The sequence below is a fragment of the Pungitius pungitius genome, chromosome 9, assembly GCF_949316345.1.
Source record: "Pungitius pungitius chromosome 9, fPunPun2.1, whole genome shotgun sequence".
NCBI lineage: Eukaryota > Metazoa > Chordata > Actinopteri > Perciformes > Gasterosteidae > Pungitius > Pungitius pungitius.
In genome coordinates this window covers 5,870,272-5,931,219 of record NC_084908.1, presented here as the reverse complement: position 1 = coordinate 5,931,219, position 60,948 = coordinate 5,870,272, and the positions used below count along the sequence as shown (strand labels likewise).

At 44.1% G+C, this 60,948-nt stretch overlaps 3 protein-coding genes and 1 long non-coding RNA gene across 7 annotated transcripts in view; 2 read left to right on the top strand and 2 right to left on the bottom strand.

The window, feature by feature from the left end:
* Nucleotides 1-656: 656 nt before the first annotated feature.
* LOC119217847 (uncharacterized) lies at nucleotides 657-3,962 on the bottom strand. Of its 2 annotated transcripts, XR_005120304.2 has the most exons (4): nucleotides 1,608-3,962; nucleotides 1,413-1,512; nucleotides 993-1,120; nucleotides 657-789 (listed from the first exon to the last, which is right to left on the bottom strand). It is a non-coding gene; the product is annotated as an uncharacterized LOC119217847 (long non-coding RNA). The 2 variants fall into 2 exon arrangements; XR_005120305.2 differs by having other exon boundaries at nucleotides 1,413-3,962.
* A 2,046-nt stretch (nucleotides 3,963-6,008) lies between these two features.
* Nucleotides 6,009-31,920, top strand: LOC119217831 (neuronal membrane glycoprotein M6-a-like). 2 transcript variants are annotated; one of them, XM_037471798.2, is made up of 7 exons: nucleotides 6,009-6,135; nucleotides 22,701-22,893; nucleotides 23,314-23,470; nucleotides 24,783-24,936; nucleotides 25,994-26,070; nucleotides 26,179-26,244; nucleotides 27,559-31,920. In XM_037471798.2, exons 1-7 carry the CDS (start codon nucleotides 6,024-6,026, stop codon nucleotides 27,709-27,711), a joined length of 912 nt encoding a protein of 303 aa, XP_037327695.1. In that variant the 5' UTR covers nucleotides 6,009-6,023; the 3' UTR covers nucleotides 27,712-31,920. The 2 variants fall into 2 exon arrangements, with proteins under 2 accessions (XP_037327695.1, XP_037327696.1); XM_037471799.2 differs by lacking the exon at nucleotides 6,009-6,135 and adding an exon at nucleotides 15,983-16,145.
* A 6,620-nt stretch (nucleotides 31,921-38,540) lies between these two features.
* dok1a (docking protein 1a) lies at nucleotides 38,541-44,905 on the bottom strand. Its single transcript, XM_037471775.2, has 7 exons — nucleotides 44,559-44,905; nucleotides 42,056-42,134; nucleotides 41,239-41,363; nucleotides 41,022-41,153; nucleotides 40,768-40,837; nucleotides 40,381-40,553; nucleotides 38,541-40,213 (listed from the first exon to the last, which is right to left on the bottom strand). Exons 1-7 carry the CDS (start codon nucleotides 44,691-44,693, stop codon nucleotides 39,281-39,283), a joined length of 1,647 nt encoding a protein of 548 aa, XP_037327672.2. The 5' UTR covers nucleotides 44,694-44,905; the 3' UTR covers nucleotides 38,541-39,280.
* Nucleotides 44,906-49,512: 4,607 nt separating this feature from the next.
* Nucleotides 49,513-60,948, top strand: part of LOC119217820 (glycine receptor subunit alphaZ1-like) — a 16,046-nt gene continuing 4,610 nt past the window's right edge. For both annotated transcript variants that reach the window (XM_062564227.1, XM_037471780.2), the window contains exons 1-4: nucleotides 49,513-49,774; nucleotides 54,125-54,255; nucleotides 56,897-56,964; nucleotides 60,930-60,948. The exon at nucleotides 60,930-60,948 is cut by the window's right edge and continues 205 nt beyond it. In XM_062564227.1, the coding sequence (XP_062420211.1) occupies nucleotides 49,668-49,774; nucleotides 54,125-54,255; nucleotides 56,897-56,964; nucleotides 60,930-60,948 (325 nt within the window). In that variant the 5' untranslated portion in view covers nucleotides 49,513-49,667. The remainder of the gene's footprint in view (nucleotides 49,775-54,124; nucleotides 54,256-56,896; nucleotides 56,965-60,929) is intronic.

The window sequence follows — 60,948 nt, the reverse complement described above, 5'->3', positions numbered from 1 at the left end:
TTCGTCCTCCAAACAGACGACTTCTTTCTCATCCTCCTCCTCCTCTTCCATCACAGGCCACAAGATCTTTTGTATGATTAACTGCAAAACACAAAATAATATTTAAGTGCACTTATATCTAACTAAAAGACATTGCACCTGTAGTTGATATGATGTACTTGTGTTAAAAGGAAAATGGCGCCTTATTGGGACTTTTTCTTATTCCCTGTAACCCCCTGAGTTAGATATGTCCATACAAACGCTGTGTAAATAGGAACATGTTGGCGTTATTTTGTCACTTATTGGGAGCAGTAGGCTAGATGGAGCAGGTTGGGGCCGTCGGACAGAGTTACAACACACGGAGATGAGAAGGGTATGTATGGACTCGTCTAACTGGGGGTTACGGTGAATAAGATTAAGTCCCAATAAGGCGCCGTGTTCCTTGAAGCGGAATTACAACACCGGAGCTGCAGAGACTACAGAGGAGACGATAGGAGAGAGCACAACTATTTCTTACTGTACATATCTATTTAATCACTTTACATATGCACATACTCTGCACTTTTTGCTATTTTTCACTTCTGGTTGGATGTTAAACTGCATTTCGTTGCCTCAGTACTTGTACCCTGTGCAATGACATTAAAGTTGAATCTAATCTATCTTCACTTCACATGAGAACTGAGAGCAGCCTCTGAATTCCTTGGGAAAAATGTGGGAATGATGTCCGCTATCTTTGAGAAGGGGCCAAACCATGGTCTCCTTTAGTCCTTTTCTTAGCTGCTTTACTTGACGGCTTGATCGTGAAATCACCTTCAATGGCAAAACAGCATAAAAAGCAAACATACAACAAACAAAATAAACCTCTACATATAACTCAAGTTTATACAGAGAAAAATGTTTTTCATTTGAGCAATAAATTTAAAGATTCCAACCTTTGCACCCACAGAACAGACATTATTTAGCATAGTATTAAATCTGCAGTTTAAAAAAGGTAAGCGTGCACCATCACTCACAGCATGGAATAGAAGCCGCCCATGCAGCCACTTCCGGTTTGTTTTGGTAACACCCGGTAGGTCCCAGGACAGGGCAAGGTCAAAGACCCCGTTCTCTTCCTCTTTGTCAACTCAGCACTGCCCTCCAGCTAGATGCCAACATATAAGTAATATGAGTGACATGTATGACATTCAACAAAAAAATGTAAATTAAATTACTTTTATATTAGGTTATAATCAAATTGATGCATGCCATTTTGTGACACCACGAGACCGTAATATTGTGCGCAATGTTAAGTGCAATGTCTTCATATTCAAACAGAAGTCTTTTGGCCACAATATAAAGCACTTATGTCACAAAATGTCATGCATCAGTTCAATCATCACCTGATATTACAACAAACTAATCTTAATTTGACAGATAACAACCAAAGTTCTTACCGACTGGATAGTAGTGCGGATTTCAATATCGGGGCAATCCGCAATTTGGATTGTTGTAGTTTCTGGTGATCCCCCACACAACACATGGACTATTGCAGGACTAAGGCCAGATAAACAGGGTCATGACATTAATGGTTTGAGAAAACATCTGAAAGTTTTTTTCAGTTCAGACCTCACAGTAGGCACATATCTTACCTGCCACCAGGAACATGTGACTATCCAGAATGAATGGAGCTGTTGATGGAGTTGCGTGATCTGGTTCTCCATCAAACATCCGTGTGAGGCTCGTGTTCCCGGTACAAAATGCAGTAGGATTTCTACATTTGTAGAAGTGCTGAGCAATAACTTTATGAAAGTCACCATTCCTCAACACAAACCAACATACCTAAATTTATGTGCAATCCAAACTGGAGAAGGGTCATCACCTTTGAGAGGAAGAACCTGTTAAATCTCTCTCCGACAGCTGCATCCCCCTTGGAAAGATGTTACAGGTTTTGAGTAAATTATATGGAAAACAATTTTTTATATTTTCCAACATTGACACAGCAGTACCTTCCAATTTACAATTGAGAGGGCTAGCCCACTCTGTCTTCGGAGCCTTGTAGGTCGAAATTAAAGATCTTTCCTGGTCTTCTGCGGAGTCCCGCAGGTCCATTCTTTCATTCATTTCAGAAAGTAATTTTGACTTAGTATAGTATAGCTTTGCAGCTTTCTCTGCGTCTGGTTCAGACTTCCAATCAACAGTAAAGATACAATTATAACACAAATTGGATTAAAATGCTGAACGGCAGAGAAGTTAATAACTTTCGCATTCTCCCTAGCAGTGAATTTCCTTCACCTAAATCTAACGGCACTTTCACGGCTTCACTGAAGCTACAGGACCAGGACTGCTTCTCTGTGCTAGTTTCACTGATGCTACAAGATGGCTCCTCTGTCCTGCTTGAAGTATTTACTGCTTGCTCACTCTGAGTGTCAACAGAAGAAGCTTCAGCAACACTGGGCAAACAGAAGAGTTTACAGATATTAACACAAATCATCTTAAAGCAACATGGATGTTTATAAGGACATTTGAATATGACTTTGGCATCAATTTAAGTCCCTATTCACCCAATAGCATCTGATAATGGACGCCTTGTTAGACATTTCTGTGTATGTCAATTAAACCTGTGGATAGTATGAGATGAAATAAATCCAGGCAGATGGCAGGGTCTCTGCCGATAGAATTGTGCAAGGTCTTTGGCGATTGGACTCCATCATGACGTACTATCTCCGAAGGCAGGGATAGTGAGGTCCAATTAGCCCAATCCCCCTGGAGTCCAGACACTGATGGAGGTGGTGTAAGGAAGAGCAGCAACCTAATGACGAACCAAGAACAACGCTGATGCCAACTGGAGGTGACTGGGGTGGAGGTGGGTCGCTTCAGCTACACGCTGAAATTACAGCTGACAGCCAGATTGGTTACTAAAATGTGCACACCCCCAATCAGCTGCTAGAGTCATTACAAAGGAGGTGAACAGAGTCAGACTGGTTGTCTTCCTGACTGAACGTGCGCTTAAGCTACATTTAATAGGACAATTGTCCATCCTTGTATTTACCTTCACAAAAGTGCTTGTTTTGCCGCTGACAGATTGATATTGTAAATGTCTGACAAAAAAAGGATCCTACTCTTTAACAGAAATGTCAACCTCCTTAAGAATCCTTTTCATAATGTTGTCAGAGACTTAAAATACTAATCTGAGCATGTCAATGGGAATACAAGCACTTTCGTGAAGGTAAATACAACTGGACCAATGTCAAAGATTGTTGTTCCCATTAGTCACTTAGACACAAACACATAGGAACATAGGGTATAGGTTGGAAAAAAATAGTTACCCTTTAACTCCCCGATAAACCCCACATCAGTTAATCATAGTACTACCTTGAAATGCGATCAGTTTCACTCCAAGTCCAGCAGCTGTTAATTCCAATTTGGCTTGTTCATATAATATATGCTGATCTTATAGAATATGATATTTGCTGTACACAAAACTATCCAACAGTATGTACAGAAGTTAACATAAGCACAACCTTAAACATCTAATTTTATAGATGCAAAATACACATGAATGCAGCAGGAATATTCATCTCGAAATATTAGAATAAGATAACACTAACTGGGAACATTTAAATGTACAAGCAATACATTTAGCTGCCTATTCAACATTAGCTGATGATACTTGCAAACTTTTATTCAAGTAATGTTTTTAATACTTTTTGGAGAATTATCACAGTATAGAATCAGCACCTTTACTTCAGTAATATTGCAGGATCGGAATACTTCTTTCACCACTGCTAGAAAGTTACGTTCATTTCGTGTAACGTTAACATTAGTTTATCTTTGGTTGTGAGATCAGCGTTTGCAACCCACACTGTAACAATGTTATATCAAAACCTAGACTTTCAAACATCAATATGTCATTTATTAATATGTATTTGTGTCTAGATGACATATAAACATATTTTCCTATTCTATTTTGCCTAGAAACGCTTCCAAGGCCCTCGCGTCTCGCGTGAAAAATAGGCGTCGGATTTATTTCTAGCAAAAGTGGATCTGTACCGTTATCGGCCTGAGGGGTTCTAACCCGTTCTGAATAGTCTATATCGTCATACAGACGCAGAGAAAAAACACCCAAAGTTCCTTGATTTAAAAAGGCCGAGTAACGTGACGTTAACCGTGTCTGGGATATCGTTAATATTACTGGGAAACTCCTTAGCGCAAGCTAATAGCATAACGTTATATGAAATTACTTTACTGTTTTTCTGACAGGACCACTTTCACCTGCCGTTAAACTGCTGGGGAAACACAAGCGATCTCTGCGTCACTCGTGAAAATGGCGCTTAACGTTAAGCTACAGTTAATGTTGGCTAGCTAGCTAGTTGAAGTAACGTTAGCTCGCTACGTTAATGATACCACAATGTTTTGGACGTGTTTCTATTCTCTTATTCTAACATACCAGTAGATTTATAATTGAAATGTGTCAACCACACCCACATTTGGACTTAGTACAATACTTCTATACTCAGGGCTGGACTGGGACAAAAAAAAAGGCCCTGGCATTTTTGCTCAGACCGGCCCACCACAATCGGTCGGACACAACCACCAACCAGTACACTATCCTTGCAGTCCCTGTAGATCTGCATATCTACTGTTCCGTTCCCAAAAACCCATACAAAGCTGAGAACTACTGTAAGTGCCATGGACCAGTTATCAATTGCAAGTATAGGTTACTTTGTTTTAAAGGGATAGTTCACCCAAAAATGAAAATTGTGTCATCATTTACTCACCATCAAGTTGTTTAAAACCTGTATGATTTTTTTATTCTGCTAAGCACAAAGAAAGATATTTGAAAGAATGTTGGTAATCAGACAGTTGATGGACCCCACTGACTTCCATAGTAGGAAAAAAAAAATACTATGGAAGTCAATGGGGTCCATCAACTGTCTGATTATGACACCAAACAACATTTACCTCTATTTGTTGAGATAAAAAAAACATATACAAACAAATTACTCACACAAAACGTCCTGATAGTATATACAATTTAGAGTATTCACTTGCCGTAATATTGCATATTAATGATATTGGAAATTCAGAAGAAACAATAGAAAATATCTAGTTAGTTGAATATACAGCTTTCAAAATGCAAAGTGGGTTTTTAACCCCCAAATAACATACGTTAGCTACCCCTCCTAAAGTGTAACTCGTTGTGGGCGAGTAATAATTAAAATAATCAAATGGCATCATTTAAGTTTCTTTCTAGAGAAGAAGGGGCCGTTATGAGTTTTAAATGTTTACATTAGAATATCCCAAGTTGCAATTGAATAAGTGAACTCTCAACTCTGCTAGCTACAAAAACAGTGCAAAATAGCTTATTCTGTGTTATTTGACTTTAGCTAACTGAGTGGCCATTGCAGTAACTTTTAAGTGACAATTTGACAAATGACAACCGGACACTCAGACTTTATAATAGCAACAACCGACAACGATTATGTTTGTTGCCTTATTATAATATTCATTACATGAGTTAACAGTTAAATCGTCATCACCTTCGTTGTGGCCCAGCCAGGCCCACACACACTGTCCTCATGCACCGCCCTGATTAACACTCCCTCCCTGTTCATGTAGCTACCTGCTTGCTTACCGTTTCAATGACACTCTCCTGCTCACTCTGCCCCTCCTGGACTTCACTGTCACACTGACACCTGCTGCACCTTCTCCTCTGCTGCCTGCGAGCCGCAAGCAGCGCTATCGCTATGGCTAGTCACCTCTCCTCCTCCATGTGCTATGTTCACCTAATGTTTCTGTAGGGTTGCCAACAATGGCGATTCTGGGGGGCCGTGGCCACCCCCGAAAGCTCATTGGCCACCCCTGTGGCCACCCCAGATCTGATAGGTAGTTGGTCAAGTTCGTCAACACAAGAAACAAGAGAAATGCTGTCAATCAATGATGACAGCTGAACAACTGATTTAGGGCCAGTTTTACATTTTTAACTAACACAGTAATGGTCGTACTGAAGCTGTGAGAGCTGATTTCTGTTCATCGGACGTTTGGCCATGCAGGTCAGGTGACCCATGAGATTAGCGCATTGCACCTGCCGCTGGTCCGTGAAACAGGAGGACGGTCATAGTTTACAACAGCGACGATACAACAACGATAAAAACGCCGGAATCTGTCGATTGAGAGGTATGGTAATTTAATGTTCAGTTGTATCGTTGTTCCCTCTGAATGTGTAGGAAAACTTTATCTAGCACTAAGTAGCAGCTAAAAGTCGAACTACACTGCACTAGCTGGCTAGCTTAGCAGCCTGCAAACCAAGTTGAGCGTTGAACGTTAGCATTTTATTTTTTTTAATTATTAGGATACCGCCATGAAATATGAAACGCTGTTTTCTGGACTGAAGACTGAGGGTGTTTGTTTGCAGATGTGTGTTCAATAGAGCTAACAGTGTCTGGAATATAGTGTGACAGTCTAGATTTAAGTAGCTATAACACAAGAACAAGCTGTAACTTATTTATTTGCTCTGTGATGTAAGGGCTGTTTAAAGACTATTTGCTCTTGGAGATAAAGGGCTTTTTGTTTGTATCAATTAGCTCATCTTCACAGTTCACATTTTTTTAGATGTTTAAATAGGCAGAGGCAGAGCAAATTGCATTCAAATTCCTGACTTGGTGGGTCTGTCATAACCTCTACATTGGGTCAGCGCAAATGTAACGATGGTGACAAGGATTCCTTTAGGAGGACGATCTTCTACCTCATTGTGGACACCATACTTAGAGAGTTAGACAGGCGCTTCTCCAAAGACAATTGTGAAATAATGAGAGGAATACAAGCTTTGGACCCCAAAAGCAGATGTTTCCTTCAAGAGGAAGCAGTCTTTCGCCTGGGAGACATTTATGAAAGTGACTCTGAAGATCTCAGTCATGAACTCCACCAGACAAGGAGGCTTTTGCAAAGGAAACAGCAAAGTGGAATGCCAAACTTGTCCGGTATTGTTGAACTTGCAGTGTCATACTCATAAGGATGTTTTTCACAAGCTTTTTCGTCTGTGCAAGATAGCCATTGCCCTCCCGGTAAGCAGTGCCGCATGTGAGCGCAGCTTCTCAGCTCTTAAACTCATCAAGACCCATTTGCACAACAATGACAGATGACTGACTGAGCAACCTGGGTGTTCTCAGCATTGAGGCTAGAAGAGCAAAGTCCCTGGACATGGACAAATTTATTAAACTTTTTGCTACCAATCACCAAAACAGGCAAATTCATCTGATAAGATGGATGACCCCAGAATTTGTCTAATGGTCTTGTTTTTGTGTTGTTAAGGTTTGCTTGGTTTATGTTACAACTGTTTATGTACAATTTTCACAAGTTACATTATGAAGAAGCACCTTAACCCTCTAGTTATATTTGGTCTGGTGGCATTGCATTGGACTTTAAGTCTTGTCTTGTGGTCTTGGCCCTATGTGAAAGCATTTTGTAGCAGCAGAATGAGCAAAAGCAAGAACTAGCTACCTCTATTGGACTTTGTTACTATTATTAGAATCCTCTATTGTTCATGAGAGTTTATAGGTTTACATTACATTACTTCATAGTATATACTTTGTTTGGAGTTAAGAATTGTTTGGTTTTTGTTACAATAGTTTATGTATATGTCACGGATTGTATATAGGTTCTGTTAAATTGCTGCTTAAATGGGGTCCGCGCCATCTACCATGGCCACCCCACACTAGCTTTGTGTCCCATCTTGGCCACCCCAGTAAAAATGTTCTGGATACGCCACTGGTTGCCAACACATTTTTGGAAATTTCACTGTCTTTGTATTTTGGTACGCTGACATCCAATTTTAACATAGTGTGCAAGGTAAAAAAAAATACTCTGGATTTTTATCATGGTCAAAAGAAGATTTTTTTCTCTCTTTAAAGTAATTTTAGTATATATATATATATATATATATAACCCACTATGTGTAATATATACATATATATATGTGAGTATATAGTGGGTATTGTTGTGTGCTACTGCAATCAGGGAATGCATCACCACGTTCAGGAGGGGGAGGGGGGGGGAATTCCGTGGCAACGGAATGCGATGACATCATCAAGTCATGTGTCACTCACATAGAACTTCAGAGTGATCATTGATCATTGCCATTCTTCACAAAGGCTCTGGTTGCTGGACTTACAAGTAAGACGAGGCCCTTTTGGGTGACGGATTCAGGGCCGGCGTATGGAGTTGGAAAAAATGACGCGTTAGATGCAGAAGTAAGAATCTCATCAGCTCATCCATCTACCGCCCGGTCCCCGTCCAGCCGCGCTTCAGCCCCAATAACACCTGGGGTTGACAGCGCCCCCCTGCCAGGTCCAGGCAGGGAGCCACCTCCTCATTCATTGCTAAATGTCATGCAAACGGAAAACTTTTATTCCCTGTAAGTGTTTTTCTTTTTCTAATATCATAGACGATAATATAGGACTAATATCAAATAGCATAATAACAAGTTTTCCCTTTGCATGATATTTATCAATGAATGAAGACATCCAACAAACTGAAAAACAAACAACAGTTCTTGGAGTCTGAAGTAACAGGGTTACTCTGCACCAACGCTTCTCTCCAAGAGGAGCGCGCCAAAAACAACCAGTTGGCTGCAAAGCACAAACTGCTAAAGATCGAAACAAAGGCTCTGGCTGCTCGACTTAAAAAATAAGACGAGGCCCTTTTGGGTGACGGATTCAGGGCCGGCGTATGGAGTTGGAAAAAATGACGCGTTAGATGCAGAAGTAAGAATCTCATCAGCTCATCCATCTACCGCCCGGTCCCCGTCCAGCCGCGCTTCAGCTCCCTGCCTGGACCTGGCAGGGAGCCGCCCTGCCAGGTCCAGGCAGGGAGCCACCTCCTCATTCATTGCTAAATGTCATGCAAACGGAAAACTTTTATTCCCTGTAAGTGTTTTTCTTTTTCTATATAACAAGTTTTCCCTTTGCATGATATTTATCAATGAATGAGAAGGCGGGTCCTCAAAAGTAAAAAGTTAAATGCCTGGACTTGGCTTCAATTCGGCCGTGGGTTTTTCCCCTCCTTTCTGGGTTTCCCATAAAAAAAAAAAAAGTCTCCCCCGTGAATCGCCACCTTAACGTGGTGGAGGAGTTTGCGTGGCTCAGTGATCCTGTGATCTGGTGTCTCTGTGGCCCGAGGACAACAACAGGTCTTAAGAGAGTCCTGACTAAGAGCGATTCAAAAAAACATTCAAAATATCTGTATTTCCCAAAAAAACCACAATCCAACACCCAGAAAAGAAAGGTTCTTAAATGGCAGTGGGTTCTACAAAGAACTTCTTAAGAACCATTTCATCTATTGGATGGTTCTACGCAGGGTTCGAAATGACTTAGGACTCTTGGGGGGTCCCCTAAAATGTAACTATAATAATACTGAAGAATACCTTGCTACACTATATACTGAAGGCAAAATGATATTGACATATTTTGAAGGTGGGATAATGGTCTTTTTTTCTGTTTTTCATGGTTTGGGCTAGTCCCAGTATCGTAGTGGTGTCTGGAGGAGCGGATTGGCTATAATCAAACAGGTAACCCTGTAATTCTGGAGCAACAAAGTTACAGCACCTTATATAAATCCCTGACATGACAAAGTGGATAACAGGTCATTCTTTCCTTGAGCAAGGAAGTTAACTAAGTTACCTAAATCCACCAGGTGTACTCATTATGGCAGCACCATGCACCTTCAAAGGGTTTGATCAAATACAAATGGCATTTCTCATCCCTTATGTTAATAGGATTTGTAAAACAATTAGCCGCTGGATTGAATAATAATGATGTCTATAAAGACTGTACCTACATTAGATGGTTTACTTTGTTTTAAAGTAGTCAATCTATAACCTGAACTAAAATCTTTAGGGACACGTTTAAAAAAAAAAAGTAAGATATTCTAGGGCTTGGCGATATAGACCAAAAGTCATATCCCGGTATATTTTTGCTGGATATCGATATACGGTATAAATCCCGATATTTTCTCCACATTAAAGGGAAGCAAACCTGAACACAAATGTCAAAGCAAAGTTAAAGCCAAATATGACATGTCATCAGTCGTTTATTTGAAACCAGCTATTTCAGTAAGGAGTTGAAAAATCAAATAAATAAAAATGAATAAATAATAAATTAAATGAAACAATAAACAAATGTTCAGCCGTTCAAATAATAATATTTAAACATAAATAGTGTATAACAGGAGTATTTTTTGAAAACAAAGCTCCATAAGGTGCACGCTCATGTAGGACGCTGGTCAATGCAAAATGGGTCACATTAGCGAGCCGGTCAGCCAGGCTCTGCCTGACTTCAGGATACATTTTTGGCAGTGCTTCTCTTGCAAAGTAGTTGCCACTGGGAAGCTCATATCTCGGGTCTATCGTTTTCAGGAGCATTTTGAATCCGACTTGTTCAATAGTTGGGACCGGGACCATATCTTTAGCAATGTGATAGGACACAGCTTTCGTTATAGTACACCACGTGTCACTTTTCTTTTCATAAGGCACACTGCGGGAAAATGAGGTTTGCAGGGAGCTTTGTTTCGGGGCTGGAGCTTGTTCGGGTTGTTTCTGGCGCGCGGCTTCTGCAGCGCGCAGTTTCACACACTCTTCGTATAGCAGTTTGTGCCGTTGTTTTAGGGGGGGGGCAGCGCAGAATGAGCAGCGCCAGCCTCACTGCTCATTTGAACAGATACGTCACAACTTCACAACAACCGGGAGTTTTTCGCGCGTCTTTGACTTAGCAGGCTGTGATTGGTAATCGGGACTGGAGCTGGTCAGGCCGGGACAAATCAAAGTTGCCCATAATTCGGGATGTCCCGGGTAATGCCGGACGATTGGCAACCCTACTGTAACCTGTTTATGGCACTCCCTACATAGAACGTTGTTTTGTTGCTCATCGGATACTTTAAATCCGAACCATCTTCAAATTACTGAGCCACTGCTTTTTTTTAACAAACCAATTCCTCCTTCGCACGCTGCGCAGACGTTGTTGCTTCCTCCATGTTTGTTGAAGTGTGTGTGTCCCTGCCCCTCCCCCCTCTGCGCGTGATGCCCCTCCCCCTTCTGCGCGTCAAAGAGGATGGGCGGGGCGAGGGCGAGAAGCAGTGCAGAGCGCTCCGGGTCGGCAGCTTGCTTTCAGAGCGCCAATTGAAATATATCGATGTATGCGAAATTGTCTAATTCCATATCCCATTAAAAAATATATTGATATATTTGTTTATACCGATATATCGCCCAGCCCTAAGATATTCTAACATGACCGAAAGCCATTTATGACAATAATCCAATAGTAACCACATTATTCGAAATCAACATGTTAAGTGACCAGGCACATATTTTATTTATTTGTTAACAACTTCATCAGGTTAGTGACCAATTGACCAATGCATCTACAATTTCACCCAACAACAGCCATGGTATAACAAAGTAGGGCTGGGCGATATAGACCAAAAGTCATATCCCGGTATATTTTTGCTGGATATCGATATACGGTATATATCCCGATATTTTCTCCACATTAAACGGAAGAAAACCTGAACACAAATGTCAAAGTTAAAGCCAAATATGACATGTCATCAGTCGTTTAATTGAAACCAGCTATTTCAGTAAGGAGTTGCAAAATCAAATAAATAAAAATGAATAAATAATAAATTAAATTAAACATTAGCGAGCCGGTCAGCAAGGCTCTGCCTGACTTCAGTATACATTTTTGGCAGTGCTTCTCTTGCAAAGTAGTTGCGACTGGGAAGCTCATATCTCGGGTCAATCGTTTTCAGGAGCATTTTTCGCGCGTCATTGACTTAGCAGGCTGTGATTGGTAATCAGGACTGGAGCTGCCCCGGCCGGGACGAATCAAAATTGCCGATAATTCGGGATGTGCCGGGTAATACGGGACAGTTCGCAGCCCTACTGTAACCTGTTTATGGCACTACATATAACGTTGTTTTGTTGTTCATCGGATACTTTAAATCCGAACCATCTCCAAATTACTGAGCCACTGTTTTTTTTTTTTTAACGAACCAATTCCTCCTCCGCACGCTGCGCAGACGTTGTTGCTTCCTCCATGTTTGTTGAAGTGTGTGTCCCTGCCCTCCCCCCCCCTCTCTCTGCGTGTGATGCCCCTCCCCCTTCTGCGCGTCAAAGAGGATGGGCGGGGCGAGGGCGAGAAGCAGTGCAGAGCGCTCCGCTTGCTTTCAGAGCGCAAATTGAAATATATCGATGTATGCGAAATTGTCTAATTCCATATCCCATTAAAAAATATATCGATATAGTCGTTTATAGCGATATATCACCCAGCCCTATAACAAAGGCACAATTTACCCTTGACACCCCCCCATCACAACCAACATTTTCCGGGTGTTAACACAAAAATGTTTTTATATATAGTATATATATTATAGTTAGTAAAAAAAAGAAACGATAGTCAGCTCTAAAACAATGGGAAAAGGGTACTTTTACAACAACTTCGAATGCAGCATAAGGCTGGCGAGGCGAATTTCACGTGAACGCAACATCTGTGTTTTTCAGACAACGGCAGCTACAGACTGTTCAGTGAAACACAGACACACTTTTACACCGTTTAGCTGTCAGTATTTTAATATGAGGGGCCGTTTAGGACTTAACTACTGAGACACTCTCATACACACTATTGAGACACTCTCACACACACTACTGAGACACTCTCACACACTACTGAGACACTCTTATACACACTACTGAGACACTCTCATACACACTATTGAGACACTCTCACACACACTACTGAGACACTCTCACACACACTACTGAGACACTCTCATACACACTACTGAGACACTCTCATACACACTATTGAGACACTCATGCCATCTCACTATACAACGTGAGAGCATCTCAGTATACAGTGTGAGAGAATCTCAGTTACACCGGAAGGCGGAAGCAAAAAGCGCTGATTTTGAACAGCGCAATGCATATATGCCCTTCCTTCATATGCCTTGAAGTCCGGGCTCGCCTGTCCAAGTTTATAAATACTACCATATTCAAGGGACGGAATATCATTTTAGGACATTTTCAGGCGGGAAATTTGGTGTTTAAGCAACATTTCTGTGGTCGGTTTGTTAACATTCAGCCATCGTAAAAAATTACATGGAGGATGTCGGAGACGTGAGGTGTAGTTAACGGGACCATCTGATGCCCTCAGCACGGGGCGGTCAGCCTCATCTCACGCCGCAGACAGCAGCCTGTTCTCGGCCACACTGTGAAATGCTTCGCTTCGATCCACTTTTCCGTAGCGGTTATATACACGATAGTATAACTAGGATGAGTGTTCATAACTTTTAATCTGAGACTGGTGTTTGTTTACCGGCTATTTTGCGAGCAGAGTTTAAATTCATAACCTTAATAAACTATACGTAAACTATACTGTATCCATAGTGTGCACGCTTGTTGTACTGTCTATCATTGTGCAATAAAACTAACCGTGTCTTAAGTTGTGCCGGGTGAGAGCTGTCCTATCTGTTGAAATGAGCAGTGAGGCTGGCGCTGCAAAGAAAAAATAGATTGTGCCAGCCCGGCCGCCGACTGCTAGCACCCCCCGCCAGCCCGCGAAAGTGTCCCTGATTTGGGGTTGGGAGAGTTGGCAACCCTATGTTTCTGCAAAATGTCGTCAGGTACTGTAGTAGTTTTGGAAACTGAAGCTACAGCACTAAACATGTCGGTTATTTTTTAAACATGTTGAGGCATCAACCTCTAGATTTTTTTTTTTGGCCCGCAATTTCTCCGCACCCCCCTTGCTCTTAAGTTTTTGTTTCTCCATCCTAATCCACACATTTCTTTCTGGCTCTGAGCCACTGAATGCGTCTAACTGACACACGGAGAGGGAGGGGTGGAGCCTGCTAAGAGATGATTGGGCCAGCCCAGTGTCAGTATGGAAAATGAACCAATAGGCCGCTGTCCCTGCTTTATGGGCAAAAAAAATTGTATACGCCTATTGACCGGCCCCCAAGTGCGTCGGCCCACCAGGCATTTGCCCGGTATGCCCGATTACCAGTCCAGCCCTGTCTATACTGAATATACACGGACATTAAACTAGATAGGCTAACGCTAACGTTAATTGTGTTAGTAGTTAACTTCGACTTTGGATTAACATTACCTTGGACAGGGGTTCTTGTGCTTGCGGTTCCCACTTCGGCAGATCTATGTGGTGTTTGGTTGTAGGTGGTAGTGGTTTCCATCCCATCGAGGCGGTTGGCAGCCGCAATGTCTGAGATACTTTTCTCAGACATTGCACCTTATCTGCTACTACAATCATAGACAGTAGCTTTATAAGAAGGCTACAACTAACCTAGCCTATTTCTAGCCCTTTCAGTGCCAGCCTTTTTTTGCACACGGCTCTGTTGTTCTGAATGTGAGAGATAACCACGCCCCCTGATTTGCATATAAGAACGTGAAATAAAGTGGGATTATGAAATAAAAGTGCCATTATGAAATAAAAGTACCATGAAATAAATAATTGTGTACTTATGAAATAAAAGTACCATGAAATGATTAAATTGATTTAATATTTATGTATTTATTCAAAATGTCATTGGGATGGAGGATGGATGTGTTGGGGAGGGAGTAGGGCATCATAGGGATGGTGGGTGGATGTAATGGGGAGGGAGTAGGGCATCATGCCGATGGAGGGTGGATGTAATTGGGAGGGAGTATGGCGTCATGGGGATGGAGGGTGGATGTAATTGGGAGGGAGTAGGGCGTCATGGCGATGGAGGGTGGATGTAATTGGGAGGGAGTAGGGTGTCATGGCGATGGAGGGTGGATGTAATTGGGAGGGAGTATGGCGTCATGGGGATGGAGGGTGGATGTAATTGGGAGGGAGTAGGGCGTCATGGTGATGGAGGGTGGATGTAATTGGGAGGGAGTAGGGCGTCATGGTGATGGAGGGTGGATGTAATTGGGAGGGAGTAGGGCGTCATGGGGATGGAGGGTGGATGTATTTGGGAGGGAGTATGGCGTCATGGGGATGGAGGGTGGATGTGTTGGGGACGGAGTAGGGCGTCATGGGGTAGTGGTCATTGTATGGAAGGTGGGGTTCCCGGTGACTAATGAGACTATTAATCCCCCTAAAAAGCAACCCCCCCCCCCCCCCCGAAGGTCTGGTAGCTATTTATTTATGTGAGGGATCAAGCCCATCATGGGCCAGCCCCTCCTTAAAGTTGTGTTCATAAAATACAAAACAAACATTTACTTAGATCAACGTTTAACAAATAGTTAGTTCTTTTGTAAGGTACATAATCAGCTTTTTTAATTGTATTCATATTTATCTTTTATTGACGTAAGAGATTGGTTGATGGTATGTTTTACAGCGGCTCATGATGTGTTCCTTTGTGATGGTAAACCTGTTCTGTCTTCACTGTCCTACACATCACAGATTTATTTGTGTTTCAGGGCTCATCATGCTGTTCGCTTTCAGTCTATTTCCCTCAGATGAGTGCAGCAATTTAAATGGTTCTTTCAGCTTGTTCTTTTTTGTCTATAAAAGCTTTCTTGTATCTCTGATACCTTATTCAGTGAATGAACAGATACACTTTATTCTTTATAAAATAATCCAAACCTTGACTAAAAAGACTAACAAATTGCTCTTATCTATAGCAAGTTGTAAATTTAACGAAATTGCACTTTTTGCACAGTTTCTTTCCTTATGGTTAAAACGCACTTATTGAAGTCGCTTTGGATAAAAGCATCAGATAAATGACATGTAATGTAAAGTAAAATGTACGGAATGTGTGTGCTCCCCCTGTTAAACACAGTGAAATCCAGTATATCAAGGAAAGGATATTGGATTTCACTTGTTTTTTATCTTTTTGATACAAAATAAATTACATTTTTAATTAGAATCAATATCTGTATTGAAAGCTAAATCCATAGATAATTACAGAGGCAGGAAAATAGAAAAGCCCAAAGAGGCAGTGCAAAGAGAGAGAGAGCAGAGAATTGAAACAGGGACTTCCCTGAGCCTCCATCATCTACAGGGAGATAAAAAAAAACCCTCTCACACACTGCCTCCCCCACACACACACACACACACACGCACACCAAGCGGAGAGCTAGCCTCACACTGCACAGACAAAGGGACTGTACCTAGACACGATGGAGGAAAACATGGATGATTCTCAGAGCCAGAAAGGTAAGATACACGAGTAGTTGTTCATCTCGTTTGTGTTAATCAGTCGTGCCTTTTGTTCTGTCCGTGCATTCCTCTCGCCGTCGTGGGGGTCCTTTGTGCGGTGGGCAGAGACAGAAGACAGCACACATACATGTCCCCCAGAAGGAAAAAAAACAACCTCACATCTTTGTCTTTATGTTTCATCGTCCGCTTTTCCTCATTGTTTCATTTCCCAGGAGGAACGAATCACACCATCTATGTGTCTGCTCACCATAATAACAGCCATTATATAAGCCTTTTATGTTTGTTTTTTTACGAAGGGGCGCATAAATAAGCAGGTTGTTTGGGTCGACGGGGGGAGAGGACACACACAGCAGGGTTGGTGTTGTTTTGGAGAATGCACTGACAGATGGACGGACAGATGGATGGATGGACGGATGTATGGATGGATGTCCGGACGGACGGATGGATGGATGGAGGAGTAGGTGGGAGTGGCAAGGGGTTGGGGTGGGTGGGGGGGTACGAGAGTGAGGAGAGTTGAGCGGCTCAGTGATTGATGGCTGCATTGGGATTCTCTTTGTTAGCCTTCATTGTCGATGCTCCGCTTGTCTGAGCGCCTTTCCCTCTTTTTCTCTCGCTCTCCCTTTTTTTCAGCTGTCGGTGTCACCCCTCCCCCTGCCCCTCCATTTTCTCCTTATCTCTCCATCACTAGCCATCTCACTTGATACATGGGTTTTTATCCTCATTCATCTTTATTTCACCTAGAGACTTTTCAGCTCTCTCTCTTCTTTTCTCCATCTGTCTTTTTCTGCCTTTAAGCCTCTGTATTAACCCCCCCCCCCCTCTCCCCCCGCCTTTTCTCCCCCCCTTTTTTAAAAACCTAATTCTAATCACACACGCTGAAACAGAAGCAGTCTCCGGCTGCATGTGTTATTTTCAGAGAGCAGATTCATCTTTTTATTGCATTTGCTTGCTGTCAGCGTTAAAAATGGGCGTGTCCATTCGTTTACCTTCATTGAGAAATGGATCACAGTGTTTGCTGCTTCAACTGATTCTGAAATGTGAGGATGCCTCTGTTTGATGCAAAAAGAGAAATTAAAGTCATTTATCACACTATTCAGGTTTATTAACGCTGTATCCATGGTAACACGGCTGTTGGAATTGTGTCCCGTTGTGTGATAGGAGGATTGATGTGTTTTTTTCTGGACGGAACCTGTTTCAACCAATCAGAAAGCCCGATGCGGAGGCATGATGTTTTACGCAAACAAGATATTTTTATGACAGGACCACCTTTTGTTGGTCCTTTCTGCTTCCCCTCCCACATCTGCGTCATTCGGGTCCACTGCCTTTGCTTTCCAACTGTCCCCCCCTTCCCCCCACCTTGGTTATCTTTTCATTTGATGAATGGGATGAGAACATCTGACAAAATACAGGTGTGTTACCCCGTGTGATGGAATCTGCCGGGTCAGAGACGGGGACTCTGTGATTCTATCAAAGAAGGCAGCGACATGAAGGGAGACGTACGGAAGTATTTGGTTTCTCATTTGGAATGGGATGGGATGTCTTATTTATCCACACACAAACTACTGTTTTCTCATTTTACTGAACTTGGCTAAACGGAGAAATGCTGCTGGCTAATATCATTATTGATGATAAATCTTTATGCCAAATGTAGAATTCGAAAGCCTGCTGATTATTTTAAAGCACAGTCATACGTCTTAAGTCCAAGATTGCAATAACAGTACATGGTGTGAGTTCCACAGACTGGGACTGATACTTACTCATTGTAAGTGTATTACCTCCAAGAGATGGTTGTTGCAGTCGCGCCACTGAAAGCAGACTTTGTGTATTCGCCTCGTATCCGTTTCATTATCATGACCACTAATAGAAAGGAACTTAATGGAATGAGCACTGAGTCAATACAAATTGACTTTCGGGCCCCCAGATGGTGTGAGAGGTGAGGAGCGCAGGAGACGGGAAGAAGCAGAGGAGGTTTGCTCTCCTGCATCTTCTCTGGAGCTGACTCTATTGCCTTCCATTTGATGTAAGAAATGAAAAAGCGAGCTTATCGAAAGGTACAACCCGCCCGACTCTGTGGCTGGACGGCGTTTAGACACTAGGAGCAGCTGGCTGACTGCGCTGTATTAAAACCATGGTTACTGCATCATTCCTCTGTCGGTCCAACCAACTCTTTGATCAAGGCACCAACAGTTTGTCATGAAATGTGTTTAACACACATAACACAAATCAAAATATATTGGGCAGATTGCTGTGAAATGTACTGAGCACATCTTGGACACACCATTGGTATTCAGATCGCCATCTCCGTGAATGAGAATCTCAAAATGTGATGAACAGACGGACATGACATTTTTCAGGGCTGTTCTTTATCCCGATGTGTTTTGTCAGATTTTCGAATATATCTGGGTGTAGAGTTGTTGCTGGGTATGGAGTTTGTTGTTTCTTTTCATGCACAGAGAGAGAGAGAGAGAGAGAAACCTCCGCTATGAACCACCATAACGGTTCTGTGGATGGAAACATCACCACGGCCCATCTCTTTACCATTTGGGTTTGGGAGGGATTGGGGGGCCAAGTCTCCAAAAACTATTTTAGTGGGGATTTTCTTACACATGAATTAAACAAAGAATTTGTGTTGTGCTTCCCACATTGGGGCATTCCTTTAATACATTCAATGCATCTGATTTTAGTTTGAACTTATATATATATACAGTATACTATATCCTTTAATATTAATAATAATTTACAACCTATTAGTCAATGTTCATGTTTTCATAACTAATGGTAACCATTCCCCCTGAGTCTCCTCTCTAAACATCAGCTGATTGATGCTCCTGTTGAAACAGGATTAGTGTGGCGAGTCCCGGGGGCTTCCCCCTCCTCGTGTCTCTGGTACAGCTGCTCTGTAGCCTCTCACGCTCCGAGTAGTCCTGTAAAAAGGCTCCTGCAAACATCACAGCCCTTGTTGTCAATGACAGAAAAGACCTAGTGGCATCGAGTGACTCGGCGATGAAGGAGGATGCTCACTTTTCAGTCTATTGACTTGTTCTTCTCATGCAGTGATTTCAGAGGCAGACGAGTACTTTCTTGAAAAGGAAACATTTCTTCTTCCAGTCTGATCTCCAGCTACTGTGAAAGCAGGTGAAAAGCATCAAGCACAACACCTGAAATGTAAACTAACATCTAACGTCACGTTCGGTGCATTTAAAAATCCTTTTATTTTGAGATTTCATATGGTTGTTGTTTTAATCTGACTCTATGTGAAATGCATTTTATCTCACCAAATGATCAGCTGTTTCCTTGGCTGCTTTAACAACTGCAACAGCTGTGTATGTATTTATTATTGAGCATCTATAAATAATACAGGTAAAGCTAGCATCTGTCTTTGGGGCGTCACATATGCACAATAGTGGCTCTGTGAGTGAGTGATGGATGAGGAGGCAATGGACGAATAGTCCATGCCAGCACAATCTACTAGCATTAACTGTGTATGTGTGTGTGTGTGTGTGTGGTGTGTGGTGTATATCACACAAAAGGATCCTCTCCAAATCAGTTTCGGACTGAGCAGCATTATTTGATTTATAAAGATAATCATATATTCCTGGTTCCGCCGCGTTGACGCTCAGTGGAAAGGCTGCAGTGAGGCCGGACTTGTCATGATGTGTTGGAACAGGCCTTTAAATATCCAGTTTGTCTTAATGCCACTGAATGTGGGCTATGTGAGTGTGTGTGTGAGTGTGCGTGGCAGAAAGAAAGACACACAGAGATACCTCAGTAATAACATGAATGAATTAATAAAAGTAATACATTAATCATAACATGAAGCTGCAGTAAACAACAACCTGTACAAAGATAAAGTAAGGGATATGATGGATACACTACAAAACAATACATAATTGGAGTTGGTTTCCCCTTAAAATGTAACATACATTCATATATTTTTTAATAATAGGTCAGCGGATGGATTATTGTTGCAATGGCACATCTGAAACTATTCCCTCTAGACAAAGAAAACCTCCACAGCCCCCCCCCCCCCCCCCCCCGCCCCTCTCTCTTTCCCCCTTCCTTCAGCGGGTCACAGTGTCTGTCCGGAGTGTGGAGCCCAGATAGGGAAATATGTCGAGGATTAACAGACACACAAACAAACAAACAAAGGCACAGTGTCAGTGTCTGTGGGAACAGTCAAATAGATGCAGTTATGGAAATATGTACACACACGTTCTCATTAAAGCACCTTAAAATGCTCTGAAGCTGAGTCCTTTATTGCATTAAGACACACAAAGGTGTGTGTAAAATAAACCAACAGTAGAGTAAACAGTGGTCTGTGAATCCTAAAATGGTGCCAAATGGTGTGAAATGTTGATCTTAGATCCTCCGTAGCCGTCTTATATTTTGGACGTTGACATTTTCCCTAAACTGAGACAACCGGGAGGCTGAAGGCTGACTCGGTCTTTATGGAAATGACTTTCTGTGCGTTCATTGCTCCGTCTGTGTGTGTCTGTGTGTGAGAATGTGCCTCAGACTGACTGTAACGCTCGCAGAACCGCACTGTTGCCATGACAATGCTACAGGCAAAGTGGGTCAGCAAGCTCCCGCCACACCCCTGTTGGCATGGCAACAAGGCTGCTCCATTAAACCTGAGCAGCAGGATGACTCACACACAACAGGCAGAGGGGGGGGGGGGGGGGGGGTAGGAGAGCGTTGTTTGTGTGGCTGTGTGTAGGACCGCTGCTCTGTCCACACACGTCGTAGCCGCAGTGGGTCTGTCTGTGGACGTCTTCAAACGGACGTGTCCACAGCGGAGACGTGTAGAGAAAGCAGGAGACGTGAAGGCTGGTTGAGATGGCCACAAACAACTTAGTCACCACTAACACGTACAGTGCGTTACACAAAAAAAAACCATGCACAACCACCACTACGGCTGTGACAGTACCTCGATGCTTTTCTCCTCACATGAACACGAAAGACGTGTGCTCGGAGCTCGTGTTGTGTTAGAGACAGTGGGTCAGAGGGGGAGGGGGTCGCATTAAGACCCTCCACGATCGCTGTACAGGGACATAGAGGCAACTATAACAACGACAACCTGAGGCTTTGGGACGCGTTTTTTGTTGCCTGTATTTTACTGCACTTAGACCCAGGCATGATGTTTTTACCCCTCTAACCCATCTGGTTTATTGACTCATCGTTGATTAATTCTTGATTAATTCTTCAAACCTTGATTTATATACTTACTTTAAGCCAGCACTGTTTTTTTTCCCTAATGGGAACTGTTTTGTTGTATAAACGTGACGTTCGTAATGCTGCCTACAGCGAATGTTGTTTCCACACCGACCTCAAGTATTGGGCCGTCAAGACGTGGTGGTCATTTAATGTTTCTGAGAGATCATTAGAAGAAACTGCACTAAATCCATTGACAGCACTGTTTCTAGCTGTGAAAGACGTGGAATAGATTTCAGGAGACTTGAGATGCTTTTTGGAAAGCGTACCCAGCAGCTCTTAGCGGATGTGTGGCTGAAGAGACGCCCACAGTTCTTACACCAGGTTGGCTGTCACTTTAAAGCTTAACTCTAAACTGTCCTCACCCCTCTCCGTTCTGTTCTCTCTTTTAAATGCACATGGATAGGCAGAGCAGGTAGTGGGATACCAAGATCCCCATGGAAACCAAATGATATGTTACAGATCACACCGTGGAAAGATGGTATTGTTTGGTGCCCTCGTAACATTACAGCAGCCATGTCTTCAAAGGAAACATACTGCAACAAAGAAGACCATCATCCATTTATCTCCTCGATCCTCATCAATCAGTCACACAAGTAAAACAATGTTTGGTGCATTACTCAAAACCACAGCCGAATCCTACAATGTCACGAATGCACATGTTAACCCAGTTAGATTCTTACCCTTATTCCTTGCAGCTGAAGACATTTCGGGGGCTGTTATATCGTTGTGTGAACTAAGGAAATGCCTCACCGACTAACCTCAACAGTTACATCCCATTACACAAATGCTGCTCTGGCTTTTTTAATGGTCCATTCATTTGATGGGAGATTTGTGCTGTAACAGGTCGTCAAACAGGTGTAGGCTTGTTATTCTTTCCACTTACGGATGTCGTTTTAAATGGATTTGGCGATTAAAGTCCTATTGATTGGCTCAGCTGAGTCTGGCACATTAAACGTGTCTTCACATTGTGTCATTAGGGCATTTCTGTCAATGATCATTGTGTGTTTACTATGTTGGTATTCTTCATAAAGGAGATAAACGCCGATAAAAAAAATTAACTTAATAAACTTAAATGCTAAATCTTTGTTGTGTAGAAAGATCATTTTGCTGTATGTAGACTGTTTCACTTGTTCATGTTTGGTTAAACGCTATGTAACTTTGTAACTTGTTAATCCATTGGTACTTACCTCACATCACCATTTCCATTGTGTGTACAATCATCCCTCGGCTCTCTGTACCCTTACGAGTATTTAATTACATTTGACTGACTGCTATTCAATATAATGAATGGTAGGAATGCTGTCAGCCTTACATTGGTGTCTCTTTGTGACTCTTAAGGCTGTAAGGAATGCTGTGAGCGATGCGTGGGCAGTCTGCCCTGGGCCTCTCTCATTGCCACCGTTCTCCTCTACATGGGCGTGGCCTTGTTCTGTGGGTGTGGCCACGAGGCTTTGAGCGGGACCGTCACCATCCTACAAAACTACTTTGAAGTCATCAGAGCACCTGGAGACACACTGGACGTGTTCACCATGTAAGTGACTCAGTTTGCACCTTTATTTTTGACATGACGATGATTTGCATAATTACACATCATTCCTCTCATACCAAACATGTCTCATCATGGGACGGAGCCATCACAGCCAGAGTCAAAATCGCTCACCTTTTATGTACATTAGTGCTGTCCATTCGGCAGTTAGTGTGAATCAATAAACGTGTAGAATAAAGACCGAAAAGAGGAAGATTCATGCTACAGAACGGACACCATAATTGTTATAAACAGAAATAAATAGTTACAAAGACAAAACCACAAAACCAAACCAACCCCCAACCAGACGTGGACTCATCCCCCATCTTCACTTATTATCCTTGACTCATATTATGCATCCGATTAACATTCCAAGATACTGACCAGCATGAAATAAACGCGTCCCCGGGTATGCTTGCTCAACAGTATTGACATCCTGAAGTACATCATCTACGGCCTGGCGGCTGGATTCTTTGTGTTTGGCGTGCTGTTGCTGGTTGAGGGGTTCTTCACCACCGGAGCCATCAGGGACCTCTACGGGGAGTTCAAGATCTCTGCCTGCGGACGCTGCCTCACCGCATTCGTAAGGAACATTGGAGCCAGCAGATTTCCTTTCACACACATTCAATTACTTTGTCACACTTCCAGATAAAGACTTTGGAGCTAGATGTTTTCGGGGTGGTTGAGAGTAATGTTCATTAAAGGATTAGAATAGTTAAATTACATTTTTCCTTTTGTTGACAATTCCCATGAAAAGACCAAATGTAACTTTCCAGGCTGATTGTGCCTTCTTCTTCCTCTGTGCCATGGAGCTCCATAGTCGTTGCTCTGGATGACATGTTAAATCATAAGCATGAACACAACCACTGTTTAAACTCCATTTTAACCATCCTGCTGCCACAAATACACACCGAAGCACCAAATGTAGAGCTATGCAACAAATGCATTGTTCCCTTCTGTTTGGTTAGAAATACATACCCAACATTTTGCGGTCCATGTGAGAAGTTAAACCCTTATTATGGATTTTCTTTCATAAAATATATTATATATACCCACATGTAGTGGATACCTGGATACATGCTCTAATACTATCATTGGGTAGGAACCTCTACGGGGATTTAACCTTTAGTCGATCATTTCACCCTGAGGGGCAGGTGTGGAGGAATTCCTTCAAGGTCTTGATATCAGATATCCAAATAATACATTTATCCCTGTATAAATCATTTGTGTTTGCGAGAATGGACTGGATAGACAACCTGAAAACCTCCAGAAAGCGTAATGACGACCATAATTACAACAAAACAACATTGACCGAACATACAATTTAAGTGTGCCCACTTCCAGCCACAGTGGCTCGGGCAATGGCAAAACGCAAGGGGTAGTGATGCATTTGATGAATTTACTGTTTATCGGACAGTATGAGACTAAAATGACACCCTGGCTCATGCGCCTCTCATTTTTTGGGTGGACGGTGGGAGCCAACTGACTGCTGCAGTAACTCAAACTGATCAAGCAGAAGCGCCAGCACCCTATGCATCCACAGCGGCCATCTGCTCTCTCCCCGGCTTTATTCTCCTACTGGCCTTTAGATCCTGTGTCACATGTCTCATTTGCTGTAAACCAGTCTCACATTGGCATGAAGAAAGCCAACATTAGCCAGCAAACCTGGCGTCCTCTGAGTGCACTGTGCTGTGACTGCAGTGCCAAACAGTGGTAGAGGAAGTGATAATGAGCGGCGAGGAGGGGGCTGTGAGGGGCAAGAATGTGACTTTTAAACAACAATGTTTGGTGGCAGTTCGGGTCTCGTGTCCCCCGTTTACCTCCGAGTCATCTGCTCTTAAACCCATCAACCCATCTTATCTGTGACTCACCATATCTTTCTTCGGTGTTGGCAGTTGATGTTCCTGGCCTACCTGTTCTTCCTCGTGTGGCTTGGAGTGACAGCATTTACCAGCCTGCCGGTCTTCATGTACTTCAACGTTTGGTCCATGTGTCAGAACACCAGCTTGGTGGAGGGGGCCAACCTGTGCCTGGATCTGCGTCAGTTTGGTGTGTGCCATCTCTGAAATAATAGCATTGTGTGTGTGATTGTGTGCCAAAAGGCACAAGGACTGCCTTCCATGGCGGAGTCTAATCTCAGCACCTTCGTATTCCACTCGCTGTGCTGCTCTCGCCTCAGAAGTAGTGGTGTCCATACAAATCTCTGTTGGATGATACCATTCAGATCACACCTAAATGTCATACATCGCTTTTTAAGGTGCCAATGGTTTTCTTATCCACAGAAGTAGTTTTGAGTGACAGTGTAGCAATGCTGGGTGACTAAGAGCCACAATGGAGACACATACTAAACAGCACTTTTGCGGTTCATTGGATAATATACATAAAACGCAATGAGATCTCAACAAGCTTCAACCAGTAACGATCCACAGTCTATTTAAGTAGGCCCTGTTAATAAATGTAGGTCCTCCAATCCAACTTCTTCAGTAGGTCCTGCGCTTTGACTCGATTGGTGCTCAGGCCCTAATAATTCTTTCAGGCATAATAGGTGCTTTGCTGACTGCTGGTTGGTGCTTGGGCACCAATATTAATAAATAAATATGCAAAGATTTGCACTTTCTTTGCATTCAACTAAACACACTGTTTATGGTGCAGACAACACAGTATGAAATGAATGTTTCCTTCTTGAATACACCTTTAACAATGTCACCATTACATCTATATTTTAACTTAACTTTAACTTAATTATTTTGTAATGATTCTACATAATTGAACATGACCCAGTTACAGCTTTGTCCACCATCTTGTTCTCCGGTGCCAACATAATACCAGAAGACACAGAATTAGTGTCCTCTGCTGTCCAAAGGTTTTAACTGCAAATTGGCTTCCTGTCAGCAAAATAATTGATGTATTTGATCAACATTTGTCATGGAAAAAAATTAAGACTTTTTCTTGGTTCAAAAAATTGGTTGACGAAGGACTGGATTCCATTGAAGCATACGTAATTAAATACATTTACTGAATCAGAGCTCCAGGAAAAAGAGTTCTTCGGTTCATTCATCCGCCTTCCTGCAAAAACAACAATGTGTAACAGACCTATGTTCATCAGGAGCCGTGGCCCTCTCTGAGGAGAGGAAGGTGTGTACTGGTTCCGAGAAGTTTGTCAAGATGTGTGAATCCAATGAGGTGAGCTGACATTTGAAGTGATACATTGATACATACAAATACCAGATCGGGATTGTAAAAAAAAAAGAGACATCTAAACTCCAACCAAAAATGACTTGTGTGTTGCAGCTGGACTTGACCTTCCATCTATTCGTGTGCACACTGGCAGGAGCAGGAGCTGCTGTCATCGCCATGGTGAGGGCCGTAATTCTCATTTACACCACCAATACTTTCTTAACCCACAATGCATTTGTGGTATGAAGACATCATTGCTCTCCCCCGCTGTAATGAGTAACGGGTTCTTTAACCTCTAACATCATTAGTGCGGGAGCACCAACCAAATATTGTTCTTCCCATGTTTATCATTCTTATTATTGTATTTATTTTAGTTGGTCTTTAAGCACAAAAACAAGATGCTTAGTTGATATCTCTGTAAGTTATAAAGAGTTTGCAGAACAAGAAATGAATAGCAGTAGCTTTAAAACAACCTTGTATTCGGCAAAAGTTGATATTTCTTTCTGGAAATACAGAAGGGCTGCAATGGTCCCAAAACATATAGAAATGAAGTCTGTCTCCTTGATACCTCACCTAACCCACTGAAAAGTTTACTTTAAATCACTTTACTTTATTCACTTAAGATTTTGGCATTTTAGACATTTGTCTCAAACAGCATATAAACATGTGCAAAATGTGTGTTAATAATAATGTATTATTGCACTATAATTATCCTAGGTTTTCACAGTGGGAAATTGAGTCTATAGGTTCCACTGTACATGCCAAAGAATATACTATTTCGGCCTTGATGAGTGAATGATCTGCATAATCACAAACACAGTAAGAGAGACCAAACACAAGATTCTGGTCACACGGTGTCATGAAAATGTACAATACAGAAGCACTTTAATAACAGAAGCTACACCCAAATATCGTGCAAGGCTTACTGCTCCATACAGGAAATTTGGTCCAACTCTGTCTGATGGTCTTGTGCACAGCCGCGGCAACCTGTCAGTACTGTCAGGGCCCGATCACTCCTCCATGCAGCTTTAATGAGGGCCCAAGCACCGAGAAAAGGGTGGGCAAGGACCCTATTGAGACCGTGGGATTCTTAATCTTTATGAGCTTTAACAAACTCCTCCTTCAGGGGATATCAGGTTGACCGCAAATTGTGTCCCACGAGGATGAATACCTTTGCATTGAAAATGTTCTAAGCCTTTGCATTTTCATGGAATGTGGTTTGTCGTGTCAGAACAAAGATTGTGTCCAATTCTGAGGAACTTTAAACACCAACGTTGACTAATAGTCATAGCGCCCCCTCCTGGGACCAGGAAATGAAATGTTTTGTTATCTGATTTGTGGTCAGAAAAGCCTCAAGAACTTGACGATGCCTTTTTGTGAAGGTGGTGTGTTTTCTTTTTGCTGTGGCAATGCATTATTAACCCATAAAGGGACAAACTGGAGGTTTGTGTTCTGGTCCTGGAACCAACGCTGGCTTTTCCTCTCCTCCTTCAGGTCCATTTCCTGATGGCTCTAGCTGCTAACTGGGGCTATCTAAAGGACGCTAGCCGAATGCAGAAGTATGAGGACATCAAATCGAAGGAGGAGCAGGAGCTGCATGACATCCACTCTACACGCTCCAAAGAACGTCTCAATGCCTACACATAAACAGACAGCGGGAGGAACAACACACAAACAAACCTGTCTCACACACACACACAAGCTGATACATGCGCGCACAAACACACAGACACGCACACGGGCTGACGGAAGGATAGTGGAGACATACAGTACAAAACGACCACACAAACATGCGTTTAGAGACACTGATTGGGGCATCATTAGGCAGAAATAATTTGTTGATATAAAAAGGATGAAAACACACAAAAAGCATGCAGTAGATCTTTGGCTTAGGTGATCTGTGCTAACACTTTAGCATCCGCGCTGTTGGTTTGCGTCACACTTAAGTGACATTTATCGCCAAATCAAGCAGAGACCAAAGCGTCCTCAGAAGAAGGGGTGCTGGCAGATAGTGTCAACGATTACAAGCACACAACATTTTGTGATTGTCCTCTTCAACTCGCTCCAAAAAGAAAACGCTCCTAAATCAACTTTGTGATATTTCGCTCTGAAGTCCTAAAGTTTACGGGGACTTGCCTCTCCCATTTTAGGTTCTACCCACGATTCCCCGAAGTAGCTCTGCGGTGTGTTAAGTGCAGAACAATCAACTGAGACTTGCAAAAGGTGCTAAAGAAATTGGTAAACTAAAGTACAGTCTGTGTATAAAATAGCACAATAAATATACAATATATTACACACAGAAAAAACAATGCCCAGAAAAACCCAAAGACTTTTTTAAACTTTAATTCAGTTGTTTTCGGTCTTAAACGTGTAGTTAGTTTGGGCCAACTATGCTATTTCCAGAGAAAAAAATAATCAAATATTTAGGTAAAAAGTCGGTTTCACTTTGACTGACTGAGCATTGGTCGCCATGGTGACCGATGGGTCGTGGAGCTGTTAGCATGGCACACTAAAGTCAACAATCTACAGCAGACACAAGGTTGAGCTATGTGTCGACGAGCAGCCCCCCCAGATGTGGTGGCTGTACAACAGGGCCACGCCCCCAATAGCGCCAACATCTGCTGACACACAGGAAATACACACTCACCCACACACACACACACGCATAGATGTGGCTGAATGGTCGGTGTTTTGCAGGCAGTGTTGTATGTTGTTGTCATGCTCTGTCGTGTCGTTTCGCCACATTATGATGGAAATGCAGAGAAATATGATCCCCAAGGAACTGTGTACCTCCCAGGTACCCATGGGTAGCTTTGATACGTTTTCCTCTCCTGCCCTTCTCTTTTTTACTTATTTTCCTTTGCAACCCCATCCATCGTCTTTCTCTATGTGACCTGTTCATCTTGAGCCCAGTTTCATTAGTTGTGAAGTTTGGGATTAAAACCCCCCATAAAGCCACTAGGCGGCTAATGAACAGCTAATGAAACCAGTTCCAGTTTGCAAAGAGCTGTCCTCACAAACAGCACACCTTAGCAGTATTAAGTCTTTTGAAAAGAGGCACATTCTCATCCGTTTGATAAATAATGTTTTTTTTCTCACTTTTCAAAATCTTGCCACATTTTGTACCAGTAATATTTATGTACATTGTTTGCCTTGCTTTTTTCAAATGGGACAGGTGTAAGGTGATCACTTTCAAATGTTGATGTAACCATTCTGTGTTTCAGTGGTTCTGCACACACATACAAATACGCACAAACACACGTACACATTCCTGCGAGCTTCAATTCTTTTCTTTATTTTCTTTCTCTCACAAGCCCTAACATACAACACATTTACACTTAATGGTAAAAGAGTGGTCTGAGGAAAGAGTACATTTATGAGACAGAAAGGATATTCTTTGAGATTTAAAGTAGCATATTTAGGAAAAAATAAAGGTGATACATGCATCTTAAGTGGATGCTACTAAAGGTTACAAGAACAAACAAACAAGTTTCATCTTTGCCTAAACAAAGGTGTGTGATGGACAGACGGACTGATGGATGCATGAAAGGACGGATGGATGGATGGATGGATGGATGGATGGATGCATGAAAGGATGGATGAATCGATAAATAGATGGACAGATGGGCGTACAAATGGATGGAAAGATGGATGGCATCTTTGTTGGCATGCATCCGTTCATTTGCAAAGTAAAGCAATTTTGTTGCTTTAATAGATAACCATCACTATCTTCATCATAATTTTGCACTAAACAATTTTTCTCATTGAAACATTTATTTTTTTCTGTAAATGTACCACTTTATTTTCAGAGAAAATCTCCTTTTATCATACAGTACTCTTCAAGCTTGATTATTACAATATATTAAAATATTTGAATGGCCAAGTAGCTCCCTCCTACTAATGTGACCAATTGAGCTCTGAGTGTAGTACTGACTAGAAGGTGATGGAATGAGGAAATAAGAGATGAAGCTCCAGTGGCTCCAGTATAAATGATGCTACATGCTTTAATTCTTTTATACCAACTTTTCAAAAATCACCAACTGAAATATCACCATGATTCTGAAAGAAAGGAAAGTTTTCTGATTCCAGTTCAAATATAAACTTTCCTACTTCTTTTAGAGGCCAATCAACTTCGGTGAGTAGCAACAACTTTAAACTCAAATTAGGTTTCTTCTTTCTTCCCAGCTCATATGGCACTTCTGATTTAAATACATTTGAAGAAAGAAACAAAGGAAGAATAGCAGTGTTTGTATCTTTCCTTTTCGGGTTAGTTGAGCCAGCCGTTAGAAACGGGGCTGTATGGAATGTTCTGGAATGGAGGATTCTCTATCTGCCAGTAGAGATGCTGAGAGGGGATTCAGCTCGTCTTCAGAATGATGATGATGAGGGTTTAAGTGTCGATGATGAAGGGTTTGATTTGATGAAACTACCAGCAAACACACACACACACACTTTCACACGCACACACACACACACTTCACCACCGCCATCACTCTGAGCCGAAATTCATTGCTCTTTTACTTTTCACCTATGACATTTCACTATTTTATTATCAACTTTTAATCTTTGAGAAGTTTTAAATGTGAAATCATTTAATTTAAAAAAAAGTAAATGTGTTTTTTCTTTTGTTTTTGCGATCAGTATTAAGAACTGTACCTACATTAACTCTGTAAAAAGATTTACATAAATGTGAAACAGACGACGTGAGCAGCCGGGGAGAATGTTTCCTTTGGTTACAGAGTCTGGAGGAGGTGTTGAGCCTCGACTCCCTCAGAGAGCTGCTTTTACACACATCAAGTATCTACAACACAACGGTTGTCCAAAAATAGAAAGGGGAATCTATTACATAAAACATCAAGTATGAGGTGCGCTTCACTGCATGATGATTTTTCTCCTGGTGGTGGATGAGTTGGCTACTGTAGAAGTGGCATGACATTTCAAAATCTAAAGCTAAATACGTCCAGTGTTATTTGCAATAAAAGGGTTAAACCCATGCAAAAAACAGCCCGTGGAGTCCTTCAAGACGCTAATTGGTCACAAGATGGCGCCTCAGACTCCGATAGTAATGTGGGCTTTGTTTTGTTCATTTGAACCCGAGGTGGAGGTGTCACACACCGATGCCAACGGACGCACAAAGCAGGCAACAAAACACGCAATAACGCGCCCAGTGGCCGAGTGTCCATGCAGGCACTGGTTTGTCTTCTCCCAGAACCCCGTGGGATGTCATTTATTCCTGCATCATGGTGGTGAAAGCGCAGCTCACACCAGTTCTTTGTGTGTTGTAAATGCAGCTGGATTGGACTGAAAACTAAAAAATGCCCACTGGAGTGAAGGAAGGGAGACTCCACCAGACTGGCCTCTTGTTCAGGTGTCATGGCTGCATACAGTCAGTTTTTTAAGGGTCTAGTTTTCCAGTAACAGTATTCTATCATTTCATTGCCTGACAATGAATGTTTGTCAGTGTTTTTAACTTCAGATAAATGAAAAAAGTTTTTTGTGCACTTATTGAACATTTTGAGCTCTTTCTCTCTCCTCCCCGCCCCCCCTCTCTCTCTGCCCCCCCCCCCCCCCTGTCTCCCCTCCCCGTCTTCTCTCTCTTTTCTCTCTCTCTTATTCTTGGTGTGTAAGTGCATTGAGCTCCCCACTGTGGGAACTGTGTATAGTCTTGCAGCATTGGTAATTATCTGAAGAAATAACAATGATAAAACAAAACAAATTCATAACAATGAATATACAGTAATGTTATTCGAGGTATATATATATAAAAAAGACAATGAATCTAGTTGTTGTTTGTGGCATGGTTATGCATTCAATGGTCATAATTTCCATGATTAAAAAAATATAAAAAAACATTAATTTCACTGTTTTTGCACCTTTTCTTTTTTTCATTTACTCAGTTGTTTGCTACCGGAGCAATACATTATAACATTTTGACAAAATCAAAATGTAAATGAGAAATCCACGCTGTAAATGTCTGGCTTACAAGCGAACAGATCAATGATTGCAAGTGATGTGATCATGGCGTTCCTCTAACCTGGCCACCGATAATGATGAACCCCCCCCCCTCCCTTCTTCTCTCATCCTCTTCCTCACTCATGGTTAAAAACAACACAGATCTGAATGTTTAAACTCCGATTATTGTTCTTTGACCATATTTTATTCCAACAGGGACCCCGGCAGGATTCCCTTACGCCATAAGTAAAGCTCCATGGAACCAGCAACAAGCTTATTGTGCCCAGCACACACAGCAGTATCCTCATCTGTGATGCAGTTTAAATCAGCACAATCCCATTTTAAGGTGAAGATGGAAGCCCGGCAGGCAGTGAATCAGATCCACTCTAGAGATGAGACACAGACTTCTTTTGAGCTAAAATGTGTTCTCTCAACCAGGTGATGTCTATAAGACACATGTAATATTTACTGTTTATCCTGCCTGAACATAATCATTCTGACGTGAGCTGACAGCTGATGATGTCAGTGTGCTACTTGGAACTGAACATCACTTTTCCCATTTGGACGTTGGAAATAGGTGTTTTTTTCTGTTTCACCATAAAATTTTGATTTTTATGTACCTCACTGTGAATGCTAAATTATCCAACTGGCTTCTCCATTTTGTACATATCTGTGCCAACAGCACGGGCCGACAGTGGCTTCTTTACTTGTAAATAAAACGTAATGCTCCACTTGTGTACGTGTTAATGATGGAATCTTTTGAGTTTGCCATTTCACAAAATACACATTTTGAGGTTTTCTAAAAGTCAATCGTTTTTAAGAAGTTTATTAATTACAAAAACGAATCAACGAGTTGCGTGCATCCTACTGTGCGTGTCCATTGCTTGGGTTTTTGGAAGTGTAGCTCGGTGGAGAGCCGGTCGTCCTCGGCGGTTGGATCCCCAGCTGTGATGTCCTTGGGACAGCTGGGAGTGAGCTGTGTCATAGTTACTGGTGAGCAGGTGGCTGTGTGCATGGTAGTATCCATCAGAGATAAAAAGGAAAGCCAATCACAATTACTATTGACCTGATCAAATTCCATCAAGGTGTTTATTGAACATTCACAAGGATGGGGCGGAACTTTCCTTTCACTACTTTTTCATACCTTTCACTACCGACATCCTTCCAGTTCATCCTTTGTAGCTAATTTGGGGAAATTCCCTCCAGGCGTTCCTTGAGTTATCACTTTGAGAGATGTTTGTACATATAAGATGTCGAGAATCTGGGGAGAACACATCAATCAAATCTACGACCTTTTTCATAACCCTGAAATAAATACATATGAACACAAAGTGAATATTTCCTTTGAAGATCCAAGATGGCCGCCCTCGCTGGGACCCGACTGCGGCGTCGCCCTGAAGGGAACTCTGGGAGGACGAGAAGGTGGGGCTGACGGTGGGGCCCCGCTGCTGTAAAACCGTTTTATTCTCATCTGAAACATACAGTTCCTTGCAGTAGTGTAATGTGTTTTTTATTAAAAACTAGGAATCCTTAACAGATTAGCCAACATGTAACCAGAGCACTTCAATCTCTTCCTAAACCTAATATTGTAAAACGCACACAAAGTGAGGAGTCACTTTTCATACAAGGATACATTATGTGTACAAACAATGTCGCTATGGAAGAAAAGAACTTTCAACACTGTGAAAAATACTAATTTGACCGTATGTGGTTATACGGCACTGAACACATTTTAATCTGTAACATCGTCAGAACATCATAAACCAGCTAACATACACATTGAATGTATTGTTAATTTCATGACATAACAAAAAATACCATTATGTATCACTATTGTGAGTGCCTTTTCCAATGATGTTTTAGTGGCTGATATATTCTTGTACACATCCATGTCAGTCTGTCCATCCCGGGAGAGGGATCCCTCCTCTCACGTTCTCACTAAGGTTTCTTCCCTTTTTCCCCATTGAGGGTTTTATTTTTATTTTTGGGGCGTTTTTCCTGTGCCGATGTGAGGGTTTCGGGACAGAGGATGTTGCATGTGTACAGACTGTAATTTTGGGCTTGTGGTGGCGGGCGTGGTTTCAGCTCGGCTGCAGGGGGGAGAGAGGGGGAGTGGCTCGGGGAACAGGGCCAGGTGGAAATAATAATTATCAGCTGTGGGTGATTGTGTGTGTGTGTGTGCGTGTGTGTGTGTGTGGGTCCTCTGCATTTAAGGAGTAAGGGGAGGACGAGCGAGGAGGAAGAGAGCGGGGACAACGAGCGAGCCCGACGCTGGCACGGTTTCCTGAAAACAATAAAACTTGTTGTAAATACTCGATCCTGGCTCCGAGCCCTTTATCCGCACGACGCACCCACTGTACAGTGGCGCCCAACTCGGCGGAGAGGAGAAATGGCGGATGAGGAGCAACGGCAGGGGATGGCGGCCCAGCCAGTGCTCGCGCTGGGCCGGATGTTGGCGGAAATGGCGGCAATCCAGCGCGACCAGGCGGAGGCCAACCGCCAATTCCTGGGGGCGCTCCAGGCACAGGTGGGGAGGCAGGCCCAGACCCTGGAGCAATTGGTGGCGCGGGCGGAACCACCACCGATCCCGACAGCGGTGGCGAGCCTGACGCTCCACCGGATGACGGCGGAAGACGACGCGCAGGCATTCCTGGAGGCCTTCGAAACGACGGCGGAGGCGTGCGGGTGGCCGGCCGGGGAGTGGGCAGTGAGGCTGCTCCCGCTACTAACAGGGGAGGCGCAGTCAGCAGCCATGGGGCTGCCCCCGGCGGTCCGGCGGGACTACGGGGCGGTGCGCAAGGCAGTGGTCGACAGGCTGGGGCTGCTGCCGGAGGACCACCGGCGGCGGTTCCGGGGGGCCAGGCTGGGACCCGAGGACCGGCCATTCGCCTACGGGCAGCGGCTCAAGGACACGGCCGCCAGGTGGCTCCTGCCAGGCGGGGTGGGGTCAGCCGCGGACGTCCTCGAGAAGGTGGTCCTCGAGCAGTTCGTGGAGGGGCTCCCGGCCCGGACGGCGGCGTGGGTCCGGTATCACCGCCCACCGACACTGGAGGCAGCCGTCACCCTGGCAGAGGACCACCTGGCGGTACACCCCCGCGGACCGGGCAACAAGGAGGGCGCGCCACCACCGCCCCGACCCGCGGCGGCACCCCAGGGATGGAGCCAGCAGCGGGCGGCAGGACGACCCGGACCGGCCCCACGGCAGACACCGACGGCCCCGTACCGCGACCCCCCAACCACAGCAAGCCCCGGCCCCCTTCCCGACCCACAGGGAGGTTCTCAAGCGCCAGGGCAGGAGTGCTGGAGGTGCGGGCGGCCCGGCCACCTACGGAGGGAGTGCCCGCTAATGGAGGTGGGGCAGGTGATCCGGGTTGCCGGCGCTCCAGCACCCTCCCCCGGCCCGGGAGCGACGTACCGCGTTCCGGTAAGAATCCAGGGGGGTACACGCCAGGCGATGGTGGATTCGGGCTGTTCGCAGTCCATGATACACCAGAGCCTGGTTCGGCCCGGGGCATTGATGGAGGCGTCGCGGGTGAAAATTAGGTGTGTGCACGGGGACGTTCATGAGTATCCCATAGTGTCCGTCGAACTTAGGTTCAAGGGGAAAAAATATAGATTAAAGGTCGCGGTTAGCTCCCACCTGACGCACCCGGTAATTTTGGGAACGGATTGGGAGGGATTTAACGCGCTACTGGGTGAGGCTGCGGGGGTGCGTTCACGACCGACAGGGACATGCGGTATTTGTGCTGTGCTCAGCGGTGACGCGAGGTCGTCCGACGCCGCCGGGGGAGAGGGGGAACCGGCGGAGCCTCCCGTGGAGACTCTGGCGGTTCCCGGGTTCCGCTCCATGGAAGATTTTCCACTCGAGCAGTCTCGGGACGATACTCTACGCTCAGCCTACGACCAAGTGATAAGAATTGATGGTCATTTGGTGCGCCCTGACGCCGCACAGTCGTACCCGCACTTCTCATTGATTAGGGACAGACTGTATAGAGTGAGTCGTGACACTCGAACGGGGCAAGAAAACACACAGTTACTGGTGCCGAAAAGCCGCCGGGAAATGGTTTTCCAGGCGGCTCACTATAATCCGATGGCGGGTCACATGGGATACGGGAAAACACTAGACCGGATAATGGCCCGATTTTATTGGCCAGGCATCCGGGCGGACGCGCGCCGCTGGTGTGCGTCCTGCCCGGAGTGTCAGTTAGTCAATGCACCAGCCATCCCGCGCGCCCCGCTGCGGCCTCTACCGCTGGTGGAGGTCCCGTTCGAGCGCGTCGGCATGGATCTAATCGGGCCGTTTCACCGGAGTGCACGCGGATACCGCTTTGTGTTAGTCCTCATGGATTACGCAACCCGGTATCCGGAGGCAGTGCCATTGCGCAATATCTCTGCAAAGAGCGTTGCGCAAGCGCTGTTTCAGGTCATCTCCCGGGTTGGAATCCCGAAAGAGATTCTAACAGACCAGGGCACCTCGTTCATGTCGCGCACACTGGGAGAACTTTACGGGTTACTGGGCATTAAGTCCGTCCGCACCAGCGTTTACCACCCCCAGACGGACGGGTTGGTGGAGCGGATGAATAGGACGCTGAAGTCCATGATTCGTAAATTTATTAGCGACGATGAACGTAATTGGGATAAATGGCTTGACCCTCTGTTGTTTGCAGTTCGGGAGGTTCCCCAGGCCTCCACAGGGTTTTCCCCCTTTGAGCTTCTGTTTGGCAGGTCACCAAGAGGGGTGCTGGACCTTATTAAGGAAAGCTGGGAGGAAGGTCCGAGCCCCGGGAAAAACGAGATCCAGTACGTCCTGGACCTACGAGCAAAGCTCCACACACTGGGTAGGATGTCACGGGAGAATTTGCTCCAGGCCCAGGAACGACAACAGCGGCTGTACAACAGAGGAGCCAAGCTGCGAGAATTCACACCGGGAGAGAAGGTACTTGTATTACTTCCTTCTTCCAACTCAAAACTCCTGGCTAAGTGGCAAGGGCCCTTTGAGGTCACACGCCGGGTGGGGGATGTTGATTATGAGGTGGTGCGGTCTGACAGGGGCGGGGCTACGCAAATATACCACCTCAACCTCCTGAAACCCTGGAGGGAGGCGGAGTCTGTGTCTCTGATTTCCACAGTATCGGAAGGAGAGGACCTGGGGCCGGAGGTGCCAAAAGCGGCCAATCCCACCCCGCTCCCGTGTGAGGGTCATCTCTCTGAGGACCAGAGAGCAGACATTGCCCAGTTGCAGGAGCGGTTTGCTGATGTGTTCTCCCCCCAGCCAGGCCGCACCGACCTGATAATGCACCAAATCGAGACACCCCCGGGGGTGACGGTGAGGTCACGACCCTACAGACTGCCCGAACACAAAAGAAAAGTGGTTCGGGAGGAATTAGCGGCAATGTTGGAGATGGGGGTAATAGAAGAGTCCAACAGCGCCTGGTGCAGCCCCATCGTTCTGGTGGCCAAGAAGGATGGGACTGTGCGGTTCTGCGTGGACTACCGCAAGGTGAACGATGTGTCACGATTCGACGCCTACCCAATGCCCCGGGTCGACGAACTCCTGGACCGGCTGGGCACTGCACGTTTTTTTACGACCCTGGATTTAACTAAGGGCTACTGGCAGATTCCCCTGTCGTCAGAGTCCAAAGAGAAAACAGCTTTCTCCACTCCGTATGGTTTGTACCAATTTACCATGCTTCCCTTCGGCTTGTTCGGTGCCCCGGCCACGTTTCAGCGCCTCATGGACAAGGTGCTGCGCCCGCACGCCGCATATGCAGCCGCATACTTGGATGACGTCATTATCCACAGCACCACCTGGGCGGAGCATGTGCGGCGGGTGGACGCGGTGCTGGAGTCGCTGAGGCGGGCCGGGCTCACCGCCAACCCGGGGAAGTGTGCAGTTGGACGGAGGGAGGTACGGTATTTGGGGTACCACTTGGGGGGGGGGCAGGTGCGTCCCCAGGTAGACAAGACAGCGGCAATTGCAGCCTGCCCGCGCCCCAAGACAAAAAAGGAGGTGAGGCGGTTTTTGGGGCTGGCAGGTTACTACAGACGGTTCATCGCCGGGTTTGCGGACCTCACCAGCCCCTTGACCGACCTGACCCGGAAAGGTGCGTCAGATCCGGTCCAGTGGTCGGAGCAGTGCCAGCGGGCGTTTGAGAAGGTAAAGCAAACTCTCTGTGGGGAGCCGCTCCTCCACACACCTAACTTTTCTCTCCCGTTTGTGCTGCAGACCGACGCGTCGGACAGAGGGCTGGGGGCCGTTTTGTCCCAGGAGGTCGAGGGGGTCGACCGCCCGGTGGTTTACATCAGCCGGAAACTGTCGGAGAGGGAGGCCAGGTACAGCACGGTGGAGAAGGAGTGCCTGGCCATCCGGTGGGCGGTGGGCTCCCTGCGCTACTACCTCCTGGGACGCTCATTCACCCTCTGTTCGGACCACGCCCCGCTCCAATGGCTCCACCGCATGAAGGATACTAACGCCCGGATCACTCGGTGGTATCTGGCCATGCAGCCTTTTAACTTCAAGGTGGTCCATAGGCCGGGGACGCAGATGGTCGTGGCGGACTTCCTCTCCCGCCCTCTGGAGGGAGGGGGGGGGGAGTAAGCTAGGCCGGACGGCTCCCCGGCCTAAGTCGGGCGGTGGGGGTATGTGGTGGCGGGCGTGGTTTCAGCTCGGCTGCAGGGGGGAGAGAGGGGGAGTGGCTCGGGGAACAGGGCCAGGTGGAAATAATAATTATCAGCTGTGGGTGATTGTGTGTGTGTGTGTGCGTGTGTGTGTGTGTGGGTCCTCTGCATTTAAGGAGTAAGGGGAGGACGAGCGAGGAGGAAGAGAGCGGGGACAACGAGCGAGCCCGACGCTGGCACGGTTTCCTGAAAACAATAAAACTTGTTGTAAATACTCGATCCTGGCTCCGAGCCCTTTATCCGCACGACGCACCCACCGTACAGGGCTGTACAAAATAAAATGAATTGAATTGAATATTGTAATTAGGTGAATGACTGTGTCAATGGGGGCTGATGAATACAAGTTTATAATTTTAAAAGCTTGAGGCTGAATGCTATACTTCCATAACACCATGAGTCCAGTAGTGGTATTACAGTGCAATGATTAGACATGGGTTAGAAAGCCTGCATAAGGTGTTATGTATCTTTGGAAATGAGGAATACTAGTTAGTTTACAGATATACACGTGCGGGAGGAGTCCTAGAGTTTCTCAATGAACTCCCAGTCTCAAGCAGTCACTGTACAAACATACACCAAGTGTACTTAGTTAAATAATGCCCAGGTTTTCATAGATGACATCATCAAGGGATGGGTCAGTGGCCATACTGGTAGAAAGCGAGGTGGAGGAGGAAGAGCTGGAAGGCACCGTGTTAGCAGGTGAAGATGGCCTAAATGCTGGTGGAGTTTTGCAGACTTGAGCATAAAGGTGGGCAAATGGGTCAGGTTTGCATTCCTTTTGTTGATTAACTTCATCTATCTTGCCTGTGGGCTCAGTATAAATTGGTTCATCAGATGCAACACATTCAATTTTTTCATTTCTCTGAATTTCAGTCTGTTCATTCTGGACTTTGATCTTGTCGTACACTTCAGAGTAAACAGGATCCGGGTGGTCCGTGGTATCACAGGGAGGTGGAGCCAAGGTGTTAGTGCTGGGAGGGATGGCTTCTCTGGAGCTGGGCGGTTTGAGCGGGAGAACACGGGCAGGATCGACATACACAGCAATGCCAGGTTTGGCTTTTGTTACCGATTGAATGCAATCAGCTGGAACAGCATACACAGCTTCTGATTGGCCACCGAGGTGACCTCCACTGCGGCTGCCGTGTGTGGGGACCAGTGGAAGAGGCATGAGGGTGATGGGAGCTGGCTGCACTGACACACTCTCTGACGAACCAGCCAAATCTTCTGAACCATGTGCACTCTCTTGTAAAGCAGCAGATGCGCTCCCCTTTATCCTCAGTTTGTTCTCCAGAATGGCGACCAAGCTGGTCGCATCTGGTATTTTGGGGAGAGGGGAATGGGCCTGTATTTTTGCTGCCATGACTTTTTCGCCTTCTTGGTTTGGGTTGCCTAAAGTAGGAGTAGATTGATGGTTGATGGTAGCCCGAATCGAGGAGAAAATCTGCTCAGCCTGCGGTGTCTCGAAGGTAAATGTCCCAGGACCAGAATCACAGCGTCTACCTGCTTCAATGGTGAAGGCCAGCTGGTAGGAAAGAGGCACAAAGTGCACGTGAATGACCCTAGCATCCGGACTAAGAAAGAACAGCAATCCAAATCCACACCCCAGTCATAATTCCAATCCAAATAGTTCAACAGCCAATGAGCCGATAAATGGTAGGCCGCGAATGTTAAGGATATTGGAAGCCTTACCTTATCTTTTCCATAACGTCTCAGCAGTTTGTACGGCCATTCTTTAACAATGTCCTTCTTCTGAGTTTCTTTCAGCAGCAGCGCCTCTCGACCCACCTGCAGCCAATACGACCCCTTCAGGCCGCAGCGGGTCGCTGCCTCGGCCCTTTGGACCGTCACCAAGAACTGTAAGGCTGGACAGGAAATGTTTGGTGAGTCCAACAAGGTGTAGTTAGACAAAGCCAATCCACATAAACACACTGATAAATACAGAATAATACAACATCAACTGAAAACAATAACCTTAAGGAGTTTCTGGTCACTTGCTTTGCCATTGAACTCCATTGAATTTGTGTGGCTCAATCAATGACAGCTATTGAAAGGAAGGGAGCAAAAATATAGAAAAACCTTCATCTACTGAGGCATAAATCTGGTTCTCCTCCATTTGAAGCTGACTGGAGTCTGAGCCAACGCTTCGCTGAGGGTGAGACAGAGAGGGGGGGGGGGGGGGAAGGAGAGGGAGAGATAGAGAGAGGGGGGTAAGAACACGTAGCATCGTGGTTACAGCGATGTGAAGGTCTGTTTCACTCTTGGTGCTTTGGTAGCACGCCACACTCGTCTCTGCCCCAACATACTGGCTGCAAACCATGCCGCGTACTTACAGAACAACATTTCTCCCTCTCCTGAAACGTGCTGCGACTCAGTTTTTCCACCCAGTCAACGCAGTCCTCTTTGAGTGCAGCAAACACCATCGTTCTGAGCCGGGCCTCCACGCAAAATGCTGACATGTTCTCCTGCAAGCACCCCAGATAGCATCTTGTAGTGTTTATCTAACTATGGTATACACATGAAACATGATCAAAGACCAGAAAGACCAACCATGGGGCAGGCCTCTGCGTTTGGGGGGAGTCTGAGGACACTGATCAGCTCAGACAGTGGGACCACCTTCAGCTTCTTCTCCACATGAGGCTGGTAGTGTCTCCTGGCCCCAGTCACATGATCACCTGCAGGACATCCACCATGACAGCATTATTCATTGAAGACTGGCTTAAAAAAGAAAGAATTTATTCACCTGGACTCATGAGACACATCAAACGTACCTACACTAGTTACACACCATGTTGTCATCATTGTGGGGATGTGCTTTTGAAAATGTAATACTGGTTGACAACATGCCAGGTCTCTAACGTGTCATTTCCTCACTCCTTGATACTTGCCTCAACTGGTATTTGCTCTGCTCTGACGGGATGCACAAGAGAAGCCTTTGTGGATGTCTTTTAACAACCAACACGCCCCGATCATCGAGCTGAACAAACAGCGGCATGGAACACGACGGAGCACAGTAGCTGTAATAATTATCCTAGACACTGTGTTTGCTCATAAATCCTTTCATTTCTAAGCCTGCCTCACCTGGTGTTCTATCACTCTCACCTCACCTCACCTCACCTGCAGCTCACTCCCTCATTAGATTCCTGCCAGGTTGTCTTGTGTGTTTGTGTTGTGTTGTCTGATCGGCCTGTGTTTTTTTTACCATGGATTCTCTGCCTCCCCCTTTTGATCTCTGATTTGAAAGATCTTTTAAAAAAAGGGCTTTGTACTCAACTTTGTATCTCAACTCGTATAAAATTTGAGCGAAGTTCTGATGTTTCCAGAACTTTCTTTCACAGTATGGGTACAAAGTGGAAAGGGTATCTACCTCCCATATCCTGGATTTCCAGTCGACCCCCGCCATCACTGCTGGAGGGAAACAGAGACAACCACACAGGCTTCCATTTCTAAGAAGAGAGGCCGAGGGAGATGGTTAACAACAGAAGACGATCATGTTCCTCGTGTCTTGCTCTCTACTGGACTCCATGTGTGATGCTCTCCTTCAAGGGAGCATGCATTCACCCTCTGGGAATGGAAAGTGTAGCCATTGAATGAGGGCGTGCTTACTTGCTAGGTTTTGATGTCACTGCCCCGCCTTCTAAATTCGTTTGGACTTATGAATCAGCCCACTTAGTTATCTGGTTCAAGGGAGCTTTAACAGCTGTGGGCCATGTGACGTCTTGGGATTTCATCACTCAACGACTTAAACATTTGTAGGAGAAGAAATCTCAACTAAAATAAGGTGAGATAAAGGAGTTTAAGATTTCCATTGAAGAATTACCAAAACAATGGAGCATGTAATGGATGGTGTAACAGATTGACAGGTGGCTGGAACTGGATCATTTTCTCCAGCAATTAGATTCCTCTCCATTCCTGGGCGTCAATGAGGTAAACTGGTAAAATCATAGCACTAGGAGAGTGACTACTTCTCATTCTCAGCAGAGATCCAGAAACAGGCTGTGTTTGTCATCCAAAGGCCGCAGTTGGTAGAGTGATATCTATCACGTACCGTAAGGCCCTAATGGAGGAAACCTCCTCGAGCTGCAATGTTCTTGGTTTTTGAACCCATTGGGGCCCTGATACAGGGTTGTCCTACATTAACTGGCAGGAAGAAGGTTGGGCTGCTACCTGTTGAGGAAGGTGGCGAGCCTGTGGTTGGGGGCCTCAGAGCACCTCTTCTTTCTGTAGGCAGAAAGCAGAAGTGGATCTGTTTTCCACCTGACCTAATGCCACTTTTCTTTCTATGGTGTCAGGGTCTCTTTAAGCCTCTGGAGCCCAGCTGCCTGCCTTGCCATCAGGGTTTGTTTGAACTAACCTGGTGATGCACTACAGTTGCTTGCTGCTTCATGTTGATTGCAGCAGGACAACCCCCAGACCTTGTTCCCTTAACTTAAGGATTTTTTTCAGGTTAAGAGTGAAACAGCTGGATGTCACATGTCTTCCATTCCATGCAGAAAATGGTCTGCAAATTCACATCTGCTTTGCTTAGTTCGGACACTTGTACGTTATGATAAATTCACGGCAACATGGCAGGGTATAAAGGTATAAAGTTACACCTAAGTTATAATGACGTGGATGAGTGAGTCAGAACCTGTGTTACAGGAGGGAGTACCCCACATGATTTTTGCTCCACCCATTGTTCCCAGTGGAGTGCTACACCAGTATGAAGGTGACTAGAAGCATGGCCGGAGCACTCTGCCAAGTGGGCCATGCGGGCTGAAGACGGTGTATTTGGGGAGGCTTTTCTGATTGCCAGGTTACGCTTGTGCACATTCTCATTGAGTAAATGCATGCTTGTGATTGGAGTACCCATAGAGTCCAGTAGAGGGCTCCGCCTCTGCCTGTGGAAATAAGGTCAAAGTGTAGCAGGCTTTGTTATGACAGGTTATAAAAACACCGCCCACAATCAAGAGTAGCCGTATCGCTATGTCACATACGTAGATCAATCTATGATGGATTACACACTTTCCCCCTGTTCCATTCAAATCTAAATGTTTTGCCTACTCATATGTATCAACCCCACCTGTTTTCCTGCGAATGGGATTGACATTTTCATCCTCCCACAAATGACACAGAAGGCAAACATTCCTCCCTTCCTTCCTTTATGTGTTTTCCACATGCGGAAGTCCGGAGGAGTGTCAAAGCACCACCATATCTCCAACTCAGTCCTACCTTCCAAACAAAGGAGGGCATGCGTGGCTTGTTTTATAAGGAACAACTGTTACAGGACTACATATTATTCATCATTTCTCAAAGCACCTCATGTTTTATGTAATACATTTAAACTTGGAATATACAGCGAGCTAGTGATCTACACGTTATATTTTCTACACCAGCACACATTGTGGTTGTGATTGTGGAGTTTAGCATTAAAGACTAGATGTTCCATCAGATTGCCTCTGCAGTGATACTGAGGGCATGATGCAGCTGTCAGAGCTGCACAGGAATGTGTGAGGTTGAAACTGTGCTGTGTTTCAACTTGTTCATTTGGATTCCTGCTCGGCCCTTTGAGCGACACCAAGAACACACATCGGATTTCATTCTGCTAATTGTGGAATCTCAGTTAGACACGGACAAGATCATTCATCATCATTTGGTTCTATCCATGTTTCAATACATTTATTTACTTTAGCGTGAAGTCAGTCGTCTCACAGTGTTCCTGTTAGTTAGTTTGATAGGTTTACGTTTTAATTTTCTGTAATTATAACACAAAGCTATCATTTATTATTATTATCTATAACTGCTAGAAAACAATGCTCTATGTTCAATCCCCTACCCTACCAGGCGCACAAATAATCATTCAGCAAAGCTCAAATCTCTTGTGTACTCACTTTTCCAGCTTTGTGTGGTTGGAGGTAAACCTTCCCTGATGTGGTCGGAGAATCCATTGAGAAAGTAAATCTTCTTCCGTTCTGGCCTCTGGATTCCAAAAGACTTACGAGGTTTTCCTTTCTTTCCTTTTTCATTCCTTGGTGAATAGCCGGCTTGGGGCGGGCCCGCTGAGACACTCTTGTAATTTGATCCTCACCTGGCACATAAAGGCTACACGTGTAGAGGTGTCACGTAACGGCTGAGGATAAAACAATCTTTTAGTTTACATTACCACGCCTGTCATCTATATCTACACATTCACATTTGTGTAGTAAAACATAGATCAGCTCCTACAGTTAAAGCTTTCAGTGTTGGTAGTAACGGCGCAGGGCGCTGTGGACAAATAATCAGCAAATACAAACGCCTGACAATACAATTATTTACGAGGGCCCAGCTTCACATTGAACCCGCTGTCAATGATTAACCGGTAAATGTTAGCTTTGACACTAGATGTCATCATTCAAACCTGTTCACACACGGAAAGCAGGGAATACCATGTAAGGAGCCACATGTGCATCATGACTTACTATCATTCACCTCACGTTCATTCAGCGTGGGCACAGCGAACCACCAATCCCATGATTGAAAGAATCCGACCATATTGCAAAGTGATAGTGGCGTAGATTGATGCCATCGACCTTTGCAGGGGATTCTGGGTATGAGCCCAAATCGCCCACTGGTGCTTAGGGAGAGAAGTGTAGCAGGTACAGGTTTGAATGTCACATCAGCACATCAGATGGTAATCCCCTTGCAATCTGCCAGGCACTGGACTGTCTTCTGCAACCAGACCTCAGCATGATGCTCCTGCAGCTTCCACTGGATCTGGCTGCTGCTGCTCGGGGTCACGACCCTCTGATCTTTGAATGGTGGCCAGCTGTGGTCAGAAGTCGTTCTGTGTTTGGTTAATCAGCTTTACTTGGCCCAGCTTTGTAGCATCCGGAGCAGCAGAGGGTGGCTAAAGTCATTTTCCTGTAGATGAGAAATAGTCTTTTTTGGCACATGTGCAGGAGAGCATCAGAGTTTGTACAGCTCAGGATACGCATGTTCTTTCCACCTCAACAAGGCTTTAGATATCCACTTCCGGTCCACTACAGACAAGATATGTATCCAACCAGCTGGAAGACAGACTGGATAAAAGAAAACTTGACAAAAAAAGAGAAAACTCAAATATCAACAAAATAATGGTAACGCTATTGCATTAAATGTTTTAAATAAGTTCATACATGAAACCTCCTGTCATGTTCTTGTGTGCCTAAAAGAGAAACAAAACATCAGGGTTTTCAAACAGCAATTCATACAAGACAAAAAAAAAACAATTTGGTATACAAATGTTTGCTTAAATGGTTTGAATTAAATGAGGGAAACCATCCCTTTAACAGCATTAGTCAGGCTTCTCTGGTTAGGTGGCTTTCAGGCCAAGAGGCAGTGGATGGAGGACGGACAACGTCGACGGAGGTTGGAGAGAGCAATCTGACTCACGGGTGGGAAAGCCCTCTCTGGTAAGGGCGGTGAACTTTGGAACAGCTGAGAGACTTTGTACTATCAGGAGACCCTTTGTGGCGAAATTTTGCTATGATCTTTCTATTAATTGTCCGGTGGTGGTGAAACTGGTATGATAGTGGAAGCACCACAGTCCACATCCCGCCATGCGACTCCCCCGTCACCAGTGTGGATCATATCCCAGGACCGGGACCGGGGAGGCTGAAGGCCCAGCAGAAGATGTTCTTCCTGAGGCAGCTGAAGAACTTCAACATGCCAAAAACAACGATGGCGCACTTGTACATGGCCCTCATTGAGTCCATCCTCTGCTCCTCCCTCACGTCCCTCACGTCTGCAACCAACAAAGCGCAGGCTGCAGCGTGTCCTCCGCTCGGCAGAGAGGGTGATCGGCTGCAATCTGCCGTCCTTCCAGGACCCTGAAGCGAGCTAGAAAGATCGTGGTCCACCCCTCTCACTCTGGACATGAACTGTTTGTTTCCCTTCCATCTGCCAGGAGGCTGAGGTCCATCAGAACCAAGTTTCTTCCCGTCGGCAGTCAGGCTCATCAACAGAGCCCGGGTCCACTGACTCTGTCATACCTGTTCCCACTCCCCTGCACATCCCCTCATCCTCCATATGTACCTTCACTTGATCACTTTCACATACTCTCACAATACAGTTATGTAGAGTATGATTATCTGTTTGCCTGTGCACTTTATTTTTTGATTTATTTGGATCTTATTTTTTTAATTTAAATTTACATTCCTATAGTTTATGTTCATCTATTTTCTTCGCACATTTGACTTGTCCATTGTCTCGTTGTCTGTCCAATATTAGGCACCAACTGCATGTCAAATTCCTTGTATGTCTAGCATACTTTGGCAATGAATGTTCCTGATTCTCTGCCACTCATTGTGCAGGAAATAATTCTAAATAGTGCACAGGCTCTTACTGGTTAGTATGTTAGTGGTGTGCTCTGAAATGCGGTTTGAGTGCCTCGTTGCTCGGACTATCAGGGGGGGCTTTGCCTGTGTACATTAGCTTTACGTATTGAATGTGAGTCCTCTATCTGTGTTTTGTACACTCCAAGTTGCTCACGAAGGAGTGGTGGCTTATCACGTCAAACCCGATGTGAAATGTGCTGCAGTGGGACCAGAGGACACACTAGCTGGCCACAGACTGTCAGCCCTGGGTGCAATTCTTCAAGGCCTGCGTCTCCGTGACGGGGAGCCGCCGAGGGGCTGGAAAGAGCCAGCAACTGGAGGGACACAGTGGGAGGTGGTGGGGCTCAGATCGCCGATGGACACCGCGCTCAAGGCCGTGCGTGGCCCACCAGGATCTGGTCCCCTCCCCAACAAAGACGGGATGTGGAGGACTACTGCTGCAGGGCAGGATCGGCTCGACTCACTGACGTCAATACATCTGTGTCCCAAAGTGATGTTTGTTTCTTAAGTGACATAATGAGTTCAAATGAAAGCAGCACTCTCCATGGAGTTAACCAGGGTATAGAACCGCATAACACTACTAAGAACAGATCTGTCTGCCATTGTAAATGTAGTTCAATGGGCAGTGAGATTAATTTATTCACTTTATTATTGGGATATTGCTGTAATCCAGATATGTAGACAGCTTGGCCACAGTTTATGTGTAAGTTAAGCTTCAAACAGACAATGGGGCTTGTAGTGGTCTGTCCACTAGTGCGAGCGCCACGTGCGTGCACACGCGGACATATTTGTGCACCCCCCGACACCGGAAAAAGTCTGGAATTAAAAAGAATTATTTTTTTCAATAAAATGATGGAACTTAATAAACTGTGTCCGACAGATCAAGCGGTTGCATCAATTCCCTTTACCTTTTTCACTGAATACTGGGTTTACAGTTCGTAATTATTAACTATCACAACATTTAGTTAACAATTCATTATTCCTTCTTGAATCTGCCCCAAGCAATAACGCTACATCCTTCCGCTGACACTGAGCCCTTCCTGCACTCAGATGAATCCATGCACTGTACTACCCAGAACCTAATGCCTAATTCATATGTGGCACATTAGTGAGAGGAAGGTGCCTGCAGCCTCACACTCCTCTGCCTCCTTCTCTCTGTGTACGTCAACCTTTGTATGTGTCTACAGAGAACCTAACAAGGTCATGGATACATGTCAGTTCTTATATCCTCTTCAAAGCCACTGACAGTATGGACTCGGCCTCTGTGACGTGTAACGTGAAGCTCAAAGGGGGGGGGTGGGGGGGGTCCGACTGTCTAAACAGCCAAACTCCCGGCTTGATCGAAGTGGGCAAAGAGGTGGATTGTTGATTGATGGAATTATAAAGCAGCAGAGCAAAGAGGGTCCGATACACCCTGTCACTCAATGCACCCCTTAAGTGAAATAAATGCACCCCCCCCCCCCCCCAGTTGTCATGAATGGGAATATGAGCTACATGGATCAAAAGTTGTTTCTTCTACAAACATCAGGTAGGATGACTTGAATGAGTGCCCCCCCAGGAGGGGAGGTAGGGTTAAGTTCTGCTAATGTAGCAAACAACTAAAACCCTGAAAGCATCAATGTTGTAGAAATCACAAAAAGGAGTTGACCATAAATACACACAAAGTACTGTAAATATCACGTGATGTTGTTTAGCATACATGAAACAGTGGTATGGGGCTGTGCTCCAGTTCTTTATATCGGAAATGTGACAAAACAAGAGACACAAGAGAGCAGCCTTTGAGCTTTGGATCTTTCATTATAAATTCTCCCATGTAGGGCAAAAATCACAACCAATATTACACTCATATAAAAATGTCAGTGGTGGGAAGAAGCCACTATGTAACAGAATCCTCTGAGTACTTACAGACCACAATCTGGATGGTACACCGATGACATCACCACAGTCTGGACTCATATCTTCAGACTAAAGAGAAGTGGAATAAGGTTCAGCAAAGATACTGAACAATGCCGAGATTTCCCACGGGCTCCTCAATGCTGGAATGTTTGTTTGTGTGTGGTGGCACTCAAGTGGAGGATCATCTTTTTGTCGATCAGTCCTGTGTTCATCCATTCCTGATGTGAACTTGGATCATCTCTCTGCACGGCTTCTTTGGCCACATAGCAGACTGTCATCGACCTAGGCTACTTTACAGGAATCACAGCGGAGCAGAATAACAGAATGAAAGTGGGAGACAGATGGAGCAAGAAACGGACAAGAAGGCAAAGAAAATGTGAAAGGTTGACAGGATAGTGAGCTACAGCGACACACGCACAGGAGAACGCGTAATAATGCATGGGTGGGTGTTAAATCATGTCCAGCTCGCTGGGCTTCTAATTCCAGACGCGACTCAAGTGGAAGAATTACCACGGTCGCTGCTGATTGGCTGAGCGGCCCGCCGGTCTCGCCGCTTCGCAGCGGGGGGCGGGTCGTTGCTCCATGCCCGCGCTGAACGAGCGCACGGCACGAGCCCGCAGATGGAGTCCGAACATCTGTCCTCCGCTTCTTTTTTTTCTTTTGCATCTGGCCGCCCTCTGTGGTTTGTGGTTGCACTTTTGGGAATGAACCGAACACACTCGAGTCCTCTGGAGTTCCGGTTGCCACGGTATGTTTGAGGCGGCCGAGGTCCCGGAGCCCCCCCGCAGAGAGATGAGTAGGAAGAGGCTTTCCGTCACGGGCTCTCTACTCGCCTGGACGCTGATGCTGTTCCACGGGTAAGTGGGGGCCTGCCAGGACCCCCCCGACCCCCTCCTATGTGGTCTATGGCAAGAACAAACCAAATCTTACCTTCATTTAGTTTAGAACAAATATTGTTTTCTTAGTGTTTTCTCTCAAATACTCATTGACTTAAATTCGCTTCTTTATCTTTACTTTGTAAAATTCTTCTGCTAATTTATTTTTTAAACATTAACTTACTGTAACTCCATGTAAACATTTATTGGTGAAAACACCCTTGTATAGATTCATGTTGTTACAGTAAAACAATCGAAATGGCTGTACTCAAAGGATGAGCAAACATGACGAGACGGATCCTGGAGCTCAGAGTAGATGGTCCAGAGATGAATAGATACAGATATACGGCACATGTCCACAAGACGGAACAACAGCTGCCGTCCAAAACCCTTTACTTGTGTGTTTTTCAAGGATGCATTACACCGGGTAGAGGAGGAGAGCATCACGTAGCGGTTATGGTTGGAAGAATTATACCATCAAGAACTTTTAATCTACCACAGGGTCATGTGACCTCGACATGCCCCTGCAGCAGACTGGTGTTTTGAAACACACCCCGACTAGTTCATGCTTTGACAGTGTGCCTTTCTTTCGTTGTTTCCACCACAAATACGTTAGTAAGGGAACAAAAGCTGGTAAAGGTGAAGATCATACAAACTATTTGTCTTGGCGAGAAGGCAATCTACTATACGTCAGAGATTATTAGATGATTTATATTTTTTTGTATGACTGCATGTTTCTGTCTCATTTGCTGTTACACCAAGTTTACATGTGTTGATGCTCAAAAGACGTTTCCTTACATAGCAATCACATAATGACTTTCATCATAAGGGTTTCATTTAAACATATTCTTACCTTTGCTTTAACTACAACCAACCCGTTGCTGCACATTCGTTCATTCATTTGTTAGAGGTGTGTTGGACCACAAAACAGTTGGGATTTCATCAATGAGCACATAGAACAATGAATTTATTCTAGCAGCTGGCATTAGGGTTGACCAATGTTGGGATTTTATTGATTCTGCTAATTGGTTCAGTTCCCTATATATTCTCTTATCAGTTATTGTATTGTGAGAAAGAGACTATTAATTAAAAGGATAAACATTGCTTTATAATTGTTGTATGTCCTCCTTGAGCAGCAATACAATAAATTCCCAAATCTTTAGACACATTAGAAGCTGAACAATTAGCAAAGGGATCAGGTTTATTCATTTATCCATTCAGCAGACAGTGGATGTGTGTGGGAATGAAAGATTTCTTTTTAATTGATTCAATAAACTCATTTCAACATACAGTGATGAAAGAGGTACTCACATATGGGAATAATATACAATAACACAGTGGTCAATACCTGCATAGAATAAGTGGACAAAATTTATATTTGGGTTGAATGTAGTTTTGACTCTATAATTTTTTTTAATCCATTTTTTTTTAAATTCCTCACTAATATATATTTTTTCATATTTACTACATATTGTATCAAATTTTTGGGTTGCAGATTCAACCCCACGTATTTTTATTTGGAATTCGTCAGTGAATTTTTCACTGTTCAAGACAAAAATTTAAACTTTCAGGTTTTGTTTCTAATTATCAAAAAATAATTTGTATGTCTGTAAAAATGAAATTGGCCAAAGCGCCTTAAAATTTCCTGTTTTGCCCTCTTGATGTTAAACTTTAAATGTTGCACTTACGAGGTACGTGTAAACTGTCAATATGTCTCTCTTGGTCCAGTGATGAATGAACCAAGCTAAATGGCATGGCCTCATCTCCAGTTCAGCTGTGAAGAGATCAAACTGACTTTTGGTCCCGAAACTGATCAGCCATCGAAGCCTTGATGACGATATCTTTCTGATGAAGCCCAGACACACAATCAGACGTAAAACGAAGAATTAAGAATGATGACACAGTTGGCTCTGGACAACCCACTCATCATGTGCCAGCACAGAAGAAAAGACCCAGACCTCTGTGTCACATTTTAAAATATAATGGGCTGTTTGAGTGTCTTCAACAAATGAATGTGGGACACACTATGATATATTTAGAGGCTTTCTTCCTTAAACATTTATGATCACAACACTCTGGCATTAAGTGGCGTTGCTTCGCCTTCCAACATGCAATGTGCTTTAAAACAATTGTTTCGTTATGGTTGTTATCGTGAGATCTTTATGACACCTATCTCGTTTTTTTTGGAGAGAGACAGCAGTTCTAGGTCAAAAGCAAATCCATTATTGATCAGATGTGATGTTGCGTCTCTCTACGTTACTTAACAGTTGCTCTCGAATGTTTTAGTGGAGGAGAGCACAGAGTAGAAAACAAGGAAGGAATAGGAGGAGGTGAAAACATGCAGGGGGGAGGAGAGAGAGAGAGAGAGAGAGAGAGCATGAGAAATCAGCAGCAGCAACATAAGCAGCTTAGCAGCTGATTGGAGATGCTCCGGGCTGACAATGTTGTGTGAGCTCGACTGGTCACCGTGCTCTGCAAAGAAAGAATCTGTTCCAGGGAGAGGTGGAACAAAATGGATGGCTGACATATTAACTGGTTAGCTGGAGGTGTAACTGGTTTGCTGTACGTGCACTACACTATTGATATTTTATGATAGTTGCATAGGGATGATGATTATTGAACTTGAAGGCTCTGTAGTAGAATAAGCGTGAGGTGTATTTCCATGTTCTCAGCCCCATCGGCATCCACTTTCTGAAATGTATATTTCATACAATGTGTGAACAGAAAACTCATCTGAGACATTAAGTCCATCCATTGAATTAATAATTGAATTAATACATTGTTTGCCAGCACCAACGATAATAAAATGCACGTGTACATGATGTTGAGCATGCACATGCACATCCGCAGGGAGACTCACACAGAGTGAGCAGGGCGAGCGAGGCCATGCATCAACCAGGAGGACGCTCGACACTCTGCTCCCAGCAGCAGGATGAACTCACCCCCCCCAGCTGATGATGCTCAAGTCAGACACATTTACTCCAGAGTCTATATTTCATGATACCCCGGCACGGCCACAGATCTGGGGACATATAAGATATTTAGTTTGTGGTACTTTGGCATTTGATGAGAGAGTATTGGTGGCCAAAGTGAAGGTTTTTTTTTATTTTTTTTCAAGCAAAACCTATTGACATTTTTATTTGCCATGGAGTTAAACCTTCTCCTGCCTCTGTGTCACTAGATCTCTCTTCCTGCTGTGTCTCTGCTCTCCCAAATACCAATGCATGCTAATGTGTGCAAGCCTACTTGTGTGATAGCCCCGCCAGCATGAGTGTGTGTTTAGAAGAGGTTAAATGAGGAAACAACTGATGGTAAACACCCTGGTTCTGGTCTCAGGGCTGTATAAGGTTATTCACTGCCGGGGGTCAGTGGAAGCTGCTCCCAAATGTCAAAGTAAAGGTTGATGAGCCTGAGACTGCACTTGGATGTGTGTGTGTGTGTGTGTGTTTAACAGTATGATATTTGCAGTTAGAAGAGCTATGTCAGGAGGGTTTTATTCCAGACACACAAACACACACAAGCTTTTCCTTATCTTATAAACTATGCCTTTTGGTTGATTATGGTCTACGAAAGAAGTTCCATGAAAATGAATGTTTTTCTCTTTATTTACTGTGACATTTTCAAAGGGATACAATATATATTTTACAAGGGAATGTGAAAGCGAGAAGCCTAAAAGCCTCTGAAGTGGCATTCAGAAACAGCGTAGATCTCCACATCGCTCCCCCATTTTGGACTCATTTCTTATTCACTCAGAGGTCTGCCGTGCAAAGCTCGCCCTTGGTCAAAGTGGCTATTTGTTTGTAATTTTGGACCAAAGGCTCATTTCCTTTCATTTAAATGTTTAATTAATAGAGGTTTTTTCCTACTTTCCTCACACATTCAACTCCTTGGTTGGACATTTTTGATTAAATGTACAGATGCAACCATTGAATTATTTTGTTGTCTATTTCCAATCTGAATTTTGCAGATTTGGATTTTCTTGTGTTAATCGACAGACTTTTCTTTGCCTCAGTCTCCTAAGCAGTTCTAAAAACAATTTAAACAGTGCCAAAGTCATTTTAAACCCACCACAGTTCTAAATGTTATCATGTTACCTTGTAATTGTCATTTACAATGGTTATTTGAAGAAAAGCACATCATTCAAATGCTTAAGAAATTATTCATTAACCTTTTCTCATCAAAAAATTGATTTTACAAGATAACATTTAAACACATGACAAAACATACTATAATTTACCTTTGCCATAGACAATGTAGCAAATAGCTTTGGTTTCCCTTAAGTGCATGTACCTCTGTGGCCCGTGCATTATCTGTGTTTGGTCTCCATCACAGGGTGGGGCAGTGCAAAGAGGCGGACAATGTTGCCAGGACGCGCCAAGCGCCGATGTCTCCCTCAGATTTTCTGGACAAACTGATGGGCAGGACGTCGGGATATGATGCCAGGATACGGCCGAACTTTAAAGGTATCCAGCTGTCTACGTCTGTCTGCATGAATAAGGAAAAAGCTCCGGGTAGTTTTAAAAATGCTTGCGTGAATGTGTGGTTGTTACATTAATATAAACCTGTAAACAAATAAAATATATGGGTATCAACCGCTAAGGTGTCATCTGCTCAGTCACGGAAAGCCAGGAAAGGAGGTGAAATGTTGTTTGCTCAGAGGCAAACATTTAAGATTTAAGATAAGATAAGACAACCCTTCACTAGTAGGGAAAGTGCAGTCTTTATGGTTAGTGAAAGGTTAGAATAATGTTAAAGATTTGTGAAAGTTGAGAAAAGCACATTTATATTTAAATATTCTTTAGTTAGCAGACGCTCAGTCTTCCAAAATACCAGTGAATGGTGTCATGGTGCATAAGGGTATACAGGTACACCTTCGCCTTCACACCTCATTACAGAAATATGCTGAAATCTTGTCTTATCTCAGTTTAGTTTAATATTTCTGATTTTGCAGTACAGACACGTTTCCCACCAATATCTAGGATTGAAATCTGTGAAAACAACTTCTCCAAAGATAAATGAAAATCTCTAAACCTGTTTTGGTCATGGCTATTAAGGTTGGTAAGTTATATAGAGTAGAGATATCGATCACCACATGAGAAAAAAAATACTAATGCCGTCAGCCGCCTCTCCTCTATGAGCTGGATGCTCTACAACTCGAGGTGTTCAAGGAACTTCTGAAAAGCACATTGCTCTTCTTCACAATTACTGCTTTGATCCCAAAGAAGATACTTATTTCACATAATTTTATATAAAATATTTTCTTTATTTTTTATAGTTGTTACTTTTTCTCATATTGTGGCTTGATAATGGACTAAAATGCTAGACAGCTGAGTCATTTTACTGTAGGCAAAAACTGTGACACGAGAGAGAGAGGGACAGAGAGAGAGAGAGAGAGAGAGACAGAGAGAGAGAGAGAGATTTTTCAGAAACGCCAGATGTCAGGAGAACTAGTAGCGGTTTAAAAAAGAAAATACGCCACATTTGTCGGTTGCTGTTTGTAAACCCAAAGTTTGGCTCAAGGACCAAGCGAGGATGAGAAAGAGCAGCGAAGGTCGAGCGAGCTGTCGTGTGAACTTTCAGGGCGTCACTGACGTCATTGAGTGTGAAAGGCTGTGAGAGCTTTAAATGGGGTAAATAAGAACGGTACAGCAATTTGCTGTGACATATCACGTTGCTATGACAACATCTACAACAATTGCAGATTAATGTACCCTAATTGATATTTTTTGTTTAGCTAATGAAATTAAAAAATACAAAATTATTCAACATGCTTATTTTGGGCACGACCAATATAGATGGGATGTCATTGCATAGATAAAAACAGGATGAATATTCTGACTCAGCAGTCAGTAGCTTCTGCAAACTTCCCTATATTTCTTTTATCGGTCAGATGTTGGTTCTTCCTGAATAACAAGCAGTGGATATAGTAAAATACCAATGATGAAAAAAAGCATTAATGGTATCTACTTAAAATGATAGTAACAAGGGGTTTGAGCAGGGCCATGGCAGTAGAGTAGACCACCGTCCATGGAAACCCTGTGAAGAGAGAAAGGGCAGACTCAGTGGTAGAAGCAAAGTTAGAACTGTGCATTAATTGGACATGAATTCCAAGGTCCAAGGCATACCTGATCCAGCCCTAACTATTAACCAGAGCAAGCCCTAACTATTAACCAGAGCAAGCCTTAACTATTAACCTGATCCAGCCTTAACTATTAACCTGATCCAGCCCTAACTATTAACCTGATCCAGCCCCATCTATTAACCAGAGCCAGCCCTAACTATTAACCTGATCCAGCCCTAACTATTAACCAGAGCCAGCCTTAACTATTAACCTGAGCCAGCCTTAACTATTAACCTGATCCAGCCCTAACTATTAACCAGAGCAAGCCTTAACTATTAACCTGAGCCAGCCTTAACTATTAACCTGAGCCAGCCTTAACTATTAACCTGATCCAGCCCTAACTATTAACCAGAGCCAGCCTTAACTATTAACCTGAGCCAGCCTTAACTATTAACCTGATCCAGCCCTAACTATTAACCAGAGCAAGCCTTGACTATTAACCAGAGCCAGCCCTGACTATTAACCTGAGCCAGCCCTAACTATTAACCAGAGCCAGCCCTAACTTTTACCAAGAGCCAGCCCTAACTATTACCAAGAGCCAGCCCTAACTATTACCAAGAGCCAGCCCTAACTATTAACCAGAGCCAGCCCTAACTTTTACCAAGAGCCAGCCCTAACTATTAACCAGAGCAAGCCTTGACTATTAACCAGAGCCAGCCCTAACTATTAACCAGAGCCAGCCCTAACTTATACCAAGAGCCAGCCCTAACTATTAACCTGATCCAGCCCTAATTATTAACCTGAGCCAGCATTAACTATACGTTAAGAAAAGAAAAGTCTTTTGACTGGAAGCTGGTTCCACTGAAGAGGAGCTTGATAACTGAAGGCTCTGGCTTTCATCCTACATTTCAGTAGTAACCCTACATTTACGGAGCACAGCACTCTAGTAGGATAGTATGGTACTATAAGCTCCAGAAGATAGGATGACCTAGAGTAATTATGTCCATCTACTGTCTTCATTGTATCTATCTCTCACTTTGCAGGTCCTCCAGTGAACGTTTCCTGTAATATTTTCATCAACAGCTTTGGGTCCATTGCTGAAACCACCATGGTAAGTAAAATAGACTTAAATGCAGAATAAATTAGTCTAAAATAGAATAAAAGTAAGTAGGACCTCGACATACTGCTTATTCATGCCAAACTATCTAGGTATTTGTTTAATTTTCAATGTGTTAAAGGAATGAATTAAAAAATAAATAGAGAGGTCTCGTTGGGGATTTCATAGTTTTGTACATTTTGCCAAGATTGAAGTTGCTGTTGGCCAATCCCAAAATGTCAGATGTTTTTAATTATATAAATTAGTTAACTGGAACTGTGTAACCATTGATAGCACCACTCAGCACGTTTCAGTGTGTCGGAAAGGAACAAACCTATTAGTGATGCTTCACTAGTCTCCAACACTACTTCACTTTCTCTCTTGCGTAATTAGCCAGCGGAGCAGAACTGGTTGTGATCAGTGAAGCCTTCTCTAAAGACGGTTGGATGGAAAAGTGAATGGATGATTGAAGCAACATGGTCTAAGTGCTCCCTGCACCACTGGGAGGAGTGGTTCCTACGGAAATGACATTTGTTTGTGCGTTTGTTTGTGGCGTGTTTGTCTGCCAAGCACAAACTGTCTAGTTACATTTTTGTATTTGCATTATTTCCAGAAGGACTTTTTGTTGGTTTAAGACAACTTTTTAATCTTTTTGTAGAATGTAATGCGGGGAACTACAATTTCTCTTTTTGGTTTTTACTGAAACGACAAAACGTCTTTGGTCAGTTTTCAAGATACCAGGCATTCATTTTATCATTATTATCTTTAACAATCCCATTATGCAGTGCAAGATTTAAAACTGTATTCATTTTTTCAGAGGTTTGATAATCTTTATGATATCAGAATCAGCTTTATTTGCAAAGGACACTTTTGCATACATGGACTGGGGTTACATGTGCTTTGTATTACAAACACAAAATACATTCAATGCAAGGAATATACTAAATAAATTAAGAAAGGGGAATGTGTATTAGAATAAAAACAAGAAAAAAATGAATGCCAAGTATTTAACAACTACACAATATTTTCAAAAAGTATATATATATTCAGTGTAGAACTTCAAAGTGCAGATATTAGTAGTAGTGCAACATGCATGCATAGGTTCTAATGGTAATGGAAAACTTTATCCAAATAGTTTGTGTCATGTAACATTTAACTTATTTATGGCTCAGTGGTAGAGCGGGTCGTTCTTGAATCAAGGATCAAGGATTAGACACCTGCCAATGTGTCACTCACTTGAGCTGGACATTCACCCAATATGTGGCGTTCCTGTGGTGTGTGAATGGGTGTAAATGGTCAGCTGGTCCTGATGGATAGGTGGCTACTGCTTGCTAGCACATCAGCACTGACTGAATGGGTGTTTTGATCCATTCTCCATGTGTAACTTGTTGATTCTATGGGTTATATAGCACTAAGTTGTCATACCGTACAAGCATCAGACATGTGTGTAAGGACCCAGTCTGAGAGCTGTTAAGAGCTTGGAGCACTTGGATCTGTGTATACATACCATGCCATATGAGGATTAAGACCTTTCTCTCTTCTCACCATCTGTTGTCTCATCTACCATCACTTCCTTTTAATAATCCACGCCATCAAATATCCCTACACACTGTGCTAACCCGGGGGGAGTGAGGCCAGATTCAGGCGTAAAACAAGAGGCTCAGAGGCAGTAATTGCAATCAAAAAGGGTCCTTTTAATAACAAAGGTCAAAACTCCAGCTCTCTAGGCTGACTTCCAACAGAAATAACTAATGTCCCCACGTCTTCTCCAACGTGGCGCCAGCTTCTTCGTCCTGCTAGGGGCAGAGGAGAGGAGAGGAGAGGAGAGGAGAGGAGAGGAGAGGAGAGGAGAGGAGAGGAGAGGAGAGGAGAGGAGAGGAGAGGAGAGGAGAGGAGAGGAGAGGAGAGGAGAGGAGAGGAGAGGAGAGGAGAGCGGTGAGTCCTGATTCTTACCTCTTCTCAGATGTCTGGGCTCTCCGGTCTCCATCTCCCCCCTTTTCTAGTGTCTGCTCTGATTAACTGATAGGCCGCAGGTGTGACCAGTGCCACGTTCCTAGTGGCTGGAGCACCTGCACAGGATAATATATCCCTCCCCCTTATTACCTCCCCCAACCGGAGCTTGGAGCTCCGCCCCCGGTGCTTGGTTCCTCCCCCTGGTTTGCCACAACACATACTGTAAATAACAACAGGTTGTAGTGACATGACAGGAACTATAACTGCAGCCCAAAATAATATCAATCATATCATTTACGGGTCAAATGCATAGACTGAAATGCTGGCCTCCATGCCAAAGGCGAGTGGGAACTCTGAAAGGCAGATGACAGTCGGCCCATATTTATATTGATATGGACATTTGTGTTATGGTAGTTTCACACACCATCCACCCTCAGCAGGGAAATAAAAGCCACTCGACTATGAAACGGCTCTCCGGGCGGCTCACAGCAGGTCGGTGACCCCGGCGGGTATTAACTTGCGCCCAAAACATTTTCATAAAACAGCCAATAATCAAAATATCTTTTGTTGAATTCTCAGAATGACCTTAATGACACGGTTGTGAGCATAGACGGAGCCATACAAGCTGCTTAGTTTACCTCTGCTCGCCTCTTATTTGTTACTTGTCTCTCACGTGTTCTACCCGAGTGGAGGACTAAATGGTGAATAAATGTTGGGTGACTTAAATTGAATCTAATCTCTTATGTTCATCGAGCTCATCTCAACACACATTAATCAAAGAGCTTGAAATGTTCTAAAACTATGTGCCTTAGAAGATTTTCTTTTTCAAACAATTAAATGATTTGTCATCATAATAGTGATCAGTTTGTTTATTATTATATAATGGTTATTGTTTTGTGACAAGTTTGTGCCTGGGTTATTTTAACATTACATCACTGACAGAGACGAGAAAAAGAGAAAAGAGGAAATCTTTCCCAATGTCACATGTATAGTACACACACACACATACACACCCAGGGCTCAAAGCCATGTTGGCTTATTCTTTACACACTTTCTATATTAAACAGATTAACCACTGTAAGACTATTTTTTTCATTTGTTCAGTGAATCTCTCCATCCCTCTTAATCCATCCTCCATCTGGGTTCAGTGTGTCCGGCTGCACTGGGAGACGTCCGATCGCCACCACTTTGTCCACTTTTATCATGTCTGTTTAAAGTTGCATTTATTTATACTCTGACTTCGAGGGCAATGGAACAGACTGTGAATTCAACAACAACTTCTTTACCTCTTTCTCACTAGACTCTTAACTAAAAGGGTTTTCACTCTCCTTTTACATGAATAAATTAGCTGAAAATCCATTTGACTGCCTCCAAAATACTCTAGACTCTACTCTTATTTTTCAGTTGTTTATTCATCACAACATATATTTGAAAAAATGGTTAAATGTTGCATTTCATGCAGCTGGGGGATTAGGGTGGTGCTCTACTGGCAGCTGGGTAAAGAACAGCAGGAAAACCAAAGGTTGTAAATGCAAGATTCACCCACAAGGGTCCAGAAATGACAAATTCACTTCAAAGTTCCCCCACACAGTACGGTAAGGACACTATCAACCACTGGGTCGGGTTGGGGAGTAGACTGTTGTTGTTGGGTTACAATCCCCTCAGAGGTGCTGTTATAGAAGTGACATGTCAGAAACATCAGCTGTGACCTCTGGTTTCACGTGGGGAACAATCTGCTGGGTGACAGATCGCTGCTTATTGAACCCATTCACTTCCCACTGATATCCACGTATTGAGAGGCACTATTTTAGGTAACACCAATGATGATGGATGAGACAGACCCGTTGGGGCTTGAAACCTGCGAGTCAGTTTACACTGTAAATGATGAAGCAGCAGAAGTTTGGTGCAGTTTTGGGAAGCTGCTGCACCTTAATAAATGTCACGTCACCATGAACTTAAATGTGTGTGATTGTTGCACATTGGTTCCGTCTCTGAGTGATGCCTGCATGCTATCTTTGTGTTGGTAGGACTACCGTGTGAACATCT

Coding starts and splice junctions, on each gene's coding strand:
- dok1a (XM_037471775.2), bottom strand. CDS start 44,693: ATGAAAAAGGAAAGAAAGGAAAACCTCGTAAGTCTTTTGGAATCCAGA. Junction 41,364..42,055: donor GGAAATCCAGGATATGGGAG/GTAGATACCCTT, acceptor GATGTCCTGCAG/GTGATCATGTGACTGGGGCC. Junction 40,554..40,767: donor TTATGCCTCAGTAGATGAAG/GTTTTTCTATAT, acceptor TTTCCTGTCCAG/CCTTACAGTTCTTGGTGACG.
- LOC119217831 (XM_037471798.2), top strand. CDS start 6,024: ATGAGATTAGCGCATTGCACCTGCCGCTGGTCCGTGAAACAGGAGGAC. Junction 26,071..26,178: donor AGATGTGTGAATCCAATGAG/GTGAGCTGACAT, acceptor TGTGTGTTGCAG/CTGGACTTGACCTTCCATCT. Junction 26,245..27,558: donor GAGCTGCTGTCATCGCCATG/GTGAGGGCCGTA, acceptor CTCCTCCTTCAG/GTCCATTTCCTGATGGCTCT.